This window comes from Lolium perenne, chromosome 7, assembly GCF_019359855.2.
Source record: "Lolium perenne isolate Kyuss_39 chromosome 7, Kyuss_2.0, whole genome shotgun sequence".
NCBI lineage: Eukaryota > Viridiplantae > Streptophyta > Magnoliopsida > Poales > Poaceae > Lolium > Lolium perenne.
In genome coordinates, this window is record NC_067250.2 from 34606029 (window position 1) to 34676599 (window position 70571).

Here is a 70571-nt window from a genome sequence, read left to right on the forward strand (position 1 = left end):
CTTTCTGTCACTGTCCCAGATTTAATGGAGGCATGAACCCACTATCGAGCATAAATACTCCCTCTTGGAGTTAAGAGTAAAAACTTGGCCAGAGCCTCTACTAATAACAGAGAGCATGCAAGATCATAAACAACACATAGATATAAATTGATAATCAACATAACATAGTATTCTCTATCCATCGGATCCCAACAAACACAACATATAGCATTACAGATAGATGATCTTGATCATGTAAGGAAGCTCACAAGATCCGACAATGAAGCACATAAGGAGAAGTCGACCATCTAGCTAATGCTATGGACCCATAGTCCAGGGGTGAACTACTCACACGTCACTCCGGAGGCGACCATGGCGGTGAAGAGTCCTCCGGGAGATGAATCCCCTCTCCGGCAGTGTGCCGGAGGCGATCTCCTGTATCCCCCGAGATGGGATTGGCGGCGGCGGGGTCTCTGGAAGGTTTTCCGTATCGTGGCTCTCCGTACTGGGGGTTTCGCGACGAAGACTATATGTAGGCGGAAGGGCAGGTCAGGGGGCCACACGGGGGCCCCACACACTAGGTCCGTGCGGGCCCCCCTTGGGCCACGCCGCCCTACTGTGGCGGTGCCCCGTGGCCCCACTTCGTCTCCTCTTCGGTCTTCTGGAAGCTTCGTGGCAAAATAGGCCCCTGGGCATTGATTTCGTCCAATTCCGAGAATATTTCCTTACTAGGATTTCTGAAACCAAAAACAGCAGAAAACAGCAACTGGCTCTTCGGCATCTCGTTAATAGGTTAGTGCCGGAAAATGCATAAATATGACATAAAGTATGCATAAAACATGTAGATATCATCAATAATGTGGCATGGAACATAAGAAATTATCGATACGTCGGAGACGTATCAGCATCCCCAAGCTTAGTTTCTGCTCGTCCCGAGCAGGTAAACGATAACAAAGATAATTTCTGGAGTGACATGCCATCATAACCTTGATCATACTATTGTAAGCATATGTAATGAATGCAGCGATCAAAACAATGGTAAATGACATGAGTAAACAAATGAATCATATACTTGAAGGGGTTAACTCATAAATAGTACTTTTCATGAATAGTACTTTCAAGACAAGCATCAATAAGTCTTGCATAAGAGTTAACTCATAAAGCAATAAATCAAAGTAAGGGTATTGAAGCAACACAAAGGAAGATTAAGTTTCAGCGGTTGCTTTCAACTTATAACATGTATATCTCATGGATATTGTCAATGCAAAGTAATATAACAAGTGCAATATGCAAGTATGTAGGAATCAATGCATAGTTCACACAAGTGTTTGCTTCTTGAGATGGAGAGAAATAGGTGAACTGACTCAACATAAAAGTAAAAGAAAGGCCCTTCGCAGAGGGAAGCATTGATTGCTATATTTGTGCCAGAGCTTTGGTTTTGAAAATAAGAAACAATTTTGTCAACGGTAGTAATAAAGCATATGTGTTATGTAAATTATATCCTACAAGTTGCAAGCCTCATGCATAGTATACTAATAGTGCCCGCACCTTGTCCTAATTAGCTTGGATTACCGGGATTATCATCGCAATACACATGTTTTAACCAAGTGTCACAAAGGGGTACCTCTACGCCGCCTGTACAAAGGTCTAAGGAGAAAGCTCGCATTGGATTTCTCGCTTTTGATTATTCTCAACTTAGACATCCATACCGGGACAACATAGGCAACAGATAATGGACTCCTCTTTAATGCATAAGCATTTAGCAACAATTAATGTTCTCATATGAGATTGAGGATATATGTCCAAAACTGAAACTTCCACCATGATTCATGGCTTTAGTTAGCGGCCCAATGTTCTTCTCTAACATTATGCATGCTCTAACCATTAAATGAGTGGTAAATCTCCCTTACTTCAGACAAGACGGACATGCATAGCAACTCACATGATATTCAACAAAGAGTAGTTGATGGCATCCCCAGGAACATGGTTATCGCACAACAAGCAACTTAATAAGAGATAAAGTGCATAAGTACATATTCAATACCACAATAGTTTTTAGGCTATTTGTCCCATGAGCTATGTATTGTAAAGATGAAGAATAGAAATTTTAAAGGTAGCACTCAAGCAATTTACTTTGTAATGGCGGAGAAATACCATGTAGTAGGTACGTATGGTGGACACAAATGTCATAGTGGTTGGCTCAAGGATTTTGGATGCATGAGAAGTATTCCCTCTCGATACAAGGTTTAGGCTAGCAAGGTTATTTGAAACAAACACAAGGATGAACCGGTGTAGCAAAACTCACATAAAAGACATATTGTAAACATTATAAGACTCTACACCGTCTTCCTTGTTGTTCAAACTCAATACTAGAAATTATCTAGACTTTAGAGAGACCAATTATGCAAACCAAATTTTAGCAAGCTCTATGTATTTCTTCCTTAATAGGTGCAAAGTATATGATGCAAGAGCTTAAACATGAGCACAACAATTGCCAAGTATCACATCATCCAAGACATTTTACCAATTACTACATGTAGCATTTCCCGATTCCAACCATATAACAATTTAACAAAGAAGATTCAACCTTCGCCATGAATACTATGAGTAAAGCCTAAGGACATATTTGTCCATATGCAACAGGGGAGCGTGTCTCTCTCCCACACATTGAATTCTAGGATCCATTTTATTCAAACAAAAACAAAAACAAAAACAAACCGACGCTCCAAGCAAAGCACATAAGATGTGATGGAATAAAAATATAGTTTCAGGGGAGGAACCTGATAATGTTGTCGATGAAGAAGGGGATGCCTTGGGCATCCCCAAGCTTAGACGCTTGAGTCTTCTTGAAATATTCAGGGGTGAACCACCGGGGCATCCCCAAGCTTAGAGCTTTCACTCTCCTTGATCATATCGTATCATCTCCTCTCTTGATCCTTGAAAACTTCCTCGACACCAAACTCAAAACAACTCATTAGAGGGTTAGTGCACAATTAAAATTTACATGTTCAGAGGTGACATAATCATTCTTGACACTTCTGGACATTGCACAAAGCTACTGAAAGTTAATGGAATCGAAAAATCCATCAAGCATAGCAAAACAGACAATGCGAAATAAAAGGCAGAATCTGTCAAAACAGAACAGTTCGTAAAGATGAATTTTATTGAGGCACCAGACTTGCTCAAATGAAAATTCTCAAATTGAATGAAAGTTGCGTACATATCTGAGGATCACTCACATAAATTGGAATAATTTTCGGAGTTACCTACAGAGAATTAGGCCCAGATTCGTGACAACAAAGAAATCTGTTTCTGCGCAGTAATCCAAATCTAGTATGAACTTTACTATCAACGACTTTACTTGGCACAACAATGCACAAAACTAAGATAAGGAGAGGTTGCTACAGTAGTAACAACTTCCAAGACTCAAATATAAAATAAAAGTACTGTAGTAAAATCATGGGTTGTCTCCCATAAGCGCTTTTCTTTAACGCCTTTCGGCTATGCGCAGAAAGTGTGTATCAAGTATTATCAAGAGATGAAGTATCAACATCATAATTTGTTCTAATAATAGAATCAAAAGGTAACTTCATTCTCTTTCTAGGGAAGTGTTCCATACCTTTCTTGAGAGGAAATTGATATTTAATATTACCTTCCTTCATATCAATGATAGCACCAACAGTTCGAAGAAAAGGTCTTCCCAATATAATAGGACAAGATGCATTGCATTCAATATCCAAGACAACAAAATCAACGGGGACAAGGTTATTGTTAACGGTAATGCAAACATTATCAATTCTCCCCAAAGGTTTCTTTGTAGAATGATCAGCAATATTAACATCCAAATAACAATTTTTCAATGGTGGCAAGTCAAGCATATTATAAATCTTCTTAGGCATAACGGAAATACTTGCACCAAGATCACATAAAGCATTACAATCAAAGTCATTGACCTTCATCTTAATGATGGGCTCCCAACCATCCTCTAGCTTCCTAGGAATAGAAGCTTCGCGTTCTAATTTCTCTTCTCTAGCTTTTATGAGAGCATCTGTAATATGTTTCGTGAAAGCCAAATTTATAGCACTAGCATTAGGACTCTTAGCAAGTTTTTGTAAGAACTTTATAACTTCAGAGATGTGGCAATCATCAAAATCCAAACCATTATAATCTAAAACAATGGGATCATCATCCCCAATGTTGGAAAAAAATTCAGCAGTTTTATCACGATTTAAGTAGCTTTTAGCGATTTGTGCAGTTTTTCGCGCTTTGCATTAGAAGTGGAAACATTGCCAACACCAATTCTTTTACCATTATTAGTAGGAGGTGCAGCAACATGTGGAGCATTAGCATTGCTAGTGGTGGTAATAGTCCAAACTTTAGCTATATTATCTTCTTTAGCATTTTCTTCTTTCTCCCACCTAGCACGCAATTCGGCCATCAATCTTATATTCTCATTAATTCTAACTTGGATGGCATTTGCTGTAGTAGCAATTTTATTATTATGATTTTCATTAGGCATAACTTTCGATTTCAAAAGATCAACATCAGCAGCAAGACTATCGACTTTAGAAGCAAGAATATCAATTTTCCCAAGCTTTTCTTCAACAGATTTGTAAAAAGCAGTTTGTGTACTAATAAATTCTTTAAGCATAGCTTCAAGTCCAGGGGGTGTGTTCCTATTATTGTTGTAAGAATTCCCATAAGAATTACCATAGCCGTTGCCATTATTATAAGGATATGGCCTATAGTTGTTACTAGAATTGTTCCGATAAGCATTGTTGTTGAAATTATTATTTTTAATGAAGTTTACATCAACATGTTCTTCTTGAGCAACCAATGAAGCTAACGGAACATTATTAGGATCAACATTAGTCCTATCATTCACAAGCATAGACATAATAGCATCAATCTTATCACTCAAGGAAGAGGTTTCTTCGACAGAATTTACCTTCTTACCTTGTGGAGCTCTTTCCGTGTGCCATTCAGAGTAATTAATCATCATATTATCAAGAAGATTTGTTGCTTCACCAAGAGTGATGGACATAAAGGTACCTCCAGCAGCTGAATCCAATAGGTTTCGCGAAGAAAAATTCAGTCATGCATAAAAGGTTTGGATGATCATCCAAGTAGTCAGTCCATGGGTTGGGCAATTTTAAACCAGAGATTTCATTCTTTCCCAAGCTTGTGCAACATGCTCATTATCCAATTGTTTAAAATTCATTATGCTACTCCTCAAAGATATAATTTTAGCAGGGGGATAATATCTACCAATAAAAGCATCCTTGCATTTAGTCCATGAATCAATACTATTCTTAGGCAGAGATAGCAACCAGTCTTTAGCTCTTCCTCTTAATGAGAAAGGAAACAATTTTAATTTTATAATGTCACCATCTACATCTTTATACTTTTGCATTTCACACAATTCAACAAAATTATTGAGATGGGCAGCAGCATCATCAGAACTAACACCAGAAAATTGCTCTCGCATAACAAGATTCAAGAAAGGTGTTTAATTTCAAAGAATTCTGATGTAGTAGCAGGTGGAGCAATAGGTGTGCATAAGAAATCATTATTATTTGTGGTTGTGAAGTCACACAATTTAGTATTTTCAGGAGTACCCATTTTAGCAGTAGTAAATAAAGCAAACTAGATAAAGTAAATGCAATTAACTAATTTTTTATGTTTTTAATATGGAGAATGCAAACAAGATAGTAAATAAAGTAAAGCTAGCAACTAATTTTTTTGTGTTTTGATATAATGCAGCAAACAAGAAAGTAAATAAAGTAAAGCAAGACAAAAACAAAGTAAAGAGATTGGATTGTGGAGACTCCCCTTGCAGCGTGTTGATGTCTACTTCCCCCTCCTTTTCCTGTAGACAGTGTTGGGCCTCCAAGAGCAGAGGTTTGTAGAACAGCAGCAAGTTTTCCCTTAAGTGGATCACCCAAGGTTTATCGAACTCAGGGAGGAAGAGGTCAAAGATATCCCTCTCATGCAACCCTGCAACCACAAAGCAAGAAGTCTCTTGTGTCCCCAACACACCTAATAGGTGCACTAGTTCGGCGAAGAGATAGTGAAATACAGGTGGTATGAATATATAGGAGCAGCAGCAACGGTGCCAGAAAATAGCTTGCTGGCGTGTAGTTGATGGTGGTAGTATTGCAGCAGTAGTAACGCAGTAAAACAGTAAACAAGCAGCGATAGCAGTATTTAGGAACAAGGCCTAGGGATTAGACTTTCACTAGTGGACACTCTCAACATTGATCACATAACAGAATAGATAAATGCATACTCTACACTCTTGTTGGATGATGAACACATTGCGTAGGATTACACGAACCCTCAATGCCGGAGTTAACAAGCTCCACAATAATGCTCATGTTTAAGTAACCTTATAGTGTAAGATAGATCAATAGACTAAACCAAGTACTAACATAGCATGCACACTGTCACCTTCATGCATATGTAGGAGGAATAGATCACATCAATATTATCATAGCAATAGTTAACTTCTCAATCTACAAGAGATCATGATCATAGCATAAACCAAGTACTAACACGGTGCACACACTGTCACCTTTACACACGTGCAGGAGGAATAGAACTACTTTAATAACTTTGCTAGAGTAGCACATAGATAGTAGTGATACAAAACTCATATGAATCTCAATCATGTAAAGCAGCTCATGAGATTATTGTATTGAGGTACATGGGAGAGAGATGAACCACATAGCTACCGGTACAGCCCCGAGCCTCGATGGAGAACTACTCCCTCCTCATGGGAGCAGCAGCGGTGATGATGATGGCGGTGGAGATGGCAGCGGTGTCGATGGAGAAGCCTTCCGGGGGCACTTCCCCGCTCCGGCAGCGTGCCGGAACAGAGACTCCTGTCCCCCAGATCTTGGCCTCGCGATGGCGGCGGCTCTGGAAGGTTTCTGTGGTTTTCGTCGAACGCTTCAGGGTTTTCGATCCAGGGGCTTTATATAGGCGAAGAGGCGGCGCAGGAGGGCTGACAGGGGGGCCAAACTATAGGGCGGCGCGGCCCCCCCTCTGGCCGCGCCAGCCTGTAGTTTGGTGGGCCTGTGGCCCCCCTCTGACCTCTCTGGTGTGTTCTGGATGCTTCCGGGGATTCTAAGATCTTTGGCGTTGATTTCGTCCGATTCCGAGAATATTTCGTTACTAGGATTTCTGAAACCAAAAACAGCAGAAAACAGGAACTGGCACTTCGGCATCTTGTTAATAGGTTAGTTCCAGAAAATGCACGAATATGACATAAAGTGTGCATAAGACATGTAGAAATCATCAATAATGTGGCATTGAACATAAGAAATTATCGATACGTCGGAGACGTATCAGCATCCCCAAGCTTAGTTCTGCTCGTCCCGAGCAGGTAAAATGATAACACAGATAATTTCTGGAGTGACATGCCATCATAACCTTGATCATACTATTTGTAAAGCATATGTAGTGAATGCAGCGATCAAAACAATGTATATGACATGAGTAAACAAGTGAATCATAAAGCAAAGACTTTTCATGAATAGCACTTCAAGACAAGCATCAATAAGTCTTGCATAAGAGTTAACTCATAAAGCAATAATTCAAAGTAAAGGCATTGAAGCAACACAAAAGAAGATTAAGTTTCAGCGGTTGCTTTCAACTTGTAACATGTATATCTCATGGATATTGTCAACATAGAGTAATATAATAAGTGCAATAAACAAGTATGTAAGAATCAATGCACAGTTCACACAAGTGTTTGCTTCTTGAGGTGGAGAGAAATAGGTGAACTGACTCAACATTGAAAGTAAAAGAATGGTTCTCCATAGAGGAAAAGCATCGATTGCTATATTTGTGCTAGAGCTTTGATTTTGAAAACATGAAACAATTTTGTCAACGGTAGTAATAAAGCATATGCATCATGTAAATTATATCTTATAAGTTGCAAGCCTCATGCATAGTGTACTAATAGTGCCCGCACCTTGTCCTAATTAGCTTGGACTACCGGATCATCACAATGCATTGTTTTTACCAAGTGTCACAAAGGGGTACCTCTATGCCGCCTGTACAAAGGTCTAAGGAGAAAGCTCGCATTGGATTTCTCGCTATTGATTATTCTTCAACTTAGACATCCATACCGGGACAACATAGACAACAGATAATGGACTCCTCTTTTATGCATAAGCATATAACAACAATTAATAATTTTCTCATTTGAGATTTGAGGATTGTTGTCCAAAACTGAAACTTCCACCATGGATCATGGCTTTAGTTAGCGGCCCAATGTTCTTCTCTAACATATGCATGCTTAACCATAAGGTGGTAGATCTCTCTTACTTCAGACAAGACGGACATGCATAGCAACTCACATGAAATTCAACAATGAAAAGTTGATGGCGTCCCCAGTGAACATGGTTATCGCACAACAAGCAACTTAATAAGAGATAAAGTGCATAATTACATATTCAATACCACAATAGTTTTTAAGCTATTTGTCCCATGAGCTATATATTGCAAAGGTGAATGATGGAATTTTAAAGGTAGCACTCAAGCAATTTACTTTGGAATGGCGGGAAAATACCATGTAGTAGGTAGGTATGGTGGACACAAATGGCATAGTGGTTGGCTCAAGTATTTTGGATGCATGAGAAGTATTCCCTCTCGATACAAGGTTTAGGCTAGCAAGGCTTATTTGAAACAAACACAAGGATGAACCGGTGCAGCAAAACTCACATAAAAGACATATTACAAGCATTATAAAACTATACATCGTCTTCCTTGTTGTTCAAACATCTTACTAGAAAATATCTAGACTCTAGAGAAACCACTCATGCAAGCCCAAATTTTAACAAGCTCTATGTATTTCCTCACTAATGGGTGCAAGGTATATGATGCAAGAGCTTAAACAAGAGCACAACAATTGCCAAGTATCACATTATTCAAGACATCACACCAATTTCTACATGTAGCATTTTCCAATTCCAACCATATAATAATTTAACGAAGGAGAAACTTCGCCATGAATATTATGAGCTAAGAACACATGTGTTCATACGAACCAGCGGAGCGTGTCTCTCTCCCACACAAACATTTATTCAAACAAAAACAAAAACAAGAAACATACAGACGCTCCAAGTAAAGCACATAAGATGTGATGGAATAAAAATATAGTTTCAGGGGAGGAACCTGATAATGTTGTCGATGAAGAAGGGGATGCCTTGGGCATACCCAAGCTTAGATGCTTGAGTCCTCTTGAAATATGCAGGGATGAACCACCGGGACATCCCCAAGCTTAGAGCTTTCACTCTTCTTGATCATAGTATATCATACTCCTCTCTTGATCCTTGAAAACTTCCTCCACACCAAACTCGAAACAACTCATTAGAGGGTTAGTGCACAATAAAAATTAACATATTCAGAGGTGACACAATCATTCTTAACACTTCTGGACATTGCATAATGCTACTGGACATTAGTGGATCAAAGAAATTTATCCAACATAGCAAAAGAGGCAATGCGAAATAAAAGGCAGAATCTGTCAAAACAGAACAGTTCGTATTGACGAATTTTAAAATGACACCAGACTTGCTCAAATGAAAATGCTCAAATTCAATGAAAGTTGCGTAAATATCTGAGGATCATGCACGTAAATTGGCTTAATTTTCTGAGTTACCTACAGGGAGGTGGACCCAGATTCGTGACAGCAAAGAAATCTGGAACTGCGCAGTAATCCAAATCTAGTACTTACTTTTCTATCAACGGCTTTACTTGGCACAACAAAACACTAAACTAAGATAAGGAGAGGTTGCTACAGTAGTAAACAACTTCCAAGACACAAATATAAAATAAAGTACTGTAGCAAAATAACACATGGGTTATCTCCCAAGAAGTTCTTTCTTTATAGCCATTAAGATGGGCTCAGCAGTTTTGGTGATGCACTCGCAAGAAATAGTATTTGAAGCAAAAGAGAGCATCAAGAGGCAAATTCAAAACACATTTAAGTCTAACATGCTTCCTATGAAAAGGAATCTTGTAAATAAACAAGTTCAAGAAGCATAATGCAACAAGCATAGAAAGATAAAACAAGTGTAGCTTCGAAAATTTCAGCACATAGAGAGGTGTTTTAGTAACATGAAAATTTTTACAACCATATTTTCCTCTCTCATAATAACTTTCAGTAGCAACATGAGCAAACTCAACAATATAACCATCACATAAAGCATTCTTATCATGAGTCTCATGCATAAAATTATTACTCTCCACATAAGCATAATCAATTTTATTAGTTGTAGTGGGAGCAAATTCAACAAAGTAGCTATCATTATTATTCTCATCAAGTGTAGGTGGCATAGTATAATCACAACAAAATTTACTCTCCATAGTAGGTGGCACCAAAAGATCACTATCATTATAATCATCATAAATAGGAGGCAAAGTATCATCAAAGTAAATTTTCTCCTCAATTCTTGGGGGACTAAAAAGATCATGCTCATCAAAACCAGCTTCCCCAAGCTTAGAATTTTCCATATCATTAGCAACAATGGTGTTCAAAGCGTTCATACTAATATCATTGCTACTAGCATGCAAATAAGATTCCATGGGTTTTTTAATTTTCGCATTAAACCATTCATGTCTTGACTCAGGAAATAGAATAAAAAGCTCACAGATGTTTTCCATTATGCCTTACTAGTGTAAACAAGAAACAAAAAGATGCAATTGCAGGATCTAAAGGAAATAGCTTTGAGTACTTACGGCGCCGGAAAATAGCTTGGTAGCCGAGATCCGGAGTGTGAGTACCTTTTACCTTTCCTCCCCGGCAACGGCGCCAGAAAATAGCTTGATGTCTACTTCCCCCTCCTTTTCACGTAGATGTGTTGGGCCTCCAAGAGCAGAGGTTTGTAGAACAGCAGCAAGTTTTCCCTTAAGTGGATCACCCAAGGTTTATCGAACTCAGGGAGGAAGAGGTCAAAGATATCCCTCTCATGCAACCCTGCAACCACAAAGCAAGAAGTCTCTTGTGTCCCCAACACACCTAATAGGTGCACTAGTTCGGCGAAGAGATAGTGAAATACAGGTGGTATGAATATATAGGAGCAGCAGCAACGGTGCCAGAAAATAGCTTGCTGGCGTGTAGTTGATGGTGGTAGTATTGCAGCAGTAGTAACGCTGAAAAACAAGAAACAAGCAGCGATAGCGATATTTAGGAACAAGGCCTAGGGATTAGACTTTCACTAGTGGACACTCTCAACATTGATCACATAACAGAATAGATAAATGCATACTCTACACTCTTGTTGGATGATGAACACATTGCGTAGGATTACACGAACCCTCAATGCCGGAGTTAACAAGCTCCACAATAATGCTCATGTTTAAGTAACCTTATAGTGTAAGATAGATCAATAGACTAAACCAAGTACTAACATAGCATGCACACTGTCACCTTCATGCATATGTAGGAGGAATAGATCACATCAATATTATCATAGCAATAGTTAACTTCTCAATCTACAAGAGATCATGATCATAGCATAAACCAAGTACTAACACGGTGCACACACTGTCACCTTTACACACGTGCAGGAGGAATAGAACTACTTTAATAACTTTGCTAGAGTAGCACATAGATAGTAGTGATACAAAACTCATATGAATCTCAATCATGTAAAGCAGCTCATGAGATTATTGTATTGAGGTACATGGGAGAGAGATGAACCACATAGCTACCGGTACAGCCCCGAGCCTCGATGGAGAACTACTCCCTCCTCATGGGAGCAGCAGCGGTGATGATGATGGCGGTGGAGATGGCAGCGGTGTCGATGGAGAAGCCTTCCGGGGGCACTTCCCCGCTCCGGCAGCGTGCCGGAACAGAGACTCCTGTCCCCCAGATCTTGGCCTCGCGATGGCGGCGGCTCTGGAAGGTTTCTGTGGTTTTCGTCGAACGCTTCAGGGTTTTCGATCCAGGGGCTTTATATAGGCGAAGAGGCGGCGCAGGAGGGCTGACAGGGGGGCCAAACTATAGGGCGGCGCGGCCCCCCCTCTGGCCGCGCCAGCCTGTAGTTTGGTGGGCCTGTGGCCCCCCTCTGACCTCTCTGGTGTGTTCTGGATGCTTCCGGGGATTCTAAGATCTTTGGCGTTGATTTCGTCCGATTCCGAGAATATTTCGTTACTAGGATTTCTGAAACCAAAAACAGCAGAAAACAGGAACTGGCACTTCGGCATCTTGTTAATAGGTTAGTTCCAGAAAATGCACGAATATGACATAAAGTGTGCATAAGACATGTAGAAATCATCAATAATGTGGCATTGAACATAAGAAATTATCGATACGTCGGAGACGTATCACGTGTCTTGATCTCCCCGGCAACGGCGCCAGAAATTTTACTTGCTGCGCGTAGTTAACGTATGTCTTTCCGTTCAACACGCGTCCGTTGGGAACCCCAAGAGGAAGGTGTGATGCGTACAGCAGTAAGTTTCCCTCAGTAAGAAACCAAGGTTTATCTAACCAGTAGGAGCCAAGAAGCACGTCGAAGGTTGATGGCGGCGGGATGTAGTGCGGCGCAACACCAGGGATTCCAGCGCCAACGTGGAACCTGCACAACACAACCAAAGTACTTTGCCCCAACGAAACAGTGAGCTTGTCAATCTCACCGGCTTGCTGTAACAAAGGATTAGATGTATAGTATGGATGATGATTGTTTGCAGAAAACAGTAGAACAAGTATTGCAGTAGATTGTATTCGATGTAAAAGAATGGACCGGGGTCCACAGTTCACTAGAGGTGTCTCTCCCATAAGAATAAGCATGTTGGGTGAACAAATTACAGTTGGGCAATTGACAAATAAAGAGGGCATGACCATGCACATACATGATATGATGAGTATAGTGAGATTTAATTGGGCATTACGACAAAGTACATAGACCGCTATCCAGCATGCATCTATGCCTAAAAAGTCCACCTTCAGGTTATCATCCGAACCCCTTCCAGTATTAAGTTGCAAACAACAGACAATTGCATTAAGTATGGTGCATAATGTAATCAATAACTACATCCTCCGACATAGCATCAATGTTTTATCCCTAGTGGCAACAGCACATCCACAACCTTAGAACTTTCTGTCACTGTCCCAGATTTAATGGAGGCATGAACCCACTATCGAGCATAAATACTCCCTCTTGGAGTTAAGAGTAAAAACTTGGCCAGAGCCTCTACTAATAACAGAGAGCATGCAAGATCATAAACAACACATAGATATAAATTGATAATCAACATAACATAGTATTCTCTATCCATCGGATCCCAACAAACACAACATATAGCATTACAGATAGATGATCTTGATCATGTTAGACAGCTCACAAGATCCGACAATGAAGCACATAAGGAGAAGACGACCATCTAGCTACTGCTATGGACCCATAGTCCAGGGGTGAACTACTCACACATCACTCCGGAGGCGACCATGGCGGTGAAGAGTCCTCCGGGAGATGATTCCCCTCTCCGGCAGGGTGCCGAAGGCGATCTCCTGAATCCCCCGAGATGGGATTGGCGGCGGCGGCATCTCTGGAAGGTTTTCCGTATCGTGGCTCTCGGTACTGGGGGTTTCGCGAAGAAGACTATATGTAGGCGGAAGGGCAGGTCAGGGGGCCACACGGGGGCCCCACACACTAGGGCCATGCGGGCCCCCCTTGGGCCGCGCCGCCCTACTGTGGCGGCGCCCCGTGGCCCTACTTCGTCTCCTCTTCGGTCTTCTGGAAGCTTCGTGGCAAAATAGGCCCCTGGGCGTTGATTTCGTCCAATTCCGAGAATATTTCCTTACTAGGATTTCTGAAACCAAAAACAGCAGAAACAAAGAATCGGCTCTTCGGCATCTCGTTAATAGGTTAGTGCCGGAAAATGCATAAATATGACATAAAGTATGCATAAAACATGTAGATATCATCAATAATGTGGCATGGAACATAAGAAATTATCGATACGTCGGAGACGTATCACCCTACACAATGAATGGTGTTTGTCATCCAACAAGAGAGTGTAGAGTAGTTTTATTATGTGATCATTGTTCAGAGTGTCCACTAGTGAAAGTATGATCCCTAGGCCTAGTTTCCGAACATCGAATCTCCGTTTATTTACTGTTCTAGTGCATGTTTACTTGCTGCCATATTTATTTCAGATTGTTATTACCACTCATATTCATCCATATCACTTGTATTTCACTATCTCTTCGCCGAACTAGTGCACCTATACATCTGATAAGTGTATTAGGTGTGTTGGGGACACAAGAGACTTCTTGTATCGTAATTGCAGGGTTGCTTGAGAGGGATATCTTTGACCTCTACCTCCCTGAATTCGATAAACCTTGGGTGATTCACTTAAGGGAAACTTGCTGCTGTTCTACAAACCGCTGCTCTTGGAGGCCCAACACTGTCTACAGGAATAGAAGCGTGCGTAGACATCAAGCTATTTTCTGGCGTCGTTGCCGGGGAACGAAGAAAAGTTACACCACAGAGATTTCTAACTCCCACGTCAACTGCGCGCCAGCAGTAGACAACAAGCTATTTTCTGGCGCCGTTGCCGGGGAGGTAAGGTAAAAGGTATTCACATCCTCCGACTACTAAGCCATTTCCTAGCACTGTTGCCGGTGTGTGAGTGCTCGAAGCTATTTCCTTTAGATCCTGCAATTGCATCTTCTTGTTTCTTGTTTTTCACTAGTTAGGCATAATGGAAAATAATAGTGAGCTTTTTAATCTATTTCCTGAGTTAAGACATGGATTGTTTGATGCGAAAATTAAAAAACCTATGGAACCTTATTTGCATGCTAGTAGCAATGATATTAGTATGAACGCTTTGAACACCATTGTTGCTAATGCTATGGAAAATTCTAAGCTTGGGGAAGCTGGTTTTGATGAGCATGATATTTTTAGTCCCCCAAGCATGGAGGAGAAAATTTACTTTGATGATACTTTACCTACCATTTATGATGATTACAATGATGGTTGTGGTAGTTTTACTCCCACTATTACTAATAAAATTGATTATGCTTATGTGGAGAGTAATAATTTTATGCATGTAGCTCATGATAAGAATGTTTCATTCGATAGTTATATTGTTGAGTTTGTTCATGATGCTACTGAAAATCTTTATGAGAGAGGAAAATATGGTTGTAGAAATTTTCATGTTACTAAAACACCTCTCTATATGCTGAACTTTTTGAAGTTACACTTGTTTTATCTTCCTATGCTTGTTGCATTATGCTTACTGATACGTCTCCAACGTATCCATAATTTCTGTCGTTCCATGCTTGTTTTATGACAATACTTACATGTTTTGCTTGCACTTTATAATGTTTTTATGCGTTTTCCGGAACTAACCTATTAACAAGATGCCACAGTGCCAGTTCCTGTTTTCTGCTGTTTTTGGTTCCAGAAAGGCTGTTCGGGCAATATTCTCGGAATTGGACGAAATCAACGCAAAACACCCTATTTTTCCCGGGAGGCTCCAGAACACCGAAGAAGAGTCGGAGAGGGGCCAGAGGGCCACCACACCATAAGGCGGCGCGGCCTAGCCTGGGCCCGCGCCAGCCTATGGTGAGGAGCCCCCAGGCGCCCCCTTGTGCCGCCTCTTCGCCTATAAAACCCCTTTCGACCTAAAAACGCAGTACCAATTGACGAAACTCCAGAAAGACTCCAGGGGCGCCGCCGCCATCGCAAAACTCCAATTCGGGGGACAGAAGTCTCTGTTCCGGCACCCTGCCGGGACGGGGAAGTGCCCCCGGAAGCCATCTCCATCAACGCCACCGCCTCCATCATGCTCCATGAGTAGTTCCCCCATGGACTACGGGTTCTAGCAGTAGCTAGTCGATATTCTCTCCTCCATGTACTTCAATACAATGATCTCATGAGCTGCCTTACATGATTGGGATTCATCTGATGTAATCGGTGTTGTGTTTGTTGGGATCCGATGGATGATACATTATGATTAGTCTATCTATAAAGTTTGTGAAGTTATTGTTGCTGCAATCTTGTTATGCTTAATGCTTGTCACTAGGGCCCGAGTGGCATGATCTTAGATTTGAGCTCTATACTTATTGCTTAGATTGTATCTACAAGTTGTATGCACATGTCACTGTCCGGAACCAAAGGCCCCGAAGTGACAGAAATCGGGACAACCGGAGGGGATGGCGGTGATGTGAGGGACACATGTTTTCACGGAGTGTTAATGCTTTGCTCCGGTACTCTATTAAAAGGAGTACCTTAATATCCAGTAGTTTCCCTTGAGGCCCGGCTGCCACCGGCTGGTAGGACAAAAGATGTTGTGCAAGTTTCTCATTGCGAGCACGTACGACTATAATTGGAAAACATGCCTACATGATTAATAAGCTGGATGTTCTGTCTTAATGCTTTGATTCCTATCAATTGCCCAACTGTAATTTGTTCACCCAACACTTATCACTTATTGGAGAGTTACCACTAGTGTAGATCGCTGGGAACCCCGGTCCATTTCTCATCATTATATACTTGTTCTATATGTCATTGGAAGTAGTATCAACTATTTTCTGGTGCCATTGCTCCTGTGTTACCATTACTGCTGCTGAGTTACTGTTACTATTGCTCTCATATCACTGCTACTTTCACATCACCCCTGTTACTAGTGCTTTTCCAGGTGCAGCTGAATTGACAACTCAGTTGTTAAGGCTTATAAGTATTCTTTACCTCCCCTTGTGTCGAATCAATAAATTTGGTTTTTACTTCCCTCGAAGACTGCCGCGATCCCCTATACTTGTGGGTTATCAAGACTGTTTTCTGGCGCCGTTGCCGGGGAGGCATAGCTCTACTCATAAGTTCACCTAGGGAGTACACTCTACCTCTCTCTCTGTTTTTATTTTGTTTTATTTTGTTTTGCTTAGTTTACTTTTATCTAGTTCATTTGTGCTTAGTTTATTTATGTCTAGTATTATTTTTCTTAGTTTACTTTTGCCTAGTTTCTTTTTGTCCTGTTTTATTTTTCTCATATACCCAAAAATCCATAAAAAATTGAAAAATCGAAAAATTAAAAACTGCTATTATGGGAGAACCTACAACCTACTTGGAGCTCATAGAATGTTATAATAATTATAGAGAATCAAGAACTGGTAAAATAATGAGTGCTATGATAGAAAAATTGAATACAATGGCTAGAATCTTGCTTAGACACCATGATATAAACTGTTGCTCTCAACAGGATACTAAACATCTTAAATTTCAATGTGGCTTTAGTGAGGAATTTTTAATTAAGAACTATAATCGGAATTGCTATATTCATTATGGGTTCGAAGAGGTAGAACAATTTGTCTTATTTATGGGAGCCTCCGAGATAGAATCCTTCATGGTTGAGAATTATGAAACTTGTGCTATTTGTAAGGACCTTAAAGATTATGTCTCTACTATCCTTAATTCTTGCATAGAATGCTACAGTAGGAATCCTTATATCCTTGATTATAAAGAGAGACACATTAATGCACAAGAATGCACTCACAATTTGCAGGAACCGGTGGAAGAAGAAATTGATGAACCTGAAAGCTCATTGGATGAAAAAGAGGAGGAAATTGATGAACCTGGAAGCTCATTGGATGAAAAAGAAGAGGAGAGCGACGAACAAAAGGAGGAAGAATGGATTAGCTACCCATGCCAACCTTCTAATGAGAGTAACTCTTTATCTCTTACACTATTTGATTGTCCTCCATGCTTACCGAAAGAGGTTGAATGTTATGTTCCTATGGATTCTCTTGAAATAGTACCTATGAGTAAAACTTGTGAGAATAATTATGCTACTGTTATTTATGATAATCCATGCTACTTTGATAAATCTTATGATAATGCTTTGTTTGTGCCTGATGTCGAAATGCATGGTACTAAAGAATTTTGCTTAGCAAATGTTTATGATAAAGCTCTAGATGATGGTCCTATGTTACTTGATACTATTAACTGTACTACTAATGAAAATGGGATTGAAGAGTTCTTGACTTATTCTATGAGTCTCATATCTCTTGAGATTGATCAACTACCTTGTTATATTATTAATAAAAGAAAGTTTGAAAGTTTTAATTCCACTATTCTTGAACTTGATAAAAATTATGTGTTTGGAAATCATGAAAAGTATGCTGCATGTGATAGTTATATTGTTGAGTTTATTCATGAAGCTACTGAAAATTATTATGAGAGAGGAAAATATGGTTGTAGAAATTTGCATGGTACTAAAACACCTCTCTATATGCTTAAAAATTTGAAGTTACTCTTGTTTTATCTTCTTATGCTTGCTACTTCGTTCTTCATGAATATATTTGTGTACAAGATCCCTATGCATAGGAATCATGTTAGACTTAAATGTGTTTTGAATTTGCCTCTTGATGCTCTCTTTTGTTTCAAATACTATTTCTTGCGAGTGCATCATTAAAACTGCTGAGCCCATCTTAATGGCTGTAAAGAAAGAACTTCTTGGGAGATAACCCATGTGTTATTTTGCTACAGTACTTTGTTTTATATTTGTGTTTTGGAAGTTGTTTACTACTGTAGCAACCTCTCCTTATCTTAGTTTTGTGTTTTGTTGTGCCAAGTGAAGCCTCTAATCGAAGGTTGATACTAGATTTGGATTTCTGCGCAGAAACAGATTTCTATCTGTCACGAATCTGGGCTGTTTTCTCTGTAGGTAACTCAGAAAAATATGCCAATTTACGTGCGTGTTCCTCAGATATATATGCAACTTTCATTAGTTTTGAGTTTTCTGATTTGAGCAACGGAAGTATTTATTTAAAATTCGTCTTTACTGGCTGTTCTGTTTTGGCAGATTCTGTCTCTGTTTTTTGCATTGTCTCTTGTGGACTTTAAGCAAGGCTTTCTAGACGTGGAGAGCTGTAGCTAGTCTTTTATTGAGTTCTTGTAATGTGTCACTACAGGACCAAGATGGATTCAAATTTTTTGAGTACTAACCCCTCTAATGAAGTTTATGAGAAGTTTGGTGTGAAGGAAGTTTTCAAGGGTCAAGAGAGGAGGATGATATATGATCAAGAAGAGTGAAAAGTCTAAGCTTGGGGATGCCCCCGTGGTTCATCCCTGCATATTTGAAGAAGACTCAAGCGTCTAAGCTTGGGGATGCCCAAGGCATCCCCTTCTTCATCAACTTATCAGGTTTCTTCTATTGAAACTATATTTTTATTCGGTCACATCATATGTGTTTTACTTGGAGCGTCTGTGTGCTTTTATTTTTGTTTTTGTTTGAATAAGATCAGATCCTAGCAATCCTTGATTGGGAGAGAGACACGCTCCACTTTTTCATATGAACACTTGTTCTTTGTTTTACTTTTAATGTTCAATGATAAAAGTTGGAAGCTACAGCACTTATTGTGATTTGGTTGGAAACAGAAAATGCCTCATATGTCTTGAATAATTTGACACTTGGCAATTGTTTTGAGCTCTCAAGTAGATCATGATTAAGCTTTTTCATGTAGTTTAAACCTATTAGTGGAGAACTACTGTAGAGCTTGTTGAAATTGGTTTGCATAATTGATCTCTCTTAAGGTCTAGATATTTTCTGGTAAAAGTGTTTGAGCAACAAGGAAGACAGTGTAGAGTATTATAATGCTTGCAATATGTTCTTATGTAAGTTTTGCTGTACCGGTTCATACTTGTGTTTGCTTCAGACAACCTTGCTAGCCTAAGCCTTGTATCGAGAGGGAATACTTCTCATGCATCCAAAATCCTTGAGCCAACCACTATGCCATTTGTGTCCACCATACCTACCTACTATGTGGTATTTCCTGCCATTCCAAAGTAAATTGCTTGAGTGCTACCTTTAAACAATTCAAAATGCTTCTCAATTTGTGTCAATGTTTTATAGCTCATGAGGAAGTATGTGGTGTTTATCTTTCAATCTTGTTGGGCAACTTTCACCAATGGACTAGTGGCTTCATCCGCTTATCCAATAATTTTGCAAAAAGAGCTGGCAATGGGATTCCCAGTCCCAAATTAATTAACAAAAATAGACACTCCTCCATGGTATGTGATTGTTGGACGGCACCCGAAGGATTTGGTTAGCCATGGCTTGAGAAAGCAAAGGTGGGGAGGAGTGTCATCATAATAAAACTAAAATAAAAAGGCACTCCTTCATGGTATGAGATTGTTGGCAGGCACCCGAGGATTCGGTTAGCCCTGGTTTGTGAAAGAAAGGTTGGAAGGAGTGCCACACAAAAATAAAATAAAATGGGAGCCGCTCTTTGAAGGTTTGTCTGGCGAGGGGGTTAGAGTGCCCACTACCATTCGTTGACAACAACAAACACCTCTCAAAACTTTACTTTTATGCTCTCTCTATGTTTTCAAAATAAAAGCTCTAGCACAAATATAGCAATCGATGCTTCCCTCGTAGAAGGGCCATTCTTTTACTTTTATGTTGAGTCAGTTTACCTACTTCCTTCCATCTTAGAAGCAAACACTTGTGTCAACTGTACATTGATTCTTACATACTTGCATATTTGCATTCATCATATTACTATGTATTGACAATTATCCATGAGATATGCATGTTGAAAGTTGAAAGCAACCGCTGAAACTTAAATCTTCCTTTGTGTTGCTTCGATGCCTTTACTTTGAATTTATTGCTTTATGAGTTAACTCTTGTGCAAGACTTTTGATGCTTGTCTTGAAAGTACTCTTCATGAAAAGTTTTGCTATATGTTATCTATTTGTTAGCAACTATAGATCATTGCCTTGAGTCACTTCATTCATTTCATATGCTTTGTAATAGTATGATCAAGGTTATGTAAGTAGCATGTCACTACAGAAATTATTCTTTTTATCGTTTACCTGCTCGGGACAAGCAGGAACTAAGCTTGGGGATGCTGATACGTCTCCAACGTATCCATAATTTCTGTCGTTCAATGCTTGTTTTATGACAATACTTACATGTTTTGCTTGCACTTTATAATGTTTTTATGCGTTTTCCGGAACTAACCTATTAACAAGATGCCACAGTGCCAGTTCCTGTTTTCTGCTGTTTTTGGTTCCAGAAAGGCTGTTCGGGCAATATTCTCGGAATTGAACGAAATCAACGCAAAACACCCTATTTTTCCCGGGAGGCTCCAGAACACCGAAGAAGAGTCGGAGAGGGGCCAGAGGGCCACCACACCATAAGGCGGCGCGGCCTGGCCTGGGCCCGCGCCAGCCTATGGTGAGGAGCCCCCAGGCGCCCCCTTGCGCCGCCTCTTCGCCTATAAAACCCCTTTCGACCTAAAAACGCAGTACCAATTGACGAAACTCCAGAAAGACTCCAGGGGCGCCGCCGCCATCGCGAAACTCCAATTCGGGGGACAGAAGTCTCTGTTCCGGCACCCTGCCGGGACGGGGAAGTGCCCCCGGAAGCCATCTCCATCAACGCCACAGCCTCCATCATGCTCCGTGAGTAGTTCCCCCATGGACTACGGGTTCTAGCAGTAGCTAGTCGGTATTCTCTCCTCCATGTACTTCAATACAATGATCTCATGAGCTGCCTTACATGATTGAGATTCATCTGATGTAATCGGTGTTGTGTTTGTTGGGATCCGATGGATGATACATTATGATTAGTCTATCTATAAAGTTTGTGAAGTTATTGTTGCTGCAATCTTGTTATGCTTAATGCTTGTCACTAGGGCCCGAGTGGCATGATCTTAGATTTGAGCTCTATACTTATTGCTTAGATTGTATCTACAAGTTGTATGCACATGTCACTATCCGGAACCAAAGGCCCCGAAGTGACAGAAATCGGGACAACCGGAGGGGATGGCGGTGATGTGAGGGACACATGTTTTCACGGAGTGTTAATGCTTTGCTCCGGTACTCTATTAAAAGGAGTACCTTAATATCCAGTAGTTTCCCTTGAGGCCCGGCTGCCACCGGCTGGTAGGACAAAAGATGTTGTGCAAGTTTCTCATTGCGAGCACGTACGACTATAATTGGAAAACATGCCTACATGATTAATAAGCTGGATGTTCTGTCTTAATGCTTTGATTCCTATCAATTGCCCAACTGTAATTTGTTCACCCAACACTTGTCACTTATTGGAGAGTTACCACTAGTGTAGATCGCTGGGAACCCCGGTCCATTTCTCATCATTATATACTTGTTCTATATGTCGTTGGAAGTAGTATCAACTATTTTCTGGTGCCATTGCTCCTGTGTTACCATTACTGCTGCTGAGTTACTGTTACTATTGCTCTCATATCACTACTACTTTCACATCACCCCTGTTATTAGTGCTTTTCCAGGTGCAGCTGAATTGACAACTCAATTGTTAAGGCTTATAAGTATTCTTTACCAACCCTTGTGTCGAATCAATAAATTTGGGTTTTACTTCCCTCGAAGACTGCCGCGATCCCCTATACTTGTGGGTTATCACTTACATAACTTGTTTATTTACAAGATTCCTTTTCATAGAAAGTGGGTTAGGCTTAAATTTTTTTTGAATTTGCTTTTTGATGCTCTCTTTTGCTTCAACTCTTATTTCTTGGGAGTGCATCATTAAAATCACTGAGCCCATCTTAATGGCTATAAAGAAAGCACTTCTTGGGAGATAACCCATATTTTTATTTTACTACAGCAATTTTGTTTTATATTTGAGTCTTGGAAGTTGTTACTACTGTAGCAGCCTCTCCTTATCTTTATTTTATTGCATTGTTGTGCCAAGTAAAGTCTTTGATAGTACGGTTGATACTAGATTTGGATTACTGCGCAGAAACAGATTTCTTGCTGTCACGAATTTGAGTAGTATTCTCTGTAGGTAACTCAGAAAAATCTTCCAATTTACGTGCGTGATCCTCAGATATGTAAGCAACTTTCATTCAATTTGAGCTTTTTCATCTGAGCAAGTTAAGTGCCCCAGACAAATTCGTCTTTACAGACTGTTCTGTTTTGACAGATTCTGCCTTTTATTTCGCATTGCCTCTTTTTCTATGTTTGATGGATTTCTTTGTTCCATTAACTTTCAGTAGCTTTGTGCAATGTCCAGAAGTGTTAAGAATGATTATTTCACCTCTGAATATGTGCATTTTTGATTATTCACTAACCCTCTAATGAGTTTGTTTCGAGTTTGGCGTGGAGGAAGTTTTCAAGGGTCAAGAGAGAAGGATGATACAATATGATCAAGAAGAGTGAAAAGTCTAAGCTTGGGGATGCCCCCGTGGTTCATCCCTGCATATTTCAAGAAGACTCAAGCATCTAAGCTTGGGGATGCCCAAGGCATCCCCTTCTTCATCGACAACTTATCAGGTCACCTCTAGTGAAACTATATTTTTATTCCGTCACATCTTATGTGCTTTACTTGGAGCGTCTGTGTGTTTTATTTTCGTTTTTGTTATTTTCATTCTCTGAATAAATTCATGCTTGTGTGGGAGAGAGACACGCTCCGCTTGTTCATATGAACACTGGTGTTCTTAGCTTTACTTTTAATGTTCATGGCGAAGGTTGAAACTGCTTCGTTCATTGTTATATGGTTGGAAACATAAAATGCTTCATGTGGTAATTGGTATATTGTCTTGGATAATTTGATACTTGGCAATTGTTTTGCTCAATAGATCATGATTAAGTTCTTGCACCATGTAATTTAAACCTATTAGTGGAGAACTACCATAGAGCTTGTTGAAATTGGTTTGCATGATTGGTCTCTCTAAGGTTTAGATATTTTCTGGTAAAAGTGTTTGAGCAACAAGGAAGACAGTGTAGAGTCTTATAATGCTTGCAATATGTTCTTATGTAAGTTTTGCTGTACCGGTTCATACTTGTGTTTGCTTAAAATAACCTTGCTAGCCAAAGCCTTGTACTGAGAGGGAATGCTTCTCGTGCATCTAACACCTTGAGCCAAAACCTATGCCATGTGTGTCCACCATACCTACCTACTATGTGGTATTTTCTACCATTCCAAGTAAATACTTCATGTGCTACCTTTAAACAATTCAAAAGCTATCATCTCTTATTTGTGTCAATGTTTTATAGCTCATGAGGAAGTATGTGGTGTTTTATCATTCAATCTTGTTGGGCAGACTTTCACCAATGGACTAGTGGCTTCATCCGCTTATCCAATAATTTTGCAAAAAGAGCTGACAATGGGGTTCCCAGCCCCAATTAATCAACTTTCATTAATAATTCTCTTCACATGTTTTGCTCTCATTCATCAGTAAGCATCTTAATTTTGCAAATAGACACTCCTCCATGGTATGTGAAATGTTGGAAGGCACCCGAGGATTCGGTTAGCCATGGCTTGAGGAAGCAAAGGTTGGGAGGAGTGTCACCCAAAAATAAAACTAAAATAAATAGACACTCCTTCATGGTATGAGATTGTTGGAAGGCACCCGAGGATTCGGTTAGCCATGGCTTGAGACAGGAAAAGGTTGGAAGGAGTGTCACCCAAAAATAAAAATAAACTAAAACTATAGTACATGTGTAAACAAAAGAGAAGAGGGATGATCTACCTTGCTGGTAGAGATAACGTCCTTCATGGGAGCCGCTCTTTGAAAGTCTGTTTGATGAGGGGGTTAGAGTGCCCACTACCATTCGTTGACAACAACAAACACCTCTCAAAACTTTACTTTTATGCTCTCTATATGATTTCAAAACTTAAAAAGCTCTAGCACATGATTTAATCCCTGCCTCCCTCTGCGAAGGGCCATTCTTTTGTTTTATGTTGAGTCAGTTTACCTACTTCCTTCCATCTTAGAAGCAAACACTTGTGTCAACTGTGCATTGATTCTTATATACTTGCTTATTTGCATTCATCATATTACTTTGTGTTGACAATTATCCATGAGATATGCATGTTGAAAGTTGAAAGCAACTGCTGAAACTTATATCTTCCTTTGTGTTGCTTCGATGCCTTTACTTTGAATTTATTGCTTTATGAGTTAACTCTTATGCAAGACTTTTGATGCTTGTCTTGAAAGTACTATTCATGAAAAGTTTTGCTATATGTTATCTATTTGTTAGCAACTATAGATCATTGCCTTGAGTCGCTGCATTCATCTCATATGCTTTACAATAGTATGATCAAGATTATGTAAGTAGCATGTCACTTCAGAAATTATCCTTGTTATCGTTTACCTACTCGAGGGCGAGTAGGAACTAAGCTTGGGGATGCTTGATATGTCTCAAACGTATCTATAATTTCTTATGTTCCATGCTCGTTTTATGACAATACTTACATGTTTTGTTCACACTTTATAATGTTTTGATGCATTTTCCGGAACTAACCTATTAACAAGATGCCGAAGTGTCAGTTCCTGTTTTGTGCTGTTTTTGGTTTCAGAAATCCTACAAAGGAAATGATACGTCTCCAACGTATCGATAATTTCTTATGTTCCATGCTACTTTATTGATGATACCCACATGTTTTATACATACTTTATGTCATATTTATGCATTTTCCGGCACTAACCTATTAACGAGATGCCGAAGAGCCAGTTGCTGTTTTCTGCTGTTTTTGGTTTCAGAAATCCTAGTAAGGAAATATTCTCGGAATTGGACGAAATCAACGCCCAGGATCTTATTTTTCCACGAAGCTTCCAGAACACCGGGGGAGATACGAAGTGGGGCGACGAGGCGACGCCACACTAGGGCGGCGTGGCCCAAGCCCTGGTCGCGCCGGCCTGTTGTGTGGGCCCCTTGCGTCGCCCCTAAACCTACCTCTCCGACTATAAGAAGCCTTCATCGATAATAACTCCAGTACCGAGAGCCACGATACGGAAAACCTTCCAGAGACGCCGCCGCCGCCAATCCCATCTCGGGGGATTCAGGAGATCGCCTCCGGCACCCTGCCGGAGAGGGGAGTCATCTCCCGGAGGACTCTTCACCGCCATGGTCGCCTCCGGAGTGATGTGTGAGTAGTTCACCCCTGGACTATGGGTCCATAGCAGTAGCTAGATGGTCGTCTTCTCCTAATTGTGCTATCATTGTTGGATCTTGTGAGCTGCCTAACATGATCAAGATCATCTATCTGTAATGGTACATGTTGCATTTGTTGGGATCCGATGAATAATGAATGCTATGTTATGTTGATTATCAATCTATCATCTATGTGTTGTTTATGATCTTGCATGCTCTCTGTGGCTAGTAGAGGCTCTGGCCAAGTTTTTGCTTGTAACTCCAAGAGGGAGTATTTATGCTCGATAGTGGGTTCATGCCTCCATTAAATCTGGGATAGTGACAGAAAGTTCTAAGGTTGTGGATGTGCTGTTGCCACTAGGGATAAAACATCAATGCTATGTCTAAGGATATATTTGTTGATTACATTACGCACCATACTTAATGCAATTGTCTGTTGTTTGCAACTTAATACTGGAGGGGGTTCGGATGATAACCTGAAGGTGGACTTTTTAGGCATAGATGCATGCTGGATAGCGGTCTATGTACTTTGTCGTAATGCCCAATTAAATCTCACAATACTCATCATAACATGTATGTGCATGGTCATGCCCTCTTTATTTGTCAATTGCCCAACTGTAATTTGTTCACCCAACATGCTTATTCTTATGGGAGAGACACCTCTAGTGAACTGTGGACCCCGGTCCATTCTTTTACATCGAATACAATCTACTGCAATACTCGTTGTACTGTTTTTTGCAAACATCATCATCCACACTATACATCTAATCCTTTGTTACAGCAAGCCGGTGAGATTGACAACCTCACTGTCACGTTGGGGCAAAGTAATTTGGTTGTGTTGTGCAGGTTCCATGTTGGCGCCGGAATCCCTGGTGTTGCGCCGCACTACACTCCGCCGCCATCAACCTTCAACATGTTTCTTGGCTCCTACTGGTTTGATAAACCTTGGTTTCTTACTGAGGGAAAACTTGCCGCTGTACGCATCACACCTTCCTCTTGGGGTTCCCAACGGACGCGAGCTGTACGCGTATCAAGCTCTTTTTCTGGCGCCGTTGCCGGGGAGATCAAGACACGCTGCAAGGGGAGTCTCCACCTCCAATCTCTTTACTTTGTTTTTGTCTTGCTTTATTTTATTTAGTACTTTGTTTGCTGCATTATATCAAAATACAAAAAAATTAGTTGCTAGTTTTACTTTATTTGCTATCTTGTTTGCCATATTAAAAACACAAAAAAATTAGTTACTTGCATTTACTTTATCTAATTTGTTTTATTTACTATTGCTAAAATGAGTAATCCTGAAGTTGAAGTTCGTTCGTTTAAACAACAAGGGGGAGAATTTTTAAAATATGCTTGGTATAGAATTAGTGATGCTCATAATAGGTGCACTAAGAAACACTCCACCACTATCCTACTCAGGAATTTTTATGTTGGTATCTCTAGCTGGAATAGGTATGTTCTTGATTGTCTCGCAGGAGGTAATTTCCTAGGCACTCCTGCTTTAGAAGCTAGTTGCATAACTGAGAGTCTATTTGGAATACCACCTATTAATGAAGTTAAAACTGAAATCTCTTTCGAAGATGTCATGAAAAAGTTAGAAACCATAGAGCAAAATCTTCCAAGTATTGAGACTAAGTTGGGAGAATTACTTAATAGCACTGATAAACTTGACAAATCTCTAGGTGGAATTAATGAGAGAATTGCCATCTTAGAAGCTTTTGCTATTCATGATAATCAAACGCAAAGGATTAGTGAACTTGAAGAGGCTATGGGAACATTGGGTTCAACTTTTTCTTCTATTAAATTTAAGGAGAAAGCTTATGTGGGTAAGGAGCAAAAGTTCATGTATGTCTCTAAGGTGCCTAAACCAAAAAAACCATTATAGGCCTAAAATTGACAAAGCTCTTAATACCACTATAGATAATGGAGCATCCAATGCTTTGTCTCTTGATAATACTTGATACACACTTTCTGCGCCTAGCTGAAAGGCGTTAAAGAAAAGCGCTTATGGGAGACAACCCATGATTTTACTACTGCACTTTTATTTTATATTTGAGTCTTGGAAGTTGTTACTACTGTAGAAACCTCTCCTTATCTTAATTTTTTTGCATTGTTGTGCCAAGTAAAGTCTTTGATTGTAAGGTTCATACTAGATTTGGATTACTGCGCAGAAACAGATTTCTTGCTGTCACGAATCTGGGCTGAATTCTCTGTAGGTAACTCAAAAAATTCTGCAAATTTACGTGAGTGATCCTCAGATATGTACGCAACTTTCACTCAATTTGAGAATTTTCATTTGAGCAAGTCTGGTGCCTCTTAGAAATTCGTCTTTACGGACTGTTCGGTTTTGACAGATTCTGCCTTTTATTTCGCATTGCCTATTTTGCTATGCTTGATGGATTTTTCTATTCCATTAACTTTCAGTAGCTTTGTGCAATGTCCAGAAGTGTTAAGAATGATTATGTCACCTCTGAACATGTGAATTTTAATTATGCACTAACTCTCTAATGAGTTGTTTTGAGTTTGGTGTGGAGGAAGTTTTCAAGGATCAAGAGAGGAGGATGATACAATATGATCAAGGAGAGTGAAAGCTCTAAGCTTGAGAATGCCCCGGTGGTTCACCCCTGCATATTTCAAGAAGACTCAAGTGTCTAAGCTTGGGGATGCCCAAGGCATCCCCTTCTTCATCGACAACATTATCAGGTTCCTCTAGTGAAACTATATTTTTATTCCGTCACATCTTATGCACTTTGCTCGGAGCGTCGGTTTGTTTTTGTTTTGTTTGAATAAGTTGGATCCTAGCATTCATTGTGTGGGAGAGAGACACGCTCCGCTGTTGCATAGGGACAAATATGGCCTTAGGTTTTACTCATAATGTTCATGGCGAAGGTTAAACTGCCTCGTTAAATTGTTATATGGTTGGAAACGGGAAATGCTACATGTGGTAATTGGTATAATAACTTGAATAATGTGATACTTGGCAATTGTTGTGCTCATGTTTAAGCTCTTGCATCATATACTTTGCACCTATTAGTGAAGAAATACATATTGCTTGCTAAAATTTGGTTTGCATGATTGGTCTCTCTAAGGTCTAGATATTTTCTAGTAAGGGTCGAACAACAAGGAAGACGGTGTAGAGTCTTATAATGCTTACAATATGTCTTTTATGTGAGTTTTGCTGTACCGGTTCATACTTGTGTTTGTTTCAAATAACCTTTCTAGCCTAAACCTTGTATCGAGAGGGAATACTTCTCATGCATCCAAAATCCTTGAGCCAAACACTATGCCACTTGTGTCCACCATACCTACCTACTACATGGTATTTCTCCGCCATTCCAAAGTAAATTGCTTGAGTGCTACCTTTAAATTTTTCATTCTTTATCTTTGCAATATATAGCTCATGGGACAAATAGCCTAAAAACTATTGTGGTATTGAATATGTACTTATGCATTTTATTTCTTATAAGTTGCTTGTTGTGCGATAACCATGTTCCTGGGGACGCCATCAACTACTCTTTGTTGAATATCATGTGAGTTGCTATGCATGTTCGTCTTATTAAGGGCGATTTACCATGAGTTGAATGGTTTGAGCATGCATATTGTTAGAGAAGAACATTGGGCCGCTAACTAAAGCCATGATCCATGGTGGAAGTTTCAGTTTTGGAGAACAATCCTCAATCTCTTATGAGAATATTAATTGTTGCTAAATACTTATGCATTAAAGAGGAGTCCATTATCTGTTGTCTATGTTGTCCCGGTATGGATGTCTAAGTTGAGAATAATCAAAAGCGAGAAATCCAATGCGAGCTTTCTCCTTAGACCTTTGTACAGGCGGCATAGAGGTACCCATTTGTGATACTTGGTTAAAACATATGTATTGCGGTGATAATCCAGGTAATCCGAGCTAATTAGGACAAGGTGCGGGCACTATTGGTATACTATGCATGAGGCTTGCAACTTGTAGGATATAATTTACATGATACATATGCTTTATTACTACCGTTGACAAAATTATTTCTTGTTTTCAAAATAAAAGCTCTAGCACAAACATAGCAATCAATGCTTCCCTCCGCGAAGGGCCTTTCTTCTACTTTTATGTTGAGTCAGTTTACCTATTTCCTCCCATCTCAAGAAGCAAACACTTGTGTTAACTGTGCATTGATTCTTACATACTTGCATATTGCACTTATTATATTACTTTGCATTGACAACTATCCATGAGATATACATGTTACAAGTTGAAAGCAACCGCTGAAACTTAATCTTCCTTTGTGTTGCTTCAATACCTCTACTATGAATTTATTGCTTTATGAGTTAACTCTTATGCAAGACTTATTGATGCTTGTCTTGAAAGTACTATTCATGAAAAGTCTTTGCTATATGATTCAATTGTTTACTCATTGCATTTACATTGCTTCGAATCGCTGCATTCATTACATGTGCTTACAATAGTATGATCAAGATTATGATGGCATGTCACTTCAGAAATTATCTTTGTTATCGTTTACCTACTCGGGACGAGTAGGAACTAAGCTTGGGGATGCTGATACGTCTCCAACGTATCGATAATTTCTTATGTTCCATGCTACTTTATGTCATATTTATGCATTTTCCGGCACTAACCTATTAACGAGATGCCGAAGAGCCAGTTGTTGTTTTCTGCTGTTTTTGGTTTCAGAAATCCTAGTAAGGAAATATTCTCGGAATTGGACGAAATCAACGCCCAGGATCTTATTTTTCCACGAAGCTTCCAGAACACCGGGGGAGATACGAAGTAGGGCGACGAGGCGACGCCACACTAGGGCAGCGCGGCCCAAGCCCTGGCCGCGCCGGCCTGTTGTGTGGGCCCCTCGCGTCGCCCCTAAACCTACCTCTCCGACTATAAGAAGCCTTCGTCGATAATAACTCCAGTACCGAGAGCCACGATACGGAAAACCTTCTAGAGACGCCGCCGCCGCCAATCCCATCTCGGGGGATTCAGGAGATCGCCTCCGGCACCCTGCCGGAGAGGGGAGTCATCTCCCGGAGGACTCTTCACCGCCATGGTCGCCTCCGGAGTGATGTGTGAGTAGTTCACCCCTGGACTATGGGTCCATAGCAGTAGCTAGATGGTCGTCTTCTCCTAATTGTGCTATCATTGTTGGATCTTGTGAGCTGCCTAACATGATCAAGATCATCTATCTGTAATGCTACATGTTGCGTTTGTTGAGATCCGATGAATAATGAATGCTATGTTATGTTGATTATCAATCTATCATCTATGTGTTGTTTATGATCTTGCATGCTCTCTGTTGCTAGTAGAGGCTCTGGCCAAGTTTTTGCTTGTAAGTCCGAGAGGGAGTATTTATGCTCGATAGTGGGTTCATGCCTCCATTAAATCTAGGACAGTGACAGAAAGTTCTAAGGTTGTGGATGTTCTGTTGCCACTAGGGATAAAACATCAATGCTATGTCTAAGGATATATTTGTTGATTACATTACGCACCATACTTAATGCAATTGTCTGTTGTTTGCAACTTAATACTGGAGGGGGTTCGGATGATAACCTGAAGGTGGACTTTTTAGGCATAGATGCATGCTGGATAGCGGTCTATGTACTTTGTCGTAATGCCCAATTAAATCTCACAATACTCATCATAACATGTATGTGCATGGTCATGCCCTCTTTATTTGTCAATTGCCCAACTGTAATTTGTTCACCCAACATGCTTATTCTTATGGGAGAGACACCTCTAGTGAACTGTGGACCCCGGTCCATTCTTTTACATCGAATACAATCTACTGCAATACTCGTTCCACTGTTTTCTGCAAACATCATCATCCACACTATACATCTAATCCGTTGTTACAGCAAGCCGGTGAGATTGACAACCTCACTGTCACGTTGGGGCAAAGTAATTTGGTTGTGTTGTGCAGGTTCCACGTTGGCGCCGGAATCCCTGGTGTTGCGCCGCACTACACTCCGCCGCCATCAACCTTCAACGTGCTTCTTGGCTCCTACTGGTTCGATAAACCTTGGTTTCTTACTGAGGGAAAACTTGCCGCTGTACGCATCACACCTTCCTCTTGGGGTTCCCAACGGACGCGTGCTGTACGCGTATCAGGAAATATTCTCGGAATTGGAAGAAATCAAAGCCCAGGATCTTATATTTCACGGAAGCTTCCAGAGCACCGAAGAGGGGCCAGAGGGGAGCCAGGGGGCCCCACCCCACAAGGCGGCGCGGCCAAGGGGGGGCGCCCCCTACTGTGTGGGACCCCCAGGACCCCTCCGACTCCGCCTGTTCGCCTATAAGACTCCCCGTGACCTAAAACTTCGACACCAATAAGCCACGATACGGAAAACCTTCCAGAGCCGCCGCCATCGCGAAGCCAAGATTCGGGGGACAGAAGTCTCTGTTCCGGCACGCCGCCGGGATGGGGAATTGCCCCCGGAAGGCATCTCCATCGACACCACCGCCATCTTCATCGCCGCTGCTGTCTCCCATGATGAGGAGGGAGTAGTTCTCCCTCGAGGCTAAGGGCTGTATCGGTAGCTATGTGGTTCATCTCCCTCTCATGTACTTCAATACAATGATCTCATGAGCTGCCTTACATGATTGAGATCCATATGATGAGCTTTGTATCACTATTAATCTATGTGCTACTCTAGTGATGTTATTAAAGTACTCTATTCCTCCTCCATGATGTAATATTGACAGTGTGTGCATCATGTAGTACTTGGCATAGGTTATGATTGTAATCTCTTGTAGATTATGGAGTTAACTATTACTATGATGGTATTGATGCGATATATTCCCCCTTTCATAGCTGATGGTGACAGTGTGCATGCTATGTTAGTACTAGGTCTAAATTGCAACGGTCTATTATGCACTCTAGAGGTTACTTAAATATGAACTCCGAATGTTGTGGAGCTTGTTTACTCCGGCTTGAGGGAGCTCTTGTAGCCCTACACAATGAATGGTGTTTGTCATCCAACAAGAGAGTGTAGAGTAGTTTTATTATGTGATCATTGTTGAGAGTGTCCACTAGTGAAAGTATGATCCCTAGGCCTTGTTTCAGAACATCGAATCTCCGTTTATTTACTGTTCTACTGCATGTTTACTTGCTGCCATATTTATTTCAGATTGTTATTACCACTCATATTCATCCATATCACTTGTATTTCACTATCTCTTCGCCGAACTAGTGCACCTATACATCTGACAAGTGTATTAGGTGTGTTGGGGACACAAGAGACTTCTTGTATCGTAATTGCAGGGTTGCTTGAGAGGGATATCTTTGACCTCTACCTCCTTGAGTTTGATAAACCTTGGGTGATTCACTTAAGGGAAACTTGCTGCTGTTCTACAAACCTCTTCTCTTGGAGGCCCAACACTGTCTACAGGAATAGAAGCGTGCGTTGACATCAAGCTATTTTCTGGCGCCGTTGCCGGGGAACGAAGAAAAGTTACACCACAGAGATTTCTAACTCCCACGTCAACTGCGCGCCAGCAGTAAACAGCACCTAGTATAGGCACCTCTCCCCATGAGTTTGGCCTCCCGGTGAAAGCAAACCGCCAACCCGGGAACTGCACAGGGCTTGGGTAGGACATTCACCTCATTTCACGTCATTTCACTTTCAATGGAGGCAGCCTCGGCATAACCCCTATGACTTCAGAGGGAACCCATACTAAAATACATAAGTTTCCAGTCAAGCCTTACCCAGATTCATGTATTGTGGGGGTACTTAAGAATTGGAAATGGTATCGCATCCGAACCCAACCATCAGTTTTGTAAAATTCACCAAGTCATTCACCAGTCATATTCACCTTCAAAATCTTTCAATGGAATGACTCATCATTCCAAGGTTTTCAAAGTCATTTCATTTCACAAGTTCCCAACTAAAGTAGTCACTTTTAATATTTAGCACTAGCAACTAGTTATGAGGGGTGCTAAATAACTTATAGCTCTCTAGGCTAAGTGTGATGCTCTTGTACTTACTCCATAACTAACCATGTGAATCATAAATCAACTAGTAACTTTGATAAATAAAATTTAATAAAGCTTGCAAGAAAAAAACTTAGGATAGGACCATTAGGTATAAAGTAAAATGTAATGGTGCCTTGCTCTTGGAGAGCTTTGCACTTTGCAAGAAGGTTAGCTTGCAACAAAATAGCTTGCATTAGTCTCGCTTGCCTTGGTTGGGGTAGTGATCAAGGTTCCCTTCTTCTTCTTGGTAGAAATCCTCCTCCTCTTGATAGTCACCGGTACTAGCGTCTATAAACGAATGCGAGGATACAAACACCAATCAATACTTAATGAACCTAAATAGCCTTAATGGCTCACTCAAGATGGTCTAGCATCATCATCTACCTTACTCAACATTTGACTAGGGTTTCTTCTTTAGTGTTTAGAAAACAACTCCTCTTATTGAATTAGGGTTTTCTCTTTAGTTCTTTGGAGAAATAATTTCCTCTCATTGAATCTTGTTAAGATTTAATCTCCTCAAACAACAAGGTATGATCACATGTTGACCAAGGTCAACACTTCACACTTACCCTTTGAGAAACATGATTTAAATGAGGTTCCATACCTCATACAATTTAAATCCTATTTGATTTAATATCCTCAAGTGAGAAAACATGAGACCATGCATCAAGGGTCATCACATCACTTCATAACACTTGAGAAGATGATTTAAATGAGGTGCTACACCTCATAGATTTAAATTCCTAAATTTGAAAATAATTGAAATGGTCTAGTATTGACTACATAGCCAATTTTTGATTCTAGCCCATGATCATATGAAGCAACTATAGTATTTTATTACATAATAAATTAGACAACATCAAATGAGATTTATGAGAGTTGGAATCACTTAAAAATAGTTTATGGTTGATTTTAGATATTTATTTGAAGTTTGAAAAGTTACCGATTTGTCATTTTTATTGCAGAGGATCTATAATGAATTTTTAATTGAAACCAGTGGGGTTAGTTAGATCATTTCATAAGCTTTCTAGAACATTTTGAATCACTAAATTTGGATTTGTATATTTGAAAACATTTAAATTCTAGCAATGCATCAATATTTGAATTCAGCTAAAATGAATAATTCGAGTTTGAATTAAACGGGCTAGGCGGGAAATGCTAACGGGTCGAAGGGGGAGAAAAGCGTTGGGCCGGCCCAGCTACGCGCTGGTGCGCAGTGGGCTGCCTGATAGGGTGGGACCCAGCTGTCAGTTGTTTTAAATCGACGAACCGGTATGCGTGAATATAGGCCGTGGGATTAAAGGGGATCGGACGGCTGCAGGTCGTCTTCGTCGGAGACGAGTGATACGTCCAAAATGTATCTACTTTCCCGAACACTTTTGCTATTGTTTTGCCTCTAATTTGTGTATTTTGGATGCAACTAACACGGACTAACGCTGTTTTCAGCAGAACTGTTCTGGTGTCTCATTTTTGTGCAGAAATCCAACTTTCAGGAAAATCCTCGGAATTTATGCGAAAGGTCCTATTTTTCCAGAAGACTCACGGAGCCAGAAGGGCAAGCCAGGTGGAGGCCTGAGGGCCCCACACCCTAGGGCGGCGCGGCCCAGGAGGGGGGCGCGCGGCCCTAGCGTGTGGCCCCCTCGGCTGGCCTCCGACGCCCTCCTCTGGACTACTTAAGGGGTTCGATCTAAAAATTGCGACCAAGAAGTCGAAGTCGCCAGAAACCCTCCAGAACGCCGCCACATCGCAAAACTCCGTCTCGGGGGCCAGAAGTCTGTGTTCTGGCACTCCGCCGGGACGGGGAATTGGAGGAGATCATCGCCATCACCACCACCGACGCCTCTCCATCGACCAGCAATGTTTCCCCCATCCATGTGTGAGTAATTCCCCCGCTGTAGGCTGAAGGGGATGGTAGGGATTGGATGAGATTGGTCATGTAATAGCATAAGATTGTTAGGGCATAGTGCCTAGTGTCCGCAATTGGTACTTTGATGATATTGTTGCAACTTGTTATGCTTAATGCTTGTCACTAGGGCCCGAGTGCCATGATCTCAGATCTGAACATGTTATTGTTTCATCATTATATGCATTGTTTTATGATCTTACCTGCAAGTTGTATACACATGTCGCTGTCCGGAACCAAAGGCCCTGAAGTGACAGAAATCGGGACAACCGGAGGGGATGGTAGTGATGTGAGGATCACATGTGTTCACGGAGTGTTAATGCTTTGCTCCGGTACTCTATTAAAAGGAGTACCTTAATATCCAGTAGATTCCCTAGAGGCCCGGCTGCCACCGGCTGGTAGGACAAAAGATGTTGTGCAAGTTTCTCATTGCGAGCACGTACGACTATATATGGAACACATGCCTATTGATTGCTTTGTACTTGGACACCGTTTTATTATTATCTGCAAATGCCCTGCTTGACTGTTACATGAGTTTCTCTCATCCATGCAACGCCCATTATCCGTCCCCGTGCCTACAGTATTTTAATCCTGCTGTTTACTATAATTACTACTGCTGTCTCTGTTACTCTACTGCTGTTATTTCACTATTCATCGCTATAAAACTGTTACCTCGATAAACTCTTGCGAGCAAGTCTGTTTCCAGGTGCAGCTGAATTGACAACTCCGCTGTTAAGGCTTTCAAGTATTCTTTGTCTCCCCTTGTGTCGAATCAATAAATTGGGTTTTACTACCCGCGAATACTGCTGCGATCCCCTATACTTGTGGGTTATCAAGACCGTTTTCTGGCGCCGTTGCCGGGGAGCATAGCTTTATTTAGAAGTTCACTTGGATTGATATTGTTCGCTGCAAATTCTCCATCATGGGTAAACCTAAAGTCGCCATATTACCATCCACTACAAGAAAAGGTACAACTCTGAGTACCTCTGCTACACTTGATTCACCATCTGTGTTAAGTCAACTTGTTTCACCGCCGCAAGCTTCACATGCTGGTACTTCTGCTGAATCTGAAAATTCTCATAATATTGATAATGTTTCTGCTGTGCTTGATGATAGTGGTTCATTGGGATCCTTTCTAGATGCTACAATTGCTAGGTCTAGACAAATTGAAAATACTGAAACTCCTAATGCTGCTACACCTGTTAATTCACCTGAACTTGATTATTCTAGTGATGATCCTGATGAGGATTATGTGGAACTTAATGATGATTTTATTGATAAATGAAATGCTATTACTGATGCAAGAAAAATTAAAAAGTTTCTCGCACAATATACTGTTAGACATAAGCTATCTCCTGATCCTAAATTTGCCACATCTCCTATATGCATTAAAGATAAAGATTATGATTTTTCTCTTGATCTATCTCATATAGCTATTGTTGAGAAAACACCCTTTTGTGGTACTGAAAAAGAAAGTGCTGTAGAACACATGAATGAACTCTCTTCTATGAGTAGCTTATTTTCTGATGATGTTAAGATGCGTACTTATTTTGTTGCTAAATTTTTTCCTTTCTCATTAAAGGATGATGCTAAAACTTGGTATAATAATTTGCCTCCTAGTTCTATTAAAAGTCCAGGTGATTTGCTTGATGTTTTCTTTCGGAAATACTTTCCTGCTAGTGCTCAACATGCTGCTTTACAGAAAATTTATAGCTTTGACCAGGAAGATGGAGAGAAATTGCCTGAAGCATGGGCAAGATTTTGCTCTCTTATCAGGGCTCGACCTAGACATGAATTGGAAAAGCATGATTTACTTGATATATTCTATAGTGGACTAACCGTTGAGTCTAGGGCATATTTGGATAGTTGTGCTGGTTGTGTTTTCAGGAAAAGAACTCCAGACAAAGCTGAAGAATTATTGGCTAAAATAGGCCGGAATCATGATGATTGGACTACACCTGAACCAACTCCAACGCCAATATTGAAGAAGAGGGGTTTAATTAAATTGAATGATGAAGATATGAGGGAAGCCAAGAAGTCTCTCAAGGAGAAAGGTATTAAATCCGAAGATGTGAAGAACCTACCTCCCATAGAAGATATATGTGAGATAATTCCCCCTTCATCCATGATTGAGGTAAACTCCCTTCAACGCTTTACTAGGGAAGATATTCCGTATTCAAAACCTCATGCTCAATGCTTAGATGAGTTTGATAATTATATTGTTAAGCAAGAAAATTTTAATATGAGAGTAGAGAATCATCTAATGGAAAATTCTCAAGCTATTAGCAATTTGCATGATATTGTGGAGAGAACCTCCAATGATGTTAAGATGCTTGTTAAACATTTTCAAATGGTTCAAACTCAAATTGATCAACTCACTAAAGTGCAAAATGACTTATTAAAAAATAATTCTAAAGAGAAACATGCTTATGAAGTAACAACTAGAGGTGGTGTCTCTACCCAGGATCCTCTATATCCTGAAGGGCATCCCAAAAGAATTGAACAAGATTCTCAACGAATTGAAACTAGTGCTCCTTCTAAGAAAAAGAAGAAGAAACATAAAAATGTTGTAGAATCCTCTGAGCCTGTTAATGATCCTAATAGCATTTCTATTTCTGATGCTGAAACTGAAAGTGGTAATGAACATGATAATGGTAATGATAATGATAATGATAAGAAAGATGCTTCTGATAAAGAAGAGGTTGAAGATGAACCTGAAAAGCATGCTAAAAATAAAAAAGTATACTAAAGAAGATTTTATTGCTAAGAAACATGGTAATGAAAGGGAACCTTGGGTACAAAAGCAAATGCCTTTTCCTGCTAAGAAACTAAAATCAAAGGAAGAAGAACACTATAATAAATTTTGTGATTGGATGAAACCTTTATTCTTGCAAATCCCTTTGACTGATGCTATTAAATTGCCTCCTTATTCAAAGTATATGAAAGATATTGTCACTAACAAAAGGAAAATCCCCAATGAGGAGATTTCCACTATGCTTGCTAATTACTCTTTCAATGGCAAGGTTCCAAAGAAGTTGGGCGATCCAGGTATACCTACTATTAATTGTTCTATTAAGAATAATTATGTTAGAACTGCTCTATGTGATTTGGGAGCCGGTGTTAGTGTTATGCCTTTTTCTCTTTATAAGAGACTTTATTTAGACAAGTTGATACCTACTGATATATCTTTTCAAATGGCTGATAAATCTACTGCTATTCCTGTTGGTATATGTGAGGATGTTCCTGTTCAAGTTACTAATAACTGCTTGATATTAACTGATTTTGTTGTGTTGGAAATGCCTGAAGATGATAATATGTCTATTATTCTTGGGAGACCTTTTCTTAACACCGCAGGGGCTGTTATTGATTGCAATAAAGGAAAGGTTACTTTCAATGTTGATGATAAGGAGCATACCGTCTATTTCCCCAAGAGGATTGATAAAGTGTGTGGAGTTAATACTATTTCTAATCTGAGAACTATCAAAGTTGGGACTATTGATTGTCCTATATATGAGCCTAAAGAAGGATATCAAAGTCTTATGATTGGATCCATATCAATACAATTCAAGGTAACATGATTGATTTGAGGTTTATTTCTTCTTATGCTATGTAAAATTTATTTGGTGGCAAGACTTGATCAACCTTGTTAACAAATACTTTTTATATGCATAGAGGAGGTAAACAACATCTCTTTCTTCCTCCACTTGCTTTACTTGATGTAGCACTTTTGATTTGCAAAGTTCCCTAGTTAATTAGAGATTTCAAAAAAAAATCTGGCCAGTAATAATAAACTTAATACCCAGAAATGTGCATTTTTTCAAAGTTTTCAAAAATTCACAAAAATTATACCGTTGGTCCTATTTTTCGAAAATGCACCTGGGAGCACCTGGGGATGACCAGTGGGGCACCCCAGGGTGGCACCCCACAGGCCGGCGCGGCCAGCAAGGGGGGCGCGCCACCCTGGTGTGTGGGTCCCCCTTTACCCCACTTCAGCATCTTTTCCTCACACACTCTTCTCTCTCCCGAAAAAATCAACACCAGCTTTCTCTCACTCGCGTTTTTGCTCAAGAGCTCAGGATTTCTCGATCTCTTTGCTCAGCCCAGATTTCTGTCTGAAATTTGGCACATTTGCTCTCCGGTATGTGACTCCTCCGATCATCCAAGTAGAATTTTGTTTGGTTGAGTATATCTTGAATATTTTGCTGTTGTAGGTAACATGTTTAGTAAGCTTGCATGCTTGTTCTAAGTTGTAGAAACTAGTTTTGATGCATGATTAGTACTCTAGCAAGTTCCTATAGTAGTTCCCCTCAATTATATGTCACCAAATCAAATTTTATATTGTTTGTTGAAAATTTCAGAAAATGGAGTGGAATAGACATCAACTAAACCAACAAGAATTGGAGGTGCAACAAGTCATGAGAGTGAACCGAGAGGGAGTATACCCCTCTTACTACCCGTGCACAGATTTCATGAGAAGTGCAGGAATCTTGGAGGATGTTCAGAATCTAATTTCTCATGCAGGGTTGAATGATTTTGTTGACGGAGAACCATACCAATATGCAAAATTGACTATGTCTATTGTACAGGATTTTAAGTTCAATTGGTCGCAATCTAACCCCATGGTTCCGTACAAGATTTATAATAAAACTGTCAACTTGCCATTCAATGATTTTCGTACAGCAATTAGAGTACCGCAATGGGGATCATGCGAGAAGATAAGGGGATCGCCGCGAGAGCTCTTAAACCTCTTCGAGATGATTTGTCATGGAAGGAGTTTCTCAGAGGATGGTGGTAAAATCACTAGCATTCAACTCCCAGCTATCCGCTACTTTGCTTATTTCATTACTAAATGCGTTCTCGCTAGGAAGAATGGTAGTAAATTATCTATCCAGGATTTAGCTTTCCTAGCTGCTGCACTGCAAAGCAATAGGGCTTATAATTTGGGGGCATTGATAGCTTATAGACTTTCTAGTAACCGTGAGAAGGGGGAAATTTGTGGTGGTCTCATCGCCTCTCGTTTACTAGCTTTGCATGGAGTAGAACCTCACCATCTTGATATTCAACTTTCCATAGAAAAACTTGACATAGTCTCCATGATTAAACATGAATTTATTTCTGATTCATCTAACTTGAGTAACATGTCTTACAAGATAACATTTTACAAGAAGACTTGGAGAACAACTAAGAAAACTGAAAAACTAGTAAGATTGCCTGCGCCTGTTCTATTTAACCTTGATTTCAGGGAGGATTGGTCAGTCACAGAAGGTGTACTGAATGCACACATAGAGGGAGGAGGCCATCATGCAAGAGACAACACGGAGGCCGAGGAACACCTCGACTCGTCATCCGATGCAGCAAGCTCTTCGCATCAACATTTTGGACATGTGGAGCCTCCACGCTTTTCTTCTGCACAGGGACCTCACTATGACTACGCCATGTATGATCCACCGGCGTGGAACAGCGACCCTCGCTGGGGTTGAACTCCACTTAGACCAAAAGCCTAAGCTTGGGGGGAGGTATACCGGCATCACTCATTCTTTGCATATTATGATTGCTGGATACTTGTATATACTTGTTTAGTTTGTTTGAGTGGTTTTCTAATAAGAGGGAGATGATATTTGGGGAAGTGCTGCCTGAAAACAGATTCTGGACTGTTACCGAAAAAATCCTCAAAAATAGGCAGAACAATATTTTGCGAAGCCAATTTTTGTGCATGTTCCCCAGGTTTTTATCTAACTTTCATTAGTTGAACACCTTTCGATTTGAGCAGTGGAAGAATTTCTTAAAAATCGAGTACTGTACTGCTATCAAGTTTGACGAATTTCTGCTGCTTTGTGCTTATGTGACTTTTCTAGTTTCCATTTTCTTGTTTTTGTTTTGTTTCTTTCCTAAAACACAAAAAGACCAAAAATATTTCTGTTTTTTCTCTTCACCATTTGTTTATTTTGGTTTCTTGCATTTATTTTGTTTTATTTGCTATTGTTAGTTTGCTATAAGAAAATCCAAAAAGATTTTGCTTTGTTTGCTTGTTTCCTTTTGTTCTTGTTCTCAAATTCGAAAACACCAAAAATATTTGCTGTTCTTCTTTAGTTTGTAAAGTTCACTATGAGTTCAATGGTCTTCGGTGGCTGGAGCGTGGTTTTCATTTCATATTATCCAAGCTATACAAGTGAAAGGCAATAATGACGATCTACGACAATTGGATTGTGGTGAGAGGCTGGTATGAACTCTATTTGTTTTTATTTTTGTACATATACTCATCCATGTGAGCATGCTTAGTTGGTTCATGTGAGGTATATGTCATTTAAGAAAGTCTAGTAGTTCATGATCTCTCATGTTTTGCTCCAATTTATTAGTATGAGTAGCATGTCATGGATGTTTGCTTGCATTGTTTTATTCATAAATTGGTATGACATTGTGGTATTCTCCTCTGAATAATTTATTTGTATCGACTTGGCACATGCTCACGCATGCATATGACTGAACAAAAGTCAATTAAGCCTCTATGATTTACATTGCTTCAGAGTTCTTGTATCACTTTTATGCCTCAGTTAATTTATTTTGCCGCAAGAATGATTATGACAGTGACTGCTCTCTTGATTTGTCGCTCCCCAGTCTATTGCTAGCCTTCACTTGTACTGAGCGGGAACGCTGCTCGTGCTTCCAAACACCTGAAAACCAAGTTGTTCCAAAGTATCCACCATAAATACCTATGCATGGCATTTCAAACCATTCCAAGTAAATTCTCATGCGCTACCTTTAAACCTTCAAAATGCTTCTCAATTTGTGTTAATGTTTCATAGCTCATGAGGAAGTATGTGGTGTTTAACTTTCAACCTTGTCATTTACTCTTGACGGACTTTCATTATGGACTAGTGGCACATCCGCTTATCCAATAATTTTGCAAAAAGAGCTGGCAATGGGGTTCCCAGCCCCAATTAATCAAACTTCATTAATAATTCTCTTCACATGTTTTGCTCTGATTCATCAGTAAGCAACTTAATTTTGCAAATAGACACTCCTCCATGGTATGTGATTGATGGAAGGCACCCGAGGATTCGGTTAGCCATGGCTTGTGTAAGCAAAGGTTGGGGGGAGTGTCACTCATAATAAAACTAAAATACGTGTGTAAACAAAAGAGAAGAGGGATGATCTACCTTGCTGGTAGAGATAACGTCCTTCATGGGAGCCGCTCTTGAAAGTCCGGTTGGCGAGGTAGTTGGTGTACCCATTACCATTCGTTGACAACAACAAACATCTCTCAAAATAATTTTACTCCTGTTTTAAAAATAAAAAGCTCTAGCGCATGTTAATCCCTGCTTCCCTCTGCGAAGGGTCAATCTTTTACTTTTATGTTGTGTCTCCATCCTTTCTTTGAGCACTATCTTGAGAGCACAACTGTCATTCTTAGTACAATATGCTTGTCTCAAAGTATGATTGATTGTGGTATAACTTTGATGCTTTTATCTTTGACAATCACTATTTCTAGTCTTTCTATGAACTTCAGAGGTGCCTGAGCATTTATGTTTTGCTGATCAAATATGGGCAAGCGAGATACCACTTTATCATACTCTTTTATGAACATTGCAATCCTGCTTATAGACATGATTCATGATGCTTATTATTAATTGTTGGTACCTTTCCATGATTGACATAGCTATTAGATGATCTTATTTGCATGTATCTTATTATGAACTGCCTAAGTGTTAGCCATAGCATGAGGATATTTACATCATATGAACAAATGTGTTCGTGAAAGTTCTTTTATCGCGTCAGTTGTTAACTGAATTGCTTGAGGACAAGCAATAAGCTAAGCTTGGGGGGAGTTGATACGTCCAAAACGTATCTACTTTCCCAAACACTTTTGCTATTGTTTTGCCTCTAATTTGTGTATTTTGGATGCAACTAACACGGACTAACGCTGTTTTCAGCAGAATCTGTTCAGTGTCTCGTTTTTGTGCAGAAATCCAACTTTCAGGAAAATCCTCGGAATTTATGCGAAAGGTCCTATTTTTCCAGAAGACTCACGGAGCCAGAAGGGCAAGCCAGGTGGAGGCCCGAGGGCCCCACACCCTAGGGCGGCGCGGCCCAGGAGGGGGGCGCGCGGCCCTAGCGTGTGGCCCCCTCGGCTGGCCTCCGACGCCCTCCTCTGGACTACTTAAGGGGTTCGATCTAAAAATCGCGACCAAGAAGTCGAAGTCGCCAGAAACCCTCCAGAACGCCGCCACATCACGAAACTCCGTCTCGGGGGCCAGAAGTCTGTGTTCTGGCACTCCGTCGGGACGGGGAATTGGAGGAGATCATCGCCATCACCACCACCGACGCCTCTCCATCGACCAGCAATGTTTCCCCCATCCATGTGTGAGTAATTCCCCCGCTGTAGGCTGAAGGGGATGGTAGGGATTGGATGAGATTGGTCATGTAATAGCATAAGATTGTTAGGGCATAGTGCCTAGTGTCCGTAATTGGTACTTTGATGATATTGTTGCAACTTGTTATGCTTAATGCTTGTCACTAGGGCCCGAGTGCCATGATCTCAGATCTGAACATGTTATTGTTTCATCATTATATGCATTGTTTTATGATCTTACCTGCAAGTTGTATACACATGTCGCTGTCCGGAACCAAAGGCCCCGAAGTGACAGAAATCGGGACAACCGGAGGGGATGGTAGTGATGTGAGGATCACATGTGTTCACGGAGTGTTAATGCTTTGCTCCGGTACTCTATTAAAAGGAGTACCTTAATATCCAGTAGATTCCCTAGAGGCTCGGCTGCCACCGGCTGGTAGGACAAAAGATGTTGTGCAAGTTTCTCATTGCGAGCACGTACGACTATATATGGAACACATGCCTATTGATTGCTTTGTACTTGGACACCGTTTTATTATTATCTGCAAATGCCCTGCTTGATTGTTACATGAGTTTCTCTCATCCATGCAACGCCCATTATCCGTCCCCGTGCCTACAGTATTTTAATCCTGCTGTTTACTATAATTACTACTGCTGTCTCTGTTACTCTGCTGCTGTTATTTCACTACTGCCATCGCTATAAAATCATTATTATCGATAAACTCTTGCGAGCAAGTCTGTTTCCAGGTGCAGCTGAATTGACAACTCTGCTGTTAAGGCTTTCAAGTATTCTTTGTCTCCCCTTGTGTCGAATCAATAAATTGGGTTTTACTACACGCGAAGACTGCTGCGATCCCCTATACTTGTGGGTTATCAACGAGCTCCGGCGAGCGCAAACACTACCGGCGGCTAGGGGGTCGCGATGGGCGGCTTACCGGTGTCCAGCGAGGTCGGCGAGGCAGGCAAACAGTGTTGTCGACGAAGGCGAGTCGAAGGAGGGTTGCGGCGGCTCCAGGGGTGCTCGGGATCGTCGTCTTCGTCGAGCTGCTGCAGCGGCGGGCTCCGGCCAAATTGCGGCGACGTGGTGGCTAATGTGGTGTAGCAAGAGGTCGAGGAGAGCGAGTGAGAAGAGGGGAGGCCGATGGTGTGCTCGAATAGCTCGGGGAGGGGCTCTATTTATAGAGTTGAGGTGAGGCCGAGGCGGAGCGGGGCAAATCATGGGGACAACGGCGTTTCTGGGCGGTGAAGGGGCAAGTGATGGGCGCTTCGTGTAGGCGGCGTCGAGGTGGTCACGACGCGCATCATGGAGAGGATGGGGGTGGACGGGAGCAGGCGGCGACGTCATCGTGTACTGGCGGACAGTGGCGGCGGACGTCGATCGTGTCGTCGTCTACAGGGCGCCGGCAAGCCAATGGCGATGTCCAGGGGCTAGCTGGGGTCATGGTGAGCAGGTGGGTGAAAGGAGAGGTCGCGAGGTGGTCAGATGCGACGAGGCGAGCAGGTGCACTGGCGCGTCCAGAACCATGACGGTGCGCGCTCTGGCGTGGTGATCACGTCGGGGCACGTCACGTTCTCGCCTTTGTCGTCGTCTCCTTGACCAAGGCTGGTGTCTAGCAGGTACAGGGTGATGAGGTGATCCTCCAGGACATGGTGAGAGAGAGAGGGAGTGGAGTGGTGGTGGGCATGGTGGTGAGCATGAGGGCTGGCATGGTCATGTCTTTGCATTTCTTGTGCAATATCTTTGTCTCTGGGTTCATGGCTTGGTCAAGTGGGGTGAGTCCAGATGATTTGACAAGGTTCTCTTAGTTGGAGAGGTTTAGAGCTTGCACAAATAATATTTGTCAAAGTGTATGTGACACATGACATAGTTTTGGGCATGGTGGTGATGTGAGGTGACCATGCAACACTAGGTGAGGTCATGTTAGATGGTTTTGGGCACCAGGTAATGTATATGAGCACAAGGGAGAGAGAAGTGAGGTAGGCAATAGTGGTTGGAATATTGGTTGTACCTCTATGTACTTAAATTGGATTATTTGCTAAGGTCTCATGTGTGATGAATTTTTATCAATTTTTGTGCTGGATGTGTTCTAATTAATCTTGGGCAGCAATGTGTGGCATTGGTTTGGGATTTGGAATTGATTTACGAAAATTCTAAATTTTGAGGGAATCTAGAATCTGTTTCAACATAGCATCTTGGCTTGACTATTTTGAGCAACGGTCAATGATCTGGTCAAAGTGGTCAACACCAAAGTTGCTCATCTTGATGAGGTCTTGGATGAGGTGCAAAGATTTGTTAGGGTTTGGTTTAAGAATCTCTTAATAAAAGGGCTCAAAGTGGGTATGTTGTTAAAAATGTCACATGTGACCATCATCATATGTGAGTTGGGAATTTCATTTATTTCCATTTTGATTTGGTTTTTCTTGAACCAATTGAGGTTGTTGAGTGTTGAAAAGGTATAAGAATATAATCCCAACAATGAAACCAAGTTTGGTGGCCTTTTGCTCAAATTTGCATTTTTTGCCATTTCTCCTCATATGCCTCTATGGACATTTTTGAATTTTCTTTATTTGGTTTTGTTTCAACTTGGATTGGCTTTGTTCAGTATTAGGTAGGGTTCCTTAATATTTTCTAACCATCTAGCAAAGGTAGATCATGTCCTAGATCTAATTTTCAACTATAGCCTTAGGCTTATAGGTGTAATTCTATTTTTATTTTCTTTTCTTTTTATTTGATAAAAGGGCCTAGTGTAGGGTTTATTTAGTATTGGATTGAGCTTGGTAAAGGTTTCAAACCATTTGGGTAGGATATGAAGGCCTAGGGCAAGATTGGGTAATATGGCTAAGTGCCACATATGCTTCTATGCATAATTTTTATTTTATTTTTGGTTTCTCACTTGATTTGGTTGGTAAGTACTAGGTAGGTTTGTTGATGTTTTTTAACACATCTAAACAAGGTAGAAAAGTCTAGGTAAAAGTTTTGCCAAAAATAGCCATAGGCACATAGCCCCTTTTTCTTATTTAATTTCATTCCTTTTGGTTTTACCTTGGAAGGTGAGAAGGATAGGGTTTTAGGGTTTAAGAGCATTTCAAAATACTTCAACAAACAATTATGGCAAGATCACAACATTTAAGCATGATCACTATGTATCAAACTTAATTTAATAAAAGTTTTTGTTGGTTCCAAAATTTGAAAAATAGGGAAATTCATTTTCATTGTTTTTAAATTTTTGGGATGTTACAATGTACCAAGTCCTTTTGATTTGGTCAAGATGGATGATAGTGATTCAGATTTGGGCAATGCATTTCTACAGGTTAAGATGCTACGGCTACGTCTCCACACTCAAATTTGACTGATTTCAAAACTTATCTATATGAGTGCGTGCAATCCCTGACGCATTATATTTTGTTCAATTGATGTTGTAATGGACTTTTGTGTGTTCTATGACGGTTGTTCAATCTGTGTTATTCCTATAATCTTTTATTTTCATTTTCTTTGCCTTATGATTTTTCTTATAGGTTCGATCAGTTTAGCAGGTGTGGTCTTTTATTTGCCGTCTTTGATTTCTACTTTTTCTGTGACTTGAATCTGTTTGATGTGTGTGAATATGTTGTTATATATTTAGTGATTATCCGCTTCTATCCTCTTATGTTAATTTTATCTGTTCAACTTATTAAGTTCAGAATCAGTCTAAACATGTGTTATAATTTAAGTAGCGCGCCATATTTTTCCACCAATTTTTCCTTCAGCCAGCCACTATACTGGCGCGGCGTGCCGCTGCACCGATTTTTGCTAGTGATTGATTGTTGATGTTTCTTGTGGTTCGTAGGAATCAATTTCATCAGTTCATTTTGCACGCAAGGACTTCTTAAATTTTAGCCACATTATTACTATACTAAACCTTAACCACTTCGATTTTTCTCAAATTTTTAGATTTTTTTTGGATTAATGTGTTGCTAACACGTGTATCTTCTTATAGTTTAATTCCTGCTGGTTTTGTTTTTCTGGGTATCATTTCGGTGCTGTGTAGCAATTTTGTGGACCAGGAGGAGGAACGACCCAACAAGGAGTCAAAGCGGTGCTCCCCATCTATTCTTCTCTGGATTTGTCCCCCACAAGATTTGGCCCTGTTCTCCTCTTCTTCGTTGCCCAAGCCGCCCCTGCAGCTCCCCACCGGCAGAAGACCACCACGAGGATCTCTGCGTCCCCATCTCCTCCTTATCTGAGCTTCACCGGCGCGGCGCGCCTGACCTCACCAGCACGCCGCTCCCGCTCGCGTCCTGCTCCGTGCCTCCATTGAGCGAGGCTGGTTCGGCAGGTGTAGAGCCGGCGTGAACCTCGCGCTCGACATGGCTGTCCGGGCCGCCACGGAGGGCGCACAGCCTGACGGCGTCACCTCTGCTTCCTCCTGGCCGTACACCTGTACTTCACCGGGAAGGAGGTGGTGGGCACGCAGTTCGCCTTCATCGCGGAGGTCTCTGGAGGTTCATCTTCCTAGCCTCGCTAGGGCTGGGCGACCCCTCATAGTCCCATTCATCTCTGGCCAAGATCCCGTTCGACGGCCTGCTCCTGTTCATGGCGGAATTCCCTGTCTCCTATTCTTCCCAGTCCTATGTCTCCTCCCGCGCCCCTTGATGAGGGACATGGGGATCTGGTGCGGGCCGATTATGCCCGCCGATTTTGGACGGTGGCGACCTGCGATGGCCGACAAGAAGCGAATGGTCGTCTTCAACGCGCACGTGTAGTGCTTACCATGGATGCCGAATAGCTGTTTGGTCGTTTCAGCGCAACGGAGCTCAACCAAGAGCGCTTGCTTTCTTTTTTTCTTTATCTGCAATGTTTGTGGAAAGGATGATATGAATGCTGAGTAATTTCGAATCGAGGTAAATATCCCCTCCTAAGGCATTCTCTACTTTATACAGATTTGTATTTCGAGTTAATGCAAATAGTTTCTATTTTGTTCTATATTCGTGTATAGGTTCAAAGAGTTGTGTATTCATCTTGGTTAGGCTTGATTAATCGTTGCAATTTCTTAATGGTTATGAAACAAACCTCTCCAATTCATGGACGTAAGATGGCAGCGATTATTATAAGCTTATATCGATTCAGCTGCTATCCAAGCAACATGCCATGCTTAGATGAGAGTGGAACTAATTATCTGCCTGCGACTATGTAATTTATAGAGATTAGATACTAGGGGAATTAATAAGTTTTTTAATCTACTCAACTGCTAATTTGTGCAATCTATTATGTTTTATTTCAATTTCTGCACACAAACAATTTCCACTGTATAGTTTGACAAATTTGAAAAATATGGACACTTATAGTGATGCCTCCTTGCTTCTGTTGTTTTGTTTTCAGAGCGCCTGGACTAAAGAGGAGTTGTGTGAGGATTTTGATGTGGTCTTGGGGCGCAGGAAAAGTGGATAAGTCTTTTTCGAGGGTTACATGATTATGAGTTCAGTTTAGTTCGCTATGTTCCTTAGAAGTAGAAAAATCTTCAGTTTAGGTTAGTGGAATCTGTGTGATGTATAATACTTTGCTTCTCTCTGTTGACTTTTCTTTATTTTTTGTAGTTCTACATAGGAGGATTCTAATATACTCCATGGTTAGTTTGTAGTTCTACACATGACGATTTGAGTATGAAGCTATGTAAATCACAGCTTCATGCCTTTAGTGAAGACAGTTGGGTTACTTTCAAGACTGCTGACGCATCAGGTTCTCAGTTTGCTAAATAGTGTACATAATTTTAGCTTCTGAATGATAGTGATATACTCCGCTGAAACATCTTGGCTAGCTGAATCATGCCTTTCCTATTTATTGATGTTAAATCTTTGATTTATTGATTTAATTCCATTGGTATGTTCCTGCTCTTTCTTCTTCCTTTTGCAATCCTTGCTTGAGTCACAGTTGATTAAGGGTTTGTTCTGAAATTTCCTTTTTGTTTCATGTTGGTTTCAGCTCTGAGTGTTCCGAGGTTGCTGTGTTGATCTGGGAGCAAGAATTCAAGAGAGTCAGAAAAGATTATAAAATACAGAGGTTTACTGTAAATTCTTCCCTAACTCAATTTCTTGCCATTCTAGCCCTACTAATTCTCGGCATCTTCAACTGTAAATGCGTTAGACCAGGAAGTTCGATTTTAAATGAGCTCTCTTAGTTTTTGGTACATTGTCAAAAACGTTAGTAAACTATCATAGGTCACGATACAATGCTTTAACAATACTCTGTGAACTTACCAAATATCAAGAATTGTATGATCTGAAGATACAGATTGACATCTAGAGCCACAAAATACAGTAGTATTTTCCGATCTATACATCTACTTATATGTTATATGTTAAATTAGAGATTATTTACTAGCTACTAGGCATAGAAAACAAAGTTAGTTAGTACTCATCAGCTTATGACGTGCCATGAGAAGAAGGTAGCACAGTCATCTGACGTTTCCTTTCCTTTTGGTGTTTGGCAAGAGAAAATCTAGACACTTCAGCTAAAGGCATATAAAAGAACTCAAAAAACACCGATGCCGGAGATTCACAGTAATGCATGTGCGTGCTTGCTAGGATACTTACTTTGTTCTCTCACATATAAGGTCCTTATACATAGCCTATATAAGGTATGGGTTATTCAGTTGTGCTAATGAGCCTTAGTTATCTTATTTTCTCGCGGCCTAGCTACATTCACACAGTAGGTGTTTGATGTGGGCAATGCTACAACCTATTGACTCAAAATAAGTAGGTACCTCTTCGATTTGTATATCGATATTGACACTGACGCTGACCTCTGACCATATTCTTCCTATAGTTGATGCTATACATGACCCATTTAGTGAACAAAAATCTAATGCTTCCAACAACATAGCTAATGAAAAAATGAGGTCAATACAAAATTTGGCAGTGGTCATACCATCTGCCAAACAATAGATCATACCAGTGATGTTAATCAATTATTTCATTTCTTATGCATAACTGAATCCATCTTATACCCGATATTGCCTTATTCATCTTTTGGGCTCCATCTAAATTTGTTATTTTGACTATTTCAGAGATAGAATGTAGTTATTGTTGTTGCAGAATTGCATCAGATTGGTTTCATGTTGCATTCTAGGATATTTAAACTCTAAAATGTAAAATACTTTACTTAGACGTTTGCCTGTCAAATCCCCACCATTCAGTTATTGATGACAGTGAGCCGCATCTTATGCATGGCTTGCTACCGATAGAGTAGGTATATTCTTTGTCTCAAGGCATGGCAGTTCAACATAGATAATGGACAATATCTGAGACCTTTACGCATGCTAATTCTTTGTGATGATCAAAGGTAGACAATAGCATGGCAAACAGTAGCTTAAATGTGTGTGTTTTTTTTTACAGTTTACCTTTTTTACATCTTGGTTCGTAACTCTATTCCAGTAAAAATGCTACTCCCTCCTATCCATATTAAGTGTCGCATTTAGTACAAATTAGCGACATTGAATAAGGATCAGAGGGGGTGTTTTCTTTGTATTGTACACAGCAGGATCTTTCCCTCTGTCCTATGGCATGGCTTTGACTTGCTGCTCCAGGGCAATTTTGTCTAGGGGCGGCAAAGATATGCCATCTTTGCTGGTGCTAACAGTTATGTGCTTATTTAGGTCAATAGCTTATTTGCCCATCATTTTCTCTCAAAAAAATCGTTTGACTAATAATATTGCCCATATCTGAAGGAGATCCATTTTCATTTCTACATAAGTCAGAGTGCTTTTTTCTAGCCGTTTGTGTTGCTCCACAGATGATCGATTTTCATGTCTGGCCTCAACGTCTTCGCATTAGAGCACCACACCGGTGCCAGCCAGGGACATTAGAATGGAAGTCGCCATACTTTATAGTTTGTATTTTTTTTTTTAGAATGTGGACACCATGTTTTCATTTCCCATGTTTCATGTATGGCAGAAAATATTTACTCCGATTGGTAGTTGATTAAGGAGTACGTAACAAGCAAATAAAACATTAAAATCTCACCAGTAAGCGTTTGGTATAGATGAGTTTGCAGCTTATCTTCCCTTTTTTTCCTTTTGTGAATTAACTACTTAACATGGCAGACTAAATGGCAACGGTAGACCAAGCTTTATAGTTCCATATGCAAACTGAAACAAACACTGTCAATGTTCACAGGTACAAACTTGCCTTCAACGCAAGAGATATCCAACCTAATGAAGAGAAACAAATAAGTGAGAGGACAATTCATGTTTTTTGGCGACCACAGCAAAACACTTACATGCCATGCCGCAGACTTGGTTATCCCAAGAGGGAAAGGCAGAACAAACTATATGCCACCTTCTGTAAATGGTATAGTTAGAAGAAAATGCATTGTCGTAGCCGAAGTTCAGCCAGAAGCCATGTTGACAACATATCATTCCACGTCTCCAGTACTTAATTGATCAGCACTATAGATTCAGAGACACAATCCAGTAGCACACCTAAACTGTCGGCAAGTATTCCAAAATTTACACGGCTTGCTCTGCTAGAAAATATTGCAACACCATCAGGCAACAACAAAATCTCAGAGGCAACATCAACTAAAGAGATCGTAGAAGCCATCGATTCAGATTTAGAAGAGGTGAGAAAATGCAACAAGCAATAAATTGGCCCATCTCTCAGCATCGATCTTACATGAAACTCTCTCATTTTTTATGACAGGAAGTAGACTCCACAACAAGACGCAAGAAAAGAAAAGCACAGAAGTCAATCAGTATGCCACCGAACAAAGGTAGCTGCTTACATTTAATTCATAAGAACAATGCTAACTGAACCTATGTTGTCAACTTACAACCTGTCTATTTGTTTGCATTACAACCAACGAGAAAAGAAAGGTAAACACGGAACTGTTCCCACCTAAATAGGAGCCTAAACCCATCAAGTAAGAACTCAAGGTGCACACGATATTAACCTCACTGTGTCATATTGATTAGTGTACTAAGGTTGCTGAAGTTTTGAAGGATGTTCAAGTGGGTCTGATTAAGAGTGTTTCCGCAGTATGTTTCACTTGATGACTTATGTAGTCAAAATGTATTCTAATGAGATATTGATAATTAAGTTTTCGTTCTGATGCAATGATTTTTCATCGTTCAGGTTTACAAAGTTGAACCTTCCAAAAACCTACATGTGCCTCTGGAATCTTGAGACCAACAGAAGATTACCGATATCTACTGCCAAACTGACATACATGCCATGACATCCGCTTTGTTAGAGAATTTTACTACTTCAATGCTGACAAATATGAGCATCCTTTTAATATCTGTTATAGGACAAGTCTTTTCTATATAGTTTTTCGTAATATCGATAGCCTTTCTCTAGAAGGATCAAATTAAACTCTTAAGCAAATCATTCATCCAGTGAAGGTGTTCTTGACCAGTATTTTCATTTCTTGGAGGAACGCGGACCCATATTCCACCAATTACTAGCACTTGCCATATATGACCCACCATATATTTCCCCAGTAAAATTGTAATCCAAACTGAATCAGAGTTGTTACAACATAAAAATAATTACCACCGTCATACTACAGTGTAGGCGCGGCGTGCCGCCGCGCCAGTTCATGCTAGTATCTATAACGCTATACAAAAAGACCACAATATGATAATTCAGAATTTCCTTGTCGACCACCAACTGGACATCGCATTCCTCATGGATTCGGGCAAAGTCGCCAGCGAAAAATCTTCATGTATAATCTTATTACATCCCCTAGTCTCAAATACTACCTTTGTCCATAAAACAATGTTTCAACTTTGCATGTATCATGTGTAGATACAGTGCCAATTTTAACAAAATTGAGACATACTTTTATAGACTGAGGGAGTATGTACTATGGCTGATAATGATACTCCATCGGACTCAAAAACATTTTTCCTTTTTAAGGAAAAAATAATAAGGAAACAAGTTGACCAGTCTCACCAAAAAAGTTTGACGGCTTGTTTTTTTCCCTTAAATTTGTGTAAACCACGTGTGCTCCGATGCTTGTGGCGCCGTGCATGTGCAGTCCCTTCGCTTTTGCCAGATCAGCAATATATTTTCGCTACTGATTTCCGTTAAGTCGGTGTCAGCTGATCGATTTCACCACCGGGAAATACTACTCTCTGGAACCACTTCTCGAGGAGCCAAAAAAAAGTGGAGTGGCAGAAGCTTCGAGAGGGAGGGCACGTGAGCGCGAAGCAGATGACAGCGCTCTTCGCTTCGTCGGCTTCTGGCGGCCGCCGGCCGGCCACGTAAACGGCTGGTCGCATGCCGGAACTTTCCAGAGACCGGTCCATGGATTTTCTTCTTCCATAGAAAAATCGTCCACGCGGAATACCTTCTCTCATCTCAGCTCAATCCCCACGGGTGGCGCCTTGCCGGAAATGTTATTCTCCAGCCAAGGTTAATTCCCGACACATGCGATTTGTGTCAAGTTAATACCTTACCAAGTACAGCATATTTATGTCTGGTAAATATTGCGTAGAACATATAGTGCACTGGCATCATGAGCATAATTTTTGTAAATATGCACTTTACGTACAGAAGGTGGTTGGATGAAGGTCAACGGGATCAGTTAAGAGGAATGACAGATACGTTATGGCGAACGCTACGCGTCGGGCGCCGGATACGGAACCAAAATCGGTCGTCCTCCGCGCCGTCCGATGGCAATCCAACGGGTAGAATTAAGTGTAACATGAATTTTGTGATTTAGCCCCTACTTTTTGTAAACTCAACCCGCATTCCTTACATCCTCAGTTAACCCGAAAGGGTATGTTTCTTTGGACACGACCTTCTCAATATTTACGAGAAAACTGCCACTCGATGGCTGATCTGAGTCTCATACATAGTATTGCAACAAAATCTCTCACTTCGCTTACAAAAAAATGTACTATTACAACAACAAATTTTACAAAAAATGTAAATAAATAGTCTTATAAAAAAAGTGGTTAAACAACAGTTATTTTGCTATAGGTTGGTTTATAACAAAAATTGACATCAAATTACAATAAGAATCAAAAGCTATAACAACAAAAACATGTGTTCGTGGGTGAAAAATTGGTTAAAAATAACACATTATATATATATATCCAATTACAATAAAATCACCAGCTATTTTTACCAAAAATTACTGGCGATCACAACAAAATGATTTGTGGCAAACGTCTAGGTAAACATTACAACATCTCTGACATGCTTTTTCTATATCTTTTATACGTAATTGTTACAAAACTAACGAACATATACAACATCTCTACGAAAAAAAGTGTCCATGACTAAAACAATTACACAAAAAATCATAAATAATTACAATAAAAAAATCATGCGTTTACAACATATCAAGATAAACATATTTTCGTAAGATATCACTTAGAAAAATCTTACAAAGATATGTCTTGTGAGTTTACAACAAAAATTATATCTAATTGTTACAATCTGGAAACAAAATTTTACATTTCTTTCAAAAAAACAACACTCCATTTTTGGGCCGAAAAACCAGGCCCATGTAAGGTCGCGTGGGAGCAAGCGAGGATGACCGATCGCTGGCGAGCGATCGGTCGCCGGATCGGAAGCGTTTTCCTAACATTATGACCTGCCCCCTCGGTGACGGGCAGAGATAAACATATTTAGAAATTGACAAAATTTGGGACTTCCTGTAAATATATAAGAAATTGCATGAGAATTCGTTGAAGAGAAATTTCAAGAATCTGTGGAGAGCTAGAATTCCACCTAATTATTTTTTGTTTGTGCTTGGTTCGGCATAATGCGGTTGCTACTGGACATAATACGAAATAAAAGGGATCGCATGGAATTTTGATTGTAGATTTTGTCCTTTTTACATGCCTTGCAGCTAAAATATGTGAACTGCAGTGAGCAAGTGTATTGCGGCCTTGAATAGGTTTGCCAGTTTTACTCAATATTTTAGTTGGATTGAAAGACGTTCTCCTCGGAAAACAAACTTGCATGTTGTTGGAGTTGCAATTTTGTGTTGGGCTTTATGAAAGTTAAGAAATAGAGCGTGTTTCGAGTTCAAATAAAAGTCACATGCAGAGATTATTTCTTACGCATGTACGCCTTTTAGATACTGGGAGGGACTTCAGTCAGTTGGTACAAGAATGATCTTTTATCAAGTGCAGAAGTTATCCTGGCGACGATGCTTTCCATCCATGCTTCCACTTCTAGGAAGAGGGCTCTCCAGATTGTTGATCATCATAGCTCATTCGGAGGATTAGTACATATATCATGGCCGTCGTTTCTGTTTGTTGTTGTCTCTAATGTGTTGGTTCCACATATTTGGTGAGTCTTCCTTCAGTAGGATCTTTTTGGTTAATTTCTGGGTTGAGCTGGTGTGCTCTAGGAATAGTGGTTGTCTCAAAATTACTTTTTGGCTGGGTGCTTTTTTTTTTGAACAAGGATCCAGGGTCTAGAAGATCCCCAGAGAAGCTTTCATTCATCACACGTGGCAGGTACATATTGCAAAGAAGCCCCTTTACGACTCTCGCATTGAGAAACATGAAATTTGAAGAAAGGGCTTCTAGATATGTAGAAAACACCCTAGAAAGAAAGGTTAAAACGCAATCAAGTCCATGGGTGGCGCCGCCACAGATCGCCGGCGAACTCAAGATGGAGACGTCGAGTTCAGGTGCCAAGATGCTCGACAGCACACTTCCGACGCCGTATCGCATCCGCCGGTCGCTTCTCCACCTCCGGGGACGAACCACTTGGCTATGAAGCAGCGCCGAGCTCCGGCGGTCGACACGAGAAAGAGCCTCCACTCTGGAGGTTGAAGTTGGGCCGCCATGCCGGCCAAGGATCACGGCGTCGAGAGACTCCGTGTGTGACGCTCGAATGAGCCCTAGGAGAGCAGCTCCATAGCACCACTCATGCAGCCGACGCTGTAGAAGGCGAAGAACAGAGACACCGTAGCCACTTCCCTCCACGCCTCCACGGCAGGCCAGGGAATATTGACTCGGAACTCTGCTCCATCTTTCACAGCTCGGAAGAAGACAGGGACCGCCATCCAGATCCAGAAGAGGCCTTGCACGCCTCAACTCCTCCTCGCCACCATGGCCGGCCAGGAGTGAGGCAGCAAGGAGATGTGCCCCACGGAACTTGCCCTCCCCCTCGCCACCATGGCCGGACGGGAGAGCAACATTGCTGCAGCAGCATCTTGGATTGGCAACGCCTGGAGTCACCATTTTATTGGGGAGGACGGCGTCGCTCTCCCTCCAGCTTTGCTCCAACCACAGGAGCAGAAGCAGAGTAAGAAACGACCCTAGAACCTGCTGGATCTGACGACTGAGATCCAAGGCACGGCCTCCACTACTAAGCAAACCAAAGTACGGCATAGAGCCAAAAAGAAAGACGAAACCTAAAGATCTACTCCTAGACTACACCGGCGCCCAACCTAGGCCAGCTCCGGCCGGCTATTCAGGCGGAGCGGCTATCGGCGGCCCGGTCAAAGGAGGAAGAGAACCAAGGATATTGTAGCTAGCTGAGAGGTGAGAGGGGGGAGTGGAGAAACCGGTCAACCCTTTTGTTTTGGTTTTTTGGCTGGGTGCTTGAGCTACTTCAAAACTTGTTGTCAGTTTATTTTCATTTGATTTATTTTTCTTTTGGTATGCTTTTGCCTTAGGGCGGGTACTTGGATCTCTGTTGTTATCTGTTCATCGTGGAACCTGGAGCTTTTACTTCATATGAGAAAATAATTGATTTGCATAATTTGCTAGTAAGGGCGGCATGGTGAAGATGATGAGAATGTGCTCCTATGTTTTGTGTCGATTTGTTGTTTTTTGATATGTTCCTGAAGCTTCCGGTCGAGGTTTTCGAAAGAAACAATAGGGCACTGAGTTACATTGTCGATTTTGGTTTTCGAAAGAAACAATAGGGCACCGAGTTACATTGTCGATTAACAGAAAAACAACAAACTTCGATTTTAGAACCAGAATAAGTTCTTTCCCGACCTATCCTTGCTTCGGTGGTGCCTCCGCTGCTAGCGGATGACGTGTGGAGTCATGTGCCCGAGGAATCTCCTGTGTTTTTGTCGGTTTTTATTTTCGTTGGTGTGGTTTCTAATATGTCTCTATCGATCTACAGTTTTTATCATCGACGATGGTTGCTTCTCTGGTGTGCTTGTTCTTGGTCTTTGCATGATGACTTCTCGTTTTACTACTATGACAAACTCTACTACAGTAAGTTTTACCTGGCTCCCGTGATGGAAGAACGATGACGATGGTGTGTCTTCCGCTAATGCTTGTGTTTGCAATCTTTGTTGGGTGATCCAAAAATATATTTATAATTTTTATTGCTCTTGGAACTGTTGTCTGTAGAGGTGATTATTAATGGATTGGTGAAATTTTATTTTAAAAAAAATCTAAGTTTGGCATATGAATATAGGGAGTTTCTGCAAATTGCAAGGACTTGTTTGTTAGTAGTACTTGCGTATCTCTGTTGTAGCTGCAGACTTTTTTAATACCGGCTCTAGGTCCTTCTAGGACCTTCTGCTTCAACTTGTGATTACTTTTCTACTACTCCGCCTTGGAACGACTGCGGTTTTGCCACACTCCAGCCCCACTTTTTTAGCTGAAAACGGAAGGCAGCCGTCGGTGTCGCAGAGCCGAGCCAATCAGGCTCCGCTTCTGGAGAGTTCCGGCTGCGCGTGGATACCCTACCACCACTCCACCACAAGCTTCTACTTCTACCTGTGCGCCTTGTCGGCAAGCAAGCCACGCTACAGAGACCCCAACCTCCGCTCCACAACGTTCGTACGCCACCTTGCGCGCCAACTCTTCCCCTCTCCTCCTCTTCATCAACGGAGAGATTGTGCGGAAGTTGGATCGACGACGACATGGCGGCCGGTGGAAGCGGCATTCGGCACGACGCCGACGTCGACCTCTACGGCGTCCTCGGCCTCAAGAAGGAGTGCTCCGACGCCGACCTCAGAATCGCCTACCGGAGGCTCGCCATGGTGAGTGCTCCGGCCGCCTCTTGTCAGGAGTTGATCACGTTTCATTTCGCTCATCTTCCTCTTGTTGCAGACATGGCATCCGGACAGGTGCTCCGCGTCCGGCAGCTCGGCGACCGTGGAGGAGGCCAAGGAGCGGTTCCAGGAGATCCAGGGCGCATACTCCGGTCATGATTTCTCCACTACTATTAGTTAGCACAAGTTATTTCAATGGCGACGAATTGAGCGCAGATCTTGCTGCCGCCTGCGTTGCGTAAAGCTCATATATACATACGCTCTGCGGCCTCGTCGCTTTGCCTTGCTGTTCATGCAGTGCTCTCCGACTCCGGCAAGCGGCTCCTCTACGACGTCAGCGTGTGCGACAGCGACGGCAACGACGACGACTACGACAACCACGACGAGCAAGATGTACCCGCCGACTAATCTCTTCACCAATCATATGCTTCTGTAATTCTGTTGCGCTCGAGCAAAGTTGGTTGATTATTTACAAAGTTGTTCTTCTCGTCCTCTCGTCGCAGGTGTCCGGGATGGACGACTTCTTCGGCGAGATGGTCGAAATGATGAGCCAGGCGACGCCAACCGTAAGCTAGATTCCTCCTCTCCTGTCCTTTCCTGTCCTGAGAAGGCACTCTAGTGTAGTGAAAAACGAATTGTGAAACTGCGGCATGCTTTGAGCGTTCAGATCTGTGGCTTGACTGACCGTGTGGTGCGGATGCAGGAGAGCTTCGAGGAGCTGCAGCAGCTGTTCGTGGACATGTTTCAGGCCGACCTCGTCGGCGTGTTCGGGTTCGGCGGGCCGCCTCCTATGGTCCACCGGGCCCAGGCCCAGTGCCCACCATGTACCTCAGGATCTTCTTCTCCTCGGGCACCTTCATCATGTAACGGTGACAACAAGCGCTGCTCTTCGGCCATGGGCTCCAGGACGACCCCTGGCTCGGGTTCAGGTCTCTCAGGTTTATCTTCCAAGGTACTCCTACACCAAACGCTCAAAAAAAAAAAAAAAAGGTACTCCTACACCATAGCACATACTGAGTGGAGCCACGATGTAGCTGATATGATTACGGTTCAAGATCTGATGAAAAATACTTCCCTAATAACCGTGATGATTTATCTTTCCAGCATTTCTCGCGCTCTTCCTTATTTGCCCTGTCTTGTGTGCGCGCGCAGGGAAGTGATTTGAGGCGACGGGAGGAGGCGCCATGGACGCGTGTGGACACGAGCGCCGGTGGGATGAATAAGAAGCAGAGGCTGTCGACGAGGCAGAGCTACGGCGTGTAATCGTCGTCGGAAGAGGATGACATCTCGGCGAGCCCCTGCCAGCGTAGAGATCGAGCAGAAACGCGCCGTGAGCGACCTTCTGTCGCCCGGATTCTTCCCCTACTGACGGTCAGCAAGTATTGGAGGACAAAGCATTCGTTTTTCTGTCGTTGGTGTAGCACTGGCAGTTCAGTTGCAGAATGGGTGAGCCACTTTCCTGACGACCAGTGTGGTCAAGAGTTCTGTAAAATTTTGTTCAGGGTGTGCACCCAGCAACTTATATGCTCAAGAGTAGGCTATAAGAGCATCTCCAACAGACGATTTAGCGCGCACGCAGCAAACAAACGTTGCTCATGTAAATTTTTCTGGGCGCGCGCTAAAAAATCCAATCTGAGCGGTATATTTTCTGCGTGATCCCGTATGTCCCCGCTCTGTTGCATGGAATCGATGGCTAGCTATCACGTTACGCGCATAGGGAATTGATGGCCAGAGTCACGCGCGTATGGCTCAATCGATTCCAGAGAAGACAGGAGGACCTGATTGTTTTTTTTTTTCAAAATCTTTGTAAGGTCCTTTTTATACAAAATTGTGTTTGCCGCGCCCTATTTTACAGCCTCTGTTAAAGCGCTGTTTTTTCCACGCTGCATTTTAGCGCGTCTGATGAAGTGTTACACAACCTCGCGCTCAAAAAAATAGATACAGCGCGCTCAAAAAATAGATACAACGCGCTGGAAACCAAGTTTACAGGGCCAAAATATACAGCCTCCGTTGGAGTTGCTCTATAACCTATGTAGCCGGCGGGGAATAGCATTGAAGTCGGATACGAGGACTAGCAACGGTGGTTTAAATCTTTGTGGTGATGATGAGTTAGCTTGGTGATATATAAATTAAAGTACCGTTATCGTAAGTGGAAATGTTAGCATAGGAGAATCCAAAGTTTTGCCAAAATCTAATGTCTGGCTTATTTGGTTGTGTTTGACAATAGTCTCGTTGAACGAATTATTTTGTGAGCAAGAACTTCCTCTAGGATGAAAATCTAAAATATTGATCGATCCACGATGACGCTTGTGCACTATTCTTGTGCACTATTATCTTCTTCGGGATGTCGTTTTTTGAGGATCTGGATTGTTGGTTTTATCTTGATGGTGCTGGTACTGCAACTACAAGGAATAGATCACTGTAGTGGGAATTTATTTATTGTATTTTTATTGTTGTTGTGTGTATCTGTAAACATCGCATTAGTACAGAGGGAGGCTGGGTATTTGGTATCTCTGCGATATTTATATATACTTTTTATCAAAAACTTATCTATTATGGCATGTGTGCCAATGACTCCCACATTACTAGATATTTAAAGAAGTGAGTTGTAGTAGTAGTTTATAAGCTTTTTTCCCTCTACTAAGTGACTGAGAAAGAAGAGTTATACATCCGTGATTCGCCGCGCATTAAAAACACGCCATGTTTTTGCAAATAATGTTTTTTCCTACTTACACACTTTAAGGGTAGTCTTTCTGAATTTGTATCTTTGCATATTTTCAGGTTTTGTTGATACTATAGTGTTTATGGAGATTAGGGAAACGATTTTCTAAGCATTAGGTGAAACCTCTAGCTTCATAAAATTATATCATCATTCCACTTAGGGGTGAAGTATTGAAGGTCAAGGAAAAAAACATTAAGATCTAAGAAAAAATAAGGAGAAATTAAACTCGTTCAATATGTACCAAATATACTTTTGGAAATAAGTGTGGATTTAAAATTTGGTGGGCATTATTCCACTAATTTCCAAAATATCTAGTACCAAAAGGATTTAAGGGTGTGCTAATTCTCAATCAACTCAGAATTATGCTAATCTTTAGTTAGAATAGGATGAAGCATGAAGCAACCTAACAGCTAGGGTTATTTTTTCAGTGTCAATCTGTGTTGCAACTCGTGACTTACACGAATGACAAAGTAATTCAATGACTGGGGGTTTTATGAGTTACAACCTCATATACAACTAGCCAATCAGTTGCAATCCAAACGATAACTCATGCTAGATATAATTAGGGGAATCGTATTTTTTATACCAGCTCCGAGTGCTTTCTAGACACTTGTACACTTGTACTTAAAAAAGAAGGTCTATAGATGCGCGTTTGACAATAGTCTCGTTGAACGAATTATTTTGTGAGCAAGAACTTCCTCTAGGATGAAAATCTAAAATATTGATCGATCCACGATGACGCTTGTGCACTATTCTTGTGCACTATTATCTTCTTCGGGATGTCGTTTTTCGAGGATCTGGATTGTTGGTTTTATCTTGATGGTGCTGGTACTGCAACTACAAGGAATAGATCACTGTAGTGGGAATTTTATTTATTGTATTTTTATTGTTGTTGTGTGTATCTGTAAACATCGCATTAGTACAGAGGGAGGCTGGGTATTTGGTATCTCTGCGATATTTATATATACTTTTTATCAAAAACTTATCTATTATGGCATGTGTGCCAATGACTCCCACATTACTAGATATTTAAAGAAGTGAGTTGTAGTAGTAGTTTATAAGCTTTTTTCCCTCTACTAAGTGACTGAGAAAGAAGAGTTATACATCCGTGATTCGCCGCGCATTAAAAACACGCCATGTTTTTGCGAATAATGTGTTTTCCTACTTACACACTTTAAGGGTAGTCTTTCTGAATTTGTATCTTTGCATATTTTCAGGTTTTGTTGATACTATAGTGTTTATGGAGATTAGGGAAACGATTTTCTAAGCATTAGGTGAAACCTCTAGCTTCATAAAATTATATCATCATTCCACTTAGGGGTGAAGTATTGAAGGTCAAGGAAAAAAACATTAAGATCTAAGAAAAAATAAGGAGAAATTAAACTCGTTCAATATGTACCAAATATACTTTAGGAAATAAGTGTGGATTTAAAATTTGGTGGGCATTATTCCACTAATTTCCAAAATATCTAGTACCAAAAGGATTTAAGGGTGTGCTAATTCTCAATCAACTCAGAATTATGCTAATCTTTAGTTAGAATAGGATGAAGCATGAAGCAACCTAACAGCTAGGGTTATTTTTTCAGTGTCAATCTGTGTTGCAACTCGTGACTTACACGAATGACAAAGTAATTCAATGACTGGGGGTTTTATGAGTTACAACCTCATATACAACTAGCCAATCAGTTGCAATCCAAACGATAACTCATGCTAGATATAATTAGGGGAATCGTATTTTTTATACCAGCTCCGAGTGCTTTCTAGACACTTGTACACTTGTACTTAAAAAAGAAGGTCTATAGATGCGCGTTTGTAACCACATGCGCGGTCACGTTTCCTCTGGGCTTTGTCAACTTGTGATTAACTTTCTACTACTTTTATTGGCTGGCGATGCACCCGTTTGTGGGTTTTTCTCTAAAGAAATCCCTGCCTTTCTTTTCTGAAAACGGAAGGCTTCTGGAGCCTTCGGGTAGCGCGCGGAAACCCCACCACCACAAGCTTCTAGTTGTCCTCGTCACTTGTGCAACTTGTCGGCAAGGCGAGAAATGCATCTGCATCTCCGATGATCGATGCATATCAGACCATTAAAAGTGGTTGCGCGCGTCTGTTTATATCGTTTCGCGGATATATTTTGACAGCACGTTTGTTTACGTTTGGGTGTGCTCTCAGCGGAGCGATTTATTTTTGTTTCTAATAATATTTAAAAAGTATAATATACTACAAAGTCGATACAAGCCCTAGGCTATTTGCTGCCCGATAGCCTAACTCCGTCGTTGCGTCCCTCCCACGTCTACTTTTCTCCCGCCCGCCATGCGCCCGCTAGAGCTCGGTGTGCCACCGCGTGCTCTAGCAGGCGCTGCCGCATCGTTTCGTTCGCGGCATCCTCAGCCTTCTTGAGCGTTTCGAAGGAGTAGACTAACGATCTCTGCTCCGTCGCCCTCTCCTCCGGGGTAGGCGCATCAGGATCATCAGATGACCATGAGATGTCGGAGGAGTCATCCTCTGCGGCATCCGCTTCCCCGCGGCGTTCCATCTCAGCGTTGAACGTCGCGTGGGCCGCCCGCTCCTCCTCTGCTTCCTGCTCCGCGTCAGCCATGAACTTCGCGTCCCTAGCCGCGTCGAGGACGTTGCCGCTGCTTTCGTCATCCTCCAACACCTCGTCGGAGTTCTCGACCGTGGGAGGTGGAGTAGGAGGTGTGAAAGTGCATGGAGCCCCCATGTGTGGTTTTGGTAATTAATGACAATCCCTATGGACTAATGTTTGCATTGAGTTATATTTGTAGGAGTTGTCCATAGGCAATTCTTGAACCATTTGTTGGCTTCAAGGTTGCAATAAGAAGAAATTGATGAAGAATATCAAGTGTCAAGTATGTCTTGAAGATGAAGATGAAGTGAGCAATCAAGTTACTTCAAGACATCAATATGATGAAGAATGAAGAATGAAGTGCAAGTTCAAGATGAGCCAACTCGAAGAGTTCATAAGCTTGAAGCTTGCCATGGAGAAATGAAGTGCAAGTTCAAGATGAGCCATCTCGAAGAGGTCCTTTGCTTGAGTCTTGCCATCCATATGGTGATCATGCATATGTGAAGATGCGCCGAAGAAGAAGCTCTCCCATGGTGGATTATGGGGGAGCAATCCACATGGTGATCATGGTTATGTGAAGATGCGCCGAAGAAGAAGCTCTCCCATGGTGGATTATGGGGGAGCAATCCACAAGACTTCATCAAGCAAACACAAGCAAGAAAGGCGTTCCATCTTGTTGAGGTCAAGATCGTCGTCATCGAGCTCAAGTGGAATGCACAAGTATAAGGTTTGCTCTTGATAGGGTTTCTTTCTCACCGGTCTCATAGTGTAGTTGGAGACCGGTTTATAGTTTAGTTGCCGTACTATCAAGAGGGCTCTCGAGTGAGTAACTCGATCGTATCGTTCGGAGAGAGCTCAAACCTTTACATCCTTGCATCATCTTTCTTGGTTGTTATTTGGACCTTATCAATGTGATGTTTTAGATCTTGTGCTTATTCTCATGACAAGCTCTAGTTCATCGAAAACGGATTTCGCATAGATCACTTGTTGCGTTTTCGAGTTTGGTTCATCATCTTACTTGGTTTTATTTGGATCTTATCCATGTGATGTTTTAGAGCTTGTGCTTATTCTCATGACAAGCTCTAGTTCATTGAGAATGGTTTTTCCATGGGCAACGTGTTGCATTTTCAAGATTGGAGGTTTTACCGGTATGTCTTTTTGAGATAGGTCAAACCTTTCATCATTTCTTTCTATCCTCCTTTGCTGGACTATGATGATTCTATGCATATTATTGTAGAGCTCGTTGTTGTGATTTCAACGAGCCCAAGATCATCGAAATCGGAGTCCGGATGCAAAAGTTATGCCCGTTTTAGTTTTGGTGTTTCTGCAGTTTGCTCAGGCCGGATATTTCGGAAATATCCGGGCCGGATATTTCGGAAATATCCGGCCCCCTCGAAATCGGAAGAAAAGCAGCTCTGGACAGGGGCCGGACTTTTGGCTGGATTTTTACCAGGTTTTGTCCCTGAGGCCGGATTATCCGGGGGGGGGGGGGGGGGGCGGATTATCCGGCCCTTACTTAGGCCGGATTATCCGGCCCTGGTTTTGCCCAACGGCTCAATTTTCTTGGGGGGTATAAATACCCCCCCTTCTTCCTCCTTGGGCTGTAGCTTCTCTCACTCTCTCTCTCCTCCATTGTTGAATTAGAGAAGCTTGCACTATCTCTCAATCCCTCCATGATTCTTGCCCCCATTTGAGGGAAAAGAGAGAGGAGATCTAGATCTACACTTCTACCAATCAAATCCATCTCTTTGTGAGTGGAACTCTCTAGATCTTGATCTTGGTGTTCTTTGTGAATTCCTTTGTTCTTCCTCTCTTATTCCCCCAATAGCTTTTGTAGCTTTGTTGGAATTTGAGAGAGAAGGACTTGAGCATCTTTGTGGTGTTCTTGCCATTGCATTTGGTGCATCGGTTTGAGTTCTCCACGGTGATTCGTGGTGGTGAAAGCAAGAAGGTTGTTACTCTTGGGTTCTTGGAACCCTAGACAGATTCTACGCCTTTGTGGCGATTTGTTGGGAGCCTCCAATTAAGTTGTGGATGTGTGCCCCAATCTTTGTGTAAGGCCCGGTTTCCGCCTCGAAGGAAATCCCTTAGTGGAACCGTGACCTAGGCCTTTGTGGCGAGGGTCACCGGAGATTTAGGTGAGGCGCCTTCGTGGCGCTCGGTGTGTGGTGTAAGTACCGCATCTTGGGGTGAGGCCTTTGTGGCGTTGGTGTGCATCGAGCAACCACACCTCAAGGTGAGCCTCTTGTGGCGTTCGGGAGCACTAAGCCACCGCACCTCTCCACCGGAGATTAGCACTCGCAAGAGTGTGAACTCCGGGATAAATCATCGTCTCCCGCGTGCCTCGGTTATCTCTATACCCGAGCTCTTTACTTATGCACCTTACCTTGTGATAGCCATCGTGCTCAAAGTTATATATCTTGCTATCACATAGTTGCTTGTATTGCTTAGCATAAGTTTGTATATCTTGCTATCACATAGTTGCTTGTATTGCTTAGAATAAGTTGTTGGTGCACATAGGTGAACCATAGTATATAGGCTTTGGGCTTGACAAACTAAACGCTAGTTTTATTCCGCATTTGTTAAGCCCATCTCGTAAAAGTTTTAAACCGCCTATTCACCCCCCCCCCCCCCTCTAGGCGACATCCGTGTCCTTTCAATTGGTATCAGAGCGAGGTCTCTCATTCTTAGGCTTCACCGCCTTGAGAGTAAAGATGTCGGCTAGAGGATTAGTGCACGATAACACTCTTATATTAGATGGCACAAATTATGATGTTTGGAAAATTTGCATGCTTCGTCATTTTCGGGACATTGACCCTCATATGGAGAAAATTGTAGATATAGGTTTTTCTCCTCCTATGGATTCACAAAATCTATCGTTAGAGGATGAGAAAAATTTATATCTCAATTCTCAAGCTTCTTATGTTCTTATGAATGCTTTGAGAGATGTAGGTCTTTTTCCATACTTGCCTTTTTGGAGCGCTCATGAATTATGGACAAAGATTCAAGATAAATATGATGTGTCCAATATTATTAAGGATGGTTGTATTGCTTCCACTTCCGGTCGTGATGAGGTCTCATCTTCTTCCACTTCACCAATGTGTGGCAAGACACAAGGTAATGATATGGTGAGTGGTGATGAAAATTGCGATGTTGATTTTGAGCTTAATATTGATGATTCTTCATCTCTATCTTATTGCAATGCTTCATCTATGGACATAAACACATATAGCACTATAAATCATCTACATGTTTGTGTTAATAGTCCTTGCATATCATGTGTAAGTTTGTTGAATAAATCTCAAGATGATATGCTTTCTTTGTCTTGTGACCATGATAAAAATGCTTCTATTTCCTCTAGTTGTTATGTGACTAACAATGTAGAGGAAACCAACAATTCTATTGGTCAAGACAAGATCTTGAAAGGAGCCTCAAGTAACTCCTCATCTTTATCTCACGGCCCTCATATATGCCTTATGGCCAAGGGTTCCACGGTACCTCCTACCATGGAACCTAATATTTCTCGTGGTGATAAGGATGAGGATGAATATGAAGAAGAGGATTGGGTTGTCTCTCTACGCGATAAGGGTAAGAGTGTATTCAAGGTTCTTTACAAAGATAAAATTGCTAGCTCCCACTTCTTTGAACTCTTGACTACCGCTATTGAGAGCCAAAAACTCATTTGGATGCATGAGAACACCATTGATAAAAAGGGTGCTCTTGAACGAGAGTATGACGATGATGTAGCATCATTAAAGAATGAACTTGAAGAAGAACAAACCATCAAGGAAGCTCTTGAGGAGACCTTTGCTCTAGAATTGTCTAGAGAAAAGGAAAACCATGATAGAGCTCTTGAGATGGCAAATGAACTAAAGCTAAAAAATGATAAGCTTGTGTTTGTTAATGCTAAACTCCTTGAGGATTTTGAGCAACTCAAAAAGGGCTCAAGGGTCATTGAGAGTGCGCTCACCAAACTCACCGAGTCGCATGAGCAACTTAAAGCTTCTTATCTAAAAGAGCATGCCAACTTGCCTTCTCCTATTGCTATTGATAATGATGCTTGTGCTACTAACTCTACTTCTTGTGAAGCATTTATCTTGAAGGAGAATGTTGAGCTAAGGGCTCAACTTGAGTTGCTAACTAGAAATTATGGGAAATTGGAAGAAAATCATGGAAAGCTTTCTAGATCCCATGAGGATCTTCTAGCTTCTCATGATAGGCTAAAGTTAGCTCATGAGGCTATCATATCAAAGGCAACACCTTGTGAGCCTCATGTGGATACTAGCACTACTACCCAAAATGCAAAATGCTATATTGCCATGTGCTAGTCCTAGTAATTCATCCACTCATAATATTGCTAAATCTTGTGATGAATTATCTTCCTTGCCTTGTTGCTCTAACAATGAAGGTTCTACTTCCTCTAGTACTTGTGTTGTTACTAACCATGTAGAGGAAATCAAAGAGCTCAAGGCCCAAGTCACTTCTTTGAAGACCGACTTGGTAAAGAGTCATGAAGGGAAATGCAAACTTGACACGATGTTAAGTGTGCAACAATCCCCCAATGATAAGAGTGGACTTGGATTCAAATCCAACAACAAGAACAAGTCCAACAACAACAACAAGGGCCAAGTACAAGTCAAAGACCCGGCCAAGATTGTTTGCTTCAAGTGCAAAATTGAAGGGCACCATGTTAGATCTTGCCCTTTGAAGAAGAAGCAAAAAGGGAAGCGGCCTCAAGCTCAAACTCATATTCAACCTCAAGTTGAAGAAATTTCACTTCCCAAGAAGAATCAAGCCAATGCTCCCATTGTGGAGAAATCTAGTGAGAAGAAGGAGAAGAAAAGAACTTGCTACATATGCCGCGAGAAGGGCCACATCTCCTTCTTTTGCACTATTGGTACCTCATCCAACTCTATCACCGTTGATGATGTTTATTCTCTTCGTAAGGATGAGGGTGGCAATGTGTTTGCCAAATTTGTTGGTGCTCAAAGTGGTGTCAAGAAAAGAACCATTTGGGTTGCCAAGCCTATTGTGACTAACCTCTTAGGACCCAACTTAGTTGGGGACCAACAATCCAAAACTTGATCAATAGGTGCTTGTTGGAGGGCATTGGAGACTTGGCTACATCATGAAGAATTAAGGGATCTTCATCATTTATATTATATCAAGCCAAGTCTTTTGATTATCTTGCTACTATCATATATCCAATGTTCCTCCTTGCGGTAACATGTACTCAACTCATTTATATTGAAAGTTACTCGCCCCTTTGCATGTGTTAGTTTTGTTCCTAACATGTGTTTGTATATGTTGTGCTTCCTAATAGTTTTGCTTGAGAAATCAAGTCTATGCATGTTGGGTTGCACACCATGTATTTGTGTTTGTGTTGGAGCCTCTTTGCATCTTGTTGTATCTTATATGGCTCTTATGAGCGATTAATGGACAATCCCATTTTGGGGGAGTGATATTCCTTTGGGAATTTCATGATCCTAAACAATGTGTGTACATGAGGAATATCACTTAGAATTGATATTGCGAGATTATCTAGTCGTTATGTGGTATGTCATCTTCATGAGAAATTCAAATTCTAATGTCCATTAATATCTCTACTTGGATCTTATTTGCCTCTTGTGAAAATAAATTCCTTATCACATTATGGGGGAGTAATAAGCTTTGTGCATATTACAAGCCTAGAAAATGTGAACATTTGAGGTTGTGTCACATAGAATTGATACCGTAAATTATCTCTCTCCTATGTGGCATGTTTGCTCAAACAAGCTCCAATTTGCTTAAATGGCTTCATTGCTAATATCTTTGTGGATCTTATTTGTGAAAGTTTTTCTTGGCATGGTTTTTCACAACGTGTCCCTCAATACATTTTTGGAAAACCATGTGCTTCAAGTCATACTATTAATTGCTTTGCATGTTGGTATGCATACTATTAATTGCTTTGCATGTTGGTATGAATACTATTAATTGCCTTGCATGTTGGTATGACTAAATGAAGCTATCAAGAAACTATCTTTGCATGATGGTTAACTCTTATCTTTTACCATATGCTTTGTTCGTTGTAAATATGATCTTATGTATACTTACAAACTACCACCGGGAAATATTTCCTAATACCTCTTGTCCTAGGACAATTGGTAATCAATTATGAGGTAGATATTTATTGATCATATCTACATTGGCTCTTGTATTTATATTGCCTTATTTATTGCCATGAATTT

At 41.1% G+C, this 70571-nt stretch overlaps 1 protein-coding gene and 1 long non-coding RNA gene across 8 annotated transcripts; both read left to right on the top strand.

The window, feature by feature from the left end:
* The first annotated feature begins 48152 nt into the window (after window positions 1-48152).
* LOC127317855 (uncharacterized) lies at window positions 48153-53467 on the top strand. 7 transcript variants are annotated; one of them, XR_007861497.2, is made up of 7 exons: window positions 48153-48951; window positions 49430-49786; window positions 50030-50107; window positions 52222-52666; window positions 52747-52816; window positions 52916-53081; window positions 53179-53467. It is a non-coding gene; the product is annotated as an uncharacterized lncRNA (long non-coding RNA). The 7 variants fall into 7 exon arrangements; XR_007861496.2 differs by having other exon boundaries at window positions 48154-48951; window positions 49430-49577; window positions 49645-49786; window positions 52747-53081; XR_007861495.2 differs by having other exon boundaries at window positions 48154-48951; window positions 49430-49577; window positions 49682-49786; window positions 52747-53081.
* A 5235-nt stretch (window positions 53468-58702) lies between these two features.
* Window positions 58703-60694, top strand: LOC127317854 (uncharacterized). Its single transcript, XM_051348453.2, has 6 exons — window positions 58703-59026; window positions 59097-59190; window positions 59337-59431; window positions 59542-59604; window positions 59742-59990; window positions 60191-60694. The coding sequence occupies exons 1-6, from the start codon at window positions 58907-58909 to the stop codon at window positions 60299-60301; spliced, it is 732 nt and encodes a 243-aa protein (XP_051204413.1). The 5' UTR covers window positions 58703-58906; the 3' UTR covers window positions 60302-60694.
* Window positions 60695-70571: the final 9877 nt, after the last annotated feature.

Excerpts from the sequence above, each read along its gene's own strand:
- LOC127317854 (XM_051348453.2), top strand. The coding sequence starts at position 58,907 with ATGGCGGCCGGTGGAAGCGGCATTCGGCACGACGCCGACGTCGACCTC. Across the intron at positions 59,191-59,336 it reads GATCCAGGGCGCATACTCCG|TGCTCTCCGACTCCGGCAAG; the intron begins GTCATGATTTCT and ends CTGTTCATGCAG. Across the intron at positions 59,605-59,741 it reads TGAGCCAGGCGACGCCAACC|GAGAGCTTCGAGGAGCTGCA; the intron begins GTAAGCTAGATT and ends GTGCGGATGCAG.